Below are 69,410 nucleotides of genomic sequence, written 5' to 3'. Positions count from 1 at the left end.
TATTTTGCACATTAGGGCAATTGTCTACAGTAATGGTCACATCATGCATATAATAAGATAATTATTAGTTATGACTGCAATTTATATGGAATCTGAATTATTATGTGCGTTAAGACCAATGGATTTGATTGATTTTTTTTTTAATCCATTTACGGTGGATAGATAAGTCCGCCATAATTGATCTGGAAGTGGAGAGAGACTGTAGCCTTAGCTCACGCCCTGTCTGTCTCTGGTGATAACCACAGGGTAGGAAATGATATAGGTGTGGAGGAGAGATAAGAACTGAGAAGATAAACCAAAGGAGAGGAGTGAGTAGAAAGGGAAAGAAACATTCGAGGGAACGAATGGATGAGCAAAGAGGAGGACAAAATATGATCTAAATGAAAGAAAAAAGGAGAAAATGGGAAAGAGATGAGAGGACAAAAGATAAAATAGCAGACAGCCTGCCACCCCACAATCACACAATTCACTGTGTTCTGGCCCATAATGTTTTATAGCACAATCACTGATAGTGCAGTGGTGAGTGGTGATCTCATTTCACAAGCCATATCCTTCAATAATGTGAACACAAAGGGAGATGCAGAGCCATTAGCAGCGTCCAGTGCTCATCCACTGCTACTCATGCATAATTGGCTTCCATGGAAAGAAGCATGAAAGGGTAAACAGCAAGCAATCATATTAACTACCCTGAGTCGTAATTGAAATCCGTTAGCAATCAGTGCAGATGATGGAGATGGTTGAGGCAACAGGGATATTGTGCATAACCCAAGACCTCGTTCATACCTGCTGATCTCTTTGTAGGGACGCACGTGGAGTTGAGCTGTGCTTAGCTCCTGCTCTCGGTAACAGAAGTACAGCAGCACAACATCTGAGCATATGAGTGCCTGGTTGCCATTTTTTTTAGCTCAGATATTAATTTTTAACTAGAAGTTGTAGTTTCTGTAAACAGTTTGATTGGAAATGGAAAATGTTTAAGACAACATTTCTTCCGCTTTTCTACTTTGCGGGTCACGGGAGTAGCTGCTGGAGCCTACCCCAGCTTGTTATTGGCGAGAGGCGGGCTACACCCCGAATGCGTCGCCATGCAGAGACAGACAGCCATTAATGCACACATGCTGTACACTAATTCAACTAATTTTGAAGCTCCATTGACTGCAATGTTAGCGAAAATCTTCCATAGGTCTTTTATTCCATCTGCAGCTAGATTGTATAATGCTGCCCTGCAACCTGGTTGATGCTTTTGATGTTTACATAAACTTCCCTTTCCTTTATTTAACTGCTTTTTATATTGCCTTTATGAGTTGCTGTGATGGTGAACTTTCACCACTGAGGGATAATAAAGTTGTATTTATCTATATATCTCTGGCATGCGTGTATTTCTATTTATCTTTTAATATAATCTTCACATTCTATTTGCATTATTTTTCCCTGGATTTGTGTTGTAGAGATAATATAGATAGGAGGATGCTTCATCCACTATCCACTAGATGGTGTTCTTGTCTCTTCACATACTGGTGTCAAAGCAACCCAAGAAAAGCTGAATACAACACACAGTGACATGAATCGAGTGAACTAGAAACACACACCCAAACTGACAGCTACATTAACACATGAACCAAAATCCAGTGGCACACACGCAATACCTAACACATCCAAAGTCAGTCTCAGAGGCGAAGGACGACTGGAGAGCGCAGTTCTTATGCTGGCTGGCTCAATCAGCTGATCCAACACGGACCAGCTGACTGTCACCTCACATCCACTCCACACAGCACATCAGGAAAAAGCACAACATAACAACACGCTGACGCAGGGGTGTCGAACCTGTCCGGTGGAGGGCCGAGAGGCTGCAAGTTTTCTCTCCAACCATCTCTCCAGCAGCTGATCTCACGAATGAGTTCCTTCTCTCAAATTGGAGGAGGTGTTGATAATTAAAATCACCTGCTTTAGTAACCAGCTGGAAGGAAAACCTGCAGCCTCTGGGCCCTCCACCAGACAGGTTCAACACCCCTGCTCTAACGGCTGTGGTCTGAAATATCAACTTGTTATTTGACCAACACGGTGGTGTAGTTAGTAGCAATATTTACTTCCACTGTGTTGGGAGGCACTGGGTTTGAGTCCCACTGTGTGAGTGGGGTGGAGCAGGTTAGCGGGGCAGGCCTGGGCCCTGACCTGTGCGGAGTCACGCCACTCCACCCAGGTCTGCCCTGGGTCTGCCCTGCTCTTCCTGCTCTATCTCACTCCCAGAGAGGGATTTGATACCAGTGCCTGTTTTGAAAAAGTCAACTATGCTACCGGGGTGTGATCCAATCCAAGCATATATCTATTCAAACCGAGAGCCGATGGAAAGCATGGACGCTCAGGGAGAAAGGATGGGACGTAGTGATTAAAGCACTGTCAAAGTGAGACAATGCGAGCAAGTCTGCTGGACAGCTGGCAAGCATCTCTCCCCTCAGTGCAGGTGCTAAAATGCAAATGACATGATGAGAAGACTTAGTGCTCAGGTGAGAGAAGACCTTCTCAGTCAGAACGATTAAGCATGGATGCTAGCTAAATACAGCACAAGATGAAGGATGGGCATTTATGAGAAAAAGCTCTACTTTCACGGGGCGGGGTCCACTTATCTGTTTATAATGCATAAATGGAATACTGTGGGTAAAGGAATACAGCAGAGCAGAGAGATGGAGAAAGCCGGATTGAGAGCAGGAAGGGTAACCAACAGCATCATTACTTAATAATGAGAGAGGGAGACATAAGGCCAATCTCTAAATTGCACATAGAAGGAGGAGGGGATTGTGGGAGATTATTTGAGCTCTGCACTCTGATTTGAGCGCTGCAGGATTTTTTTTGTTGAGTAGAAATCTCATTTGGGACGAGGACAAAGATGTGGACAGATCTAAAACTGGAAGTGAAAATGATTTGTCCTTGAGCACCACAGGCTCGTTCAAGAAAAGAAAAAAAACAGCATTGTTGTGGGGAGTTGGTCGTCATGGGATGCAACTTCAAAGGAGGAAATACGTCGTATAGTTGGTGTCTTATATGATCTCTAGGATTTTTTTATTTTATTTCTGGTTTGGAAATTAAAAAAAAAAGAAAAAAGGACCTGTTCAACTCTATTTCAAATTCTTCCAACCTCAGAAGTCAGCTGCGGGAAATATCCAGGAAGGCATCTCTGATTACGTTCACCCGATGTTACCTGCAAAGGAATATGTAGTTAAGGTAAGGCATCTCCCTTTCTGATTATCACTTTAAAACAACAACTTCGCCCTTTACAAGTTCTGACTTATCAGACAATGATTTTAAGCTTCAGTAGTCAAAGTCATCGATTAGTCAGTAGGTGTTTTCAAAATCTAATTTCAATATTAGATAAGAAAAACGATTTCCCTATTTAACAATGCAGTTATATTACATGTCTACTACAGAACCACAGAGTTGCTGTTAATACTTGATGCTGTTTCTCATTGGATTCTTGTTCAACCAGAACCCGTGGAGGATCTGAAGTCTGGAAACATGACCTGCAGACTGCATGCGCGTCTTCTCCTGGTGCTGCTCTGTCTCATCTGCGGATCAGAGCAGACATGCCCACCCATGTGCCTCTGTGTATCCGACACAGTGAGCTGCAGCTCCAGCGGTCTGGGCAGGCTGCCTCGGACCCTTCCCACCTTCTCTGCCACCCTTGACCTCAGTTACAACCATCTATCCTGGCTGGGCCCGGGCATCTTCAACAAGATGCCAGTTCTGGAAAACCTCAAATTGTCCCACAACCAGCTCAGATCCCTGGGCCATGGGGTGTTCCTCAATGCTTCTGGCCTTAGGCTCCTTGACTTGTCCTCCAACAAGCTGCAAGTGGTGGAACAACACTATTTCAAGGGGCTGTGGAGGCTTGAGGAGCTCCTCCTCTTCAATAATAGGATCACACAGGTGGAGGCTGGCACACTGGTCGGTCTCAGCAGCTTAAAAAAGGCCTACTTCAGCCTGAACCAGATCACACAATTCCCATTCTTCTCCATCCAAGACCATAGCCATCCTTTTCTGACCATGTTAGACCTCTCGTCCAACCGTATGAGCCGACTGCCATGGGAGGACGTGAAAGCTTTGCCGGGTTTGGTGCAGCGAGGCCTCTACCTCCACAATAACTCTCTAATCTGCGACTGCTCCATGTACAGCATGTTCTGGCATTGGAGTCTAAGGGGTTATAACGCACTGAAGGAATTCGCATATGACCACACTTGCATCATCTCCGGCGATCCACGTTCATCCATCCGATTCCTGCAACAAAACCGCTTCTTCCTCAACTGTACAGTGGAGAAAGCGGTGTCACGGCCGGTGACTGTGTTCCTCTCCAGCGTGCTGGTTTCAGTGGGAGATGAAGTGCGCCTCGACTGCCAAACACCCCTGAGAAGCACAGAGCTCTCATTTACATGGCTCTCCCCTAGGAAGGGGCGCATCACCCAAACCAGCACGAACGACACACTAATCAGCCTATCGGCTAACGGCACCTTGGAGATCCAAGCAGCCAAGGTCAATGACTCAGGTGTGTACGTGTGCACCGCTCTAGATGTTAAACAGTCACTGAACGCAACCCGAGAGGTGAACGTGACGGTGCTGTTACCCGCAGTGGAGCCATTCAACACTGGCTACACAACATTGCTGGGCTGCTTGGTGTCATTTATTGCCGTCCTCATGTACCTCTTCCTGACTCCATGTCACTGCAGATGCTGTAAACAGCCCAAACCTCCAATTATCCCTGCTGTGACCTATGACACCAGCGCTTTAACTTCCATCCTCCCCCCTTACACTAGAAACCAGCACAAAATCCAAACTAACAGGCACGTGGCATTCATGGAGCCAGCTATAAGTGAAGAAGAAGCAGATCAGATACCTGAGAGTTGATAGAGCACGTGTTCTTTTTTGGGGTTGAAATAAAAGACTTCTGCTTGAAGCTCCTCCGTCTGGAATTAGCTGTGGGATGTCACCTACAGTGCAAGGAGGAAGAGCATCACGTATCTGTCCACACTGCTAAAAGACGCCCTGAACCAAAAAAAATGAATATTTTCTGCTCTCTGTCATCTGGGCCAGGAGTCAAAAAGTTTCAGCTTCAGTGTGTCATAATCTGACTTTTCTAAATAACAGTAGAAATATCAGGACCAGGAGTCAAGCTAATGGCGTTTCGGTGTGTTTCAACAGGAGGCGACGTTTCTGACTGGAACGGCTCAACCTGTTTCAGGATTTAAAGAGAAGGAAAGGTTTCTTACTGTAACAGACTGCAGGAAGTAATTTAGTTTAGTTTAATTTAGAAGTAATATACAGCCCATATTGCTCATAAAGTGTGTTTTAACATTGTGCAACCTGAACCACTGTAAACATGTTCCTTCCGATCCTTGTGTCAGTTACCTCTGCTCTGCTTTTGGTTTAGAAAGTTACTGTTTTTAGTAAAAGTATCATCCACGCTAGAGTAAAAATGGAAGTAGAGCTCCAACAAGAAAAGCAAAGCAAGTCTTTGTACAGATACCATGGCCTTCTGCAAATATTTATCACTCTTATCTAACAGAAAACAGAGAGAGCGTCCAGCGGCAATCCTCAATACATAATACATAAACCTGTTGAATTAATCTGCCAGCAAAGAACAATGACTCTCGATCAATACGCTCTGCTTATCTTGCAAATAGTGAAGTGCAGAAATCCGGAATGTCAACAACTGAAAAACAAACAGGAGTTTGGCCTTTTGAGTACAATGCTTAGAACACTGTGGGGCAAACAGGCAAAAATAATCTGAGCTAAAGTGACAAATAATTCAACTGCTCTGATTCAAATTCAAAGGGAGGGCTTTGTATGTCTTTGGTTAAAAAACAAAATAAAAATGTGTAACTTGACAGAAATACACTCTAAAAGAGCAGAAATGAAAGATGTTAAAGGAGAACATGAACACGCTGCCATGAAAGAGCACAACAAACAAACAAATAGCAGCATCAACAGGAACAAATCGGTTTCTTCATGCTTCCGTAATGTTTTGGGATTCTATTTTTAATCATAATGCAGAGTATAACGAGAGGGAGAGGAACAATTGTTTCCAGATGGAATGGGATTAGGAGTAATACTTTTGTATAATGTCAGAGAGAAGTTATGATGCCAGAGGAGGGGACTTGGATTATCCTTACGTAATTCATGAATACTAGACTGTTTTTCAAGCCTGAAATGACTGATGTTGTTGTTGAGTGTTATTTCACAGACAAAAAAAAAAGGTGGACGTTTAGAAACAAGCAGCAGAGCATGAAACTGGGACAGAGCTCTTTGACGGTGCTTTCGTCACTATTAAACTCTCAGGGCTTAAGAAAAGAAAATCCCTCGGGTTGAGAACGCCTGTATTCTGATGCTCCACTCTGTTTAATCACACTGTTTCTCACTCGTTCTATTTGGCACACTTTTAAAAGCTTTCAAAACGGTAAGAAACACTGAGTTGCTAAACGAGGATCTCACCGCTACGTTCTGTGATGTAACCTCCCGTAACAGAGTCTGCCGTGGACCCATTGTTGAACAAGAGCATCCACTAAAGGTTTTACATGATCCGACGAGCTGAGGTTAGCGTTTGGCAGATGAGGATTAAAAAACTGGGTGCATAGTCAATTTCAGTTCTTTTTAAATCCCTCTAATCTGGTTGTGCTCTCTGACGCACAGATGAGTTGGGATTTATTGTTTCAGATATGATAAGCAGACTGGTTAAACATAGAGCACATGAAGTATGGGCCATTCTAATATTACAGAGGGTCCACTGGTGGCGCTGATGGTGCGAGCACGCCACTGATTTATTGGGTCGGCCTCAGTGCAAGCAGCATGTCAGAGTAAGAATGAGTCGAGCTGCTATCTCGCTGGTACTTTACAGATAATGGGAAGCCTCCGCCGTGCATTTTGCAGAAAAAAGCACTCGATTGAATTGTCACACATTCCTACTCATTTAAACATGGAGAGAAATAGGGGAAATTTAGTTTGCTGGAATGAATCAATGCTCTTTGTTTAATTTGGTCCAACATCCACACATGGATTGATTGATAAGTTCAGGTAACTGCAAATGAAAATGTGAGAATGTCCCTGCCTTGCAGAGAGGCGCAAGTCTGTCTGCAAAGCCTGGATTAAATTCTGAACCACACTAAAATACCAGCCAGAAATAAACGACAGACCCCTTGATGCGTTTAAAGGATGGCCTTCTCCTCAGCAAACCACTCCACCCACGTTATTTGTTCCCCCCCCCCCCCCCCCCAGTTTGGCCGAGCTCTGAGGGATGCAGAACAATTTTATTCCAGAATCTAATTACTGTGAAAGGGAAGTTTTCACTCTGAAAAGCACGAGCTGAATTGCTGTCACTGAGTGAAGGCAGCTTTGCTGTCAACAGGGGCTATTACTGAAGCCTCAAAACAGTTGTCAGGTTGGAGTGAAGGCATCCAGCCGTGGCAGATATATTCACATCTTTGACGTCCACATTCAGACTCATTTGAGGCCTGATGTTGCCAAACTGACCAAGACTCACCATTTAATTCCAATCGGACTCTTTACCTGAGATAAATGGCAGAGATGCACGTGCAGATTTAGCATTAGAACAGTCCACCAACATGCTATATTATACTGTCAACCCTTTTTTAAAGTGGGAGGCGGTTAGCGTACCAAAAAGGACTAAATTAATGCGGACTGCCACATACCAGACAACAGGCTGTGCCTCCACACTGAAGACAAATGCCTTCCCCGTTCTGTGATTCCAAAGTATAATGAAGCAACTGGGTGTCCGCCATATCTGACAGGATTCTGGTCTCCTGCTGCACATGACCTCCTCATTTATCAAACAATTATACTTCATCACCAACAAAGAGCATCCGCTTTAACACAACATGAGCTAAACCAGCGTGCCAGGAGCAGCATCTCCCGGGACGCTTGGGGAGTAGGATGCAGCTGGATATTACGACCAAGGCCCGTTTTGATCAACTTTTCATCAACTGTGATGAAATATAGCTTTACTACTGCTATTAAACCGAGCTTACTACGAAATACATTATATAGAATTGTTTATAGTGTCAATGATGCTCAATAAGGAGCTTTATGGATTTTTTTTTTTGCCGTAACAGCAGAAATGGGAATTTCAGATAGTCCACCATCTTGGTCCAGACTAAAAGTTTTGTATACCACAAACTATTTCAAAGGCATGCATGCAGGATGAGTGGGTCAAAGCTAGCAAAAGAAGTTTCTACAGTTTTTAATTTACAGAAGAATTTTTTTATGTGCAATTTTCCAGACCTTCATCAAATGAAAAAAAAAATCTACCGCTGTTACATTTATTTCTGCATTACATTTACACTGCGTTACGGTTGCAACAGGCCCTTCGAAGGCAACCATAATGCTGATGTGGCCCTCGTTGCAAACCCCTGCTGTAGAGCCACAGAGGCCAGCATTAAGAGGCAACAGCGCCCCCTGGTGCTCATCTGTGAAGGACGCAATAAGTCAGACCCACAAGGCATCACCGACAAGAAGGCACTCATCCTTAAGATCAAAATAATTGGACGTTAATTTTGTTCTAACTAATCCCCATAGTTTGCTACTGGGCTAGAGAAAATAGATTTGTTTCTAGCCTTCTCTGGAGAGAAACGTATTTATGCTGCACTTTAGGCTTTCTTTTCTTGATCAGACACAAATGTCGCTTCTCATTAAAGCTCGACCTGTCGGTTCATAGGTAAATATTTTAATTCCACAATTTTTAGATTTTGAAGGTTACCGGGTACATTTTACATACTCAATATGGCACATTCAATCTGCGGGAAGGTAAATCAAGTTTGAGAGCAAGGACACAGAAACCATTACCTTTAATGGTTCGCTCGATACTTTCAAGCACACCAAAGATTTATTATTTGTATTTTAATAGAATTTTGTACAACCAAATATGTGAAATAAAAAAAAAGCAGGAAAATGTATATTCATACATTTTCTTTAAAAAAATATCAGCCTTCCTGCTTGTTCACAAACTTTCAGAATTTGGGCAAAACAGAACTAACATGAAAAATTCTGAACTGGAAGGCCATGAACATTTGTTGGCAAATATAAATATAGTGGTTTGAACAGGCTCACATGAACAGGTTGTACATACAGTCAACAGAACACAGTCGGACACTCGGCACTGCCTGTATCAATGTACTTTATTAATGTAGAAAACCAGGATCCTCATTTACCGATTTAAATCAATGTGTTTTACAAGGAAATATATACATTCAGCCAGCTTGATTGTCTATTCAGGTGCATAATTGTTTGAGTACATGTAGTCCGAGTAGTAATCCTGCGCGCCCCCCCTGCCTGCTGGGTAGCCCCAAGAGCAGGCGCCCCCTCCAGTCCTGATGCCCCGATCGTGTCCTCGTACTGGCCAGGGCCAAAGACCAACTGGGGCTCCTCTCCCTCGATAGTTCCCCGAAGAACCGGGACCGAGACCTCCTCGCATAGGCCTGTGATCCATCTGTCCGGGGATGCCACCGAAGCCCCCATAACCCGCGCCGCTCATTGGATGTGGAGGCATCTTATGTCTGACTATTGAGCCCCCCATGGTGGGCACTATGGGAGCACACATAGTAGCGCCAAGGTGATCAACACAATCCACCTGAGTCCTGGTCCCCTGACAGCCAGGGGCGCTACCTCCGAGGGGTTCTCCTGCGTTAGGCGGCCCACTTGGTTCCACCGGGCCAGACGTGACCACACCTTGGCTGCTAGCAGTCTCACAAGTAGTAGTGGTCTCTGCGCCCCCCCATACAACCTCCCCAGGTCTGTCTTGTTGAATCGGGTTCTCGCTGGCATTTGTAGGAATGCCAGCCATGAAACCTGGCTGGGCCGAGTCATTCTGTTCACCGTAGGGGAGGGAGGAAATACGTGGAGAGTTCCCAGCAGTCCCAGCTCCTCCACCGTCTGAGCCGTAAGTCTGACCCAGCATCATGAGGTGAGGTGGGGGTGGCGGCTTGACCTCCAAGGGGAGGGAAGCCAAGTGCGGTCTCGGCGTAGCGATGACAGGCGGGGTTGTGGATGTCGGTGGGGGGCGGTATTCCTGTTCGTGGGTGCTACTGCAGGGCGAGGCAGGATAAGCCGGTGAAGCCGAATAGCTGGAAGTGCCAGTGTAAGACCACGAGGCAGAGGGACACAGGAAACTCTGGTGGGGGTTCACGGGAAAACCTCCCGGCGACAAGCCGTCAACATCTGAAGAAGCTATACTGATGTGGTTGGTTGCTTTGAACTGGGAGATGGCCGTTTTGAGGGGGTTGTAGTCAGACAGCGTTAGAGTTGTCTCAGAGGTTGCCTGCAGCTCTGGAAGCGGAGGACGAAACTCCTCCCTGTCTGGCGGAGGTGGCAGCGGGGGCTTCCCCTCCTCAAATCTTCGCTTCCGCACCGAAGGATCCGATGCGCTTGGTGACTTGCCGTCATCAGAGTCTAATGACATGTCTTCCTCTTCCACACACTCATCATTCATTACTACGAGAAGAGGAAAGACCAGACAGAAAATAGAAGATTTAAGGGACAGACAAAAAAATAATGCAATAGGAGGAGGCATTTAACGCTGCTGAAGAGCAGAAATGTTTTAAATGTGACAGAATTACACTTCTGCTGCTGATGTTACCTACCAGTAGAGGGCGGTGTGGGAAGCTCATTCTGATTGATGGAGCCAATCAGACTGTGGAAGCCGCTCATCACATCATCAATGCTTCCTATTACTATTCCATTTCTGGAGTATTGCAGAAACATCTCAAATGGCCTCTCTGTAAAAAACACATCACAATGGAAAATTCAACATGTGAAACGCTGCATCTCAGCTGTCAGAGATGCAGCTCTAAAAGGACCCCAAGATAACTTGATGTTATGATCGACATTGACATTTGTGGAAGGAGTGGATGACAATACCCGTGAGGAAGACGAGGTGCCGTTGCTGCGTGTACTGAGCCTGAAGCTTGATCAAGCATTCCAGATCTGGGGCCTGACGTGACTGGGTGTCGCACTCGTGATAAGGGAGGAACTCCACTAGGTGCTTCTTCTGATAGGCCGTCAGAAGGTTCAGCAGCCCCATGGCATTGGCGTTTAGCCTTGAAGTGGAAAATCAAAAGTCAATCACACAGCGCTGTGGTCTTTATTCGCAACTCAACTGAAGACGATGAAGATCCCGACCTTCCTAGTTCTTTAAGCTTCTTCTGGGACTTGCAGTGCACCTTCCACTGCCACGGGTGTTCAGGGGTGCTCTGCTCCTCCAGGAAACTCAGTAACCCCTGTAAACGATCTGGACAAAGCAAGCAAAACAAGTTAGATACCAAGCTAATACTTCCAAGAAGTGGCACAGCTAAAAACGAAAATGTGTTACCCTGCGTGATGAGGTCCGGGTTGAGGACAAACTCATCTGACACCATGAAGCCGCCAGACACAAATAACTCATTGTACGTGTGGTTCTTAACGTCATCCAGAGTGTCCACGCCAGCGAAGCTCACTGAAGGCAACTTCTTCAAAGAAACTAGAGCAGGGATCTGGGGATTAAAAAAAAAAGGCATGTTGATACAGGATATACATCAGCAGACATAAACCACGCCTTAGATTAGATCTGTCAATTCATTCAGGATCGTTCGTTGATGCCGTTTGAACCGCAGTGAGAGACGGTTTCGATGAAGAAGTGAAGGTACCTTGTGCACGTGTGCTGCGATGTCCTCGTTCTGAATGATGATGAGGAGTTTATCTAAACTGCTGCTATTTTCGAGGAACGTCTGCGGGCTGCACTCGCTGTTGCCGAGACTCTTCAAGTACTCCTTTACGACAGAGAGGAGAAACATTTGCTGGAGAGAAACCGATGAATGTTTGAAAGGCATTGCAAGGAAAAAAAAAAGAGCTTTTTATATTCTAGAAAAACGCTTTCACTTTCATTTCTGCATTCCAGTGCCGAAATCAACCAGAGAAAGCTGTGAGGGACATATTGCAAAAAAAGAAAAGAAAAAAGAAAGTTGTGTTCAATGTCAATAATGATGTCAAGGAAAATTAATGTGTAAATGTGTGTGAAATTTCCCGTTTGGATCCGTCATGTGGCATCCTGCAACAATATCAGTGCCCACAAGACGTCAACCACACATTGTGTGTGTGTGTAACGGAGCTTCTTTTTAATTCGCTCGTGAATACCAACAGCATCAGCTTTTACCGATCAACTTATCTACAGTCGGGACGTGAGAGAGAAACAGGAAAGGGAAGGCTCGACTGAGCCCAGCGAAGCCAAAGATCAAAATGTAATAAAACATTAACTATCAAAGTACTTGAACATGATCGGACAGACGGACGCGATCAATGTAAAAGTTTCATGGTTTGGTCCATTTCCAAATCCATGTCCGTTATGTGGTCCCAATAGCGCCACATAACGGACACAGGATTTGGAAATGTAATCATTCATGCAGTGGCAAGAAGACGTAAATCTAGAACCGCGTTGACCAGCGGGTGTGAAGCTGCATGGACTAACCGGGGGGGGTACGGGGGCCCGCTCCATCCATTTTTAAACATTTGTGAAAATTCTACAGGTTTATTGAAACATGATGAACTGCTACTTTGCAGCCTCCACCGGACCGTCACTTTGTACCTTGATCTCTTTACAGACGGTGCTCTCCTCCCCCTCGTCTGCGGAGTAGATGTAGAATTTGACCGTGTTCTTCGTGACGTCCTTAAAGATCTCCACCAGGCTGCTGAAGACCTCAGGCTGAAGCTGACCAATGAGGCTGCCAGCCAGCAGTCCGGGCCCACTCCCGGGATTATGGCCTATGTTTTGGGAGTTGGAATCTGGAGACTCTGGCGTGACTTGAGAAGGAGAGTAGACGTCTCCCCCTAAATCTGAAGACTGAGCTTCTGCTTTGGCCTTAGTGAGCGCTGAATCTTTGCCAGTCCGAGAGGAGCTGCTCTTTGACAAGGAGAGCTCTGCCTTAGTTTTGGAGGCCTGGATTACGGCGGGCGGTGGCGCTGAAAGATCAGAAGTCGTCACCGGCGGGCTCGGGGAAGTGCCCTTGGATGGCGCAGGTGGGGACGGGATCAACTGGTCCATCTTCTCCCACAGTGCTTCGACATGGCCCTGGATGGGAACGGGGGTGACGAAGGGTACAACAAACTGGGAGAAGCAGCTACTTGGCATCCAGCAGCGATGCGCCGCCAACCGCGGGGGTCGCTGTGACGCGTAACAGACGCGGTGAGTCCGCATGATATTCCTAATTTCAGAGGTAAGACTGTGAACTTCCTGGTTGAGTATGGTGTCCAGGCTAATGGAAGCCCTGAAGGGAACTTCTTCTACCAGTTCTAAGGTGGGCGATGCCGCAACACTTTTAACTTCCACAGCTGCGGGTGTGATCGGCTCGGGGGGGCTGTCTGTCAAGGCCTCCGTCACCGGCTCCGGTTCCGGTTCCAGCAGTGGCTCAGGAAAAGGCGGTGCTTGTTCTGGAAGGAAACAGGAAGGTGCCGCCGTGATACCGAGACAGAAACGGACCGACAAGGTGTCTGTGTGTAACGGCTGCTTCACCATACCTTCATTGGCGGGGCTAACCCAGCTTGGCTCATCTGAGGTTTGAACTTGCTCTGGTGGCGGCGAGCCAGCGCTGAGAGGACTACCAGGACTACAGTCCATGTCCTCCTACACACACACACACACACACACACACACACACACACACACATAGAAATAAATAAATAAAAATGCACTAAATATTTTCTTGCCTATGAATCCTTTAATTGCATGGCAATAAAAAAACCCCAACCAATAAACATTGTTCACGTCCCACCTCTGTGTAGTTTGTTAGGGATGCTGGCTCGGGTTGCTTCCTTTGATCCGGGTCAGGCTCCACCCACCCCGACCCCGTAGACGGCTCTCCGTGGCTCGACGGCACTGAACCCTGCGCCACAGCTTTGTTGAGAGTCGTCAGCAGGATCTTGAGAAGGCGTTGGGTCTCGTTGACTGTTGCGGCGTTGCCACGAGCCCTCAGGTCAGTGTCGTAGATGCCCATGCTTTCCATCACTGCTGCCAGATTGTCACTCTGCTGTCCTCCTCCTCCTCCTCCTCCTGCTCCTCCTCCTCCATCGACTTGGACTCCTTCCGAGATGCGATCACATTCAGTACATTAATTAGTGCGATATCCTGAGTTTTCAGAAGTTAGAAGCTTCACAGGGAAGACGGAGGACATTTACTAGACAGTCGACCCGGAACCTAAGACTCATGAAATGTAAAACAGTGACAGACGATGGCAATAATATATATTATAAGATATGCTGGTTGTGAATAAAGTGCCAAAGAGCAGACTGCTTCAAAACCAATAAAAATTATTCAGAGGAATTACCGCTGGAGGCTGTCATAAATATTACATTACACCAGATATGAAAAGCTACAGCTGAAGTCGTCCTCACCTCGACTTGGCTCTCCATTACTCAGGGAATCTGTGCGTTGGTGTTTGTTCTTGACCCCCCTGTCCTCCCCCTCAAACTTTCTCTTCAGGCTGTTGACGTCCCAAGCCCCATCTTCTCCCTTCTCCTTCCACGGATCCTTCACGAGCGCTTTCTTATGGAGCTGGATCAGCTTGAGCAGCTGCTTCATCTTGTCTTCGTCATATTCATTCTGGGACAGCCGTAGCCTGTGAGGGGGCTGAGGCGGGGCCTCTGCGTGGGGCTTTGGCTGCACCTGCGCCCCGTTAGAACGGGACGCCCCTGGTGGCCTTCGTCTGCTGCTGTCCGAAGGCTTGTCCTGTGCTGGCCTCTCCTGGGGCGGCCTCTCTGTGAGCCTCTCTGGCCTGTCTGAACCCCTGTCCGAGCCTCCCCAGTCAGAAACGGGACTGTATTCCACTGAGGCAGGAGCAGGAGCAGGAGCAGGGACAGGGACAGGGACAGGGATGGGTACGGGTACGGGCGGGGGTGCGGGGTTTCGTATTCTCTCAACAATGTCTTTTGCTTTGTTCAAAGGTAAGATGTAGCTGGCAGGGTTGTGAATGTAAGCACGCAGCACGGAGTCCATGTTGAATTTGGGCCGGGGCACTGGAGCTGGATTAATCCTGTCCTCCATATTGTATTTGTAGTCTGGCAGAATGAACGGTCGCACCGTGCCCGAGTCCATGCGCGTCAGGTACTCTGTGGCCTGACGCTCCACCCCAGCACTCGGGTCCTTTCCCGGGTTGGGACGCAACTTGTACAAGCTGTAGTGCAGAGCCGGGACGAAGGATTCCACAGACGACGGGACAGCAGGCTGGGGCTCAACAGTCAGCCGCTCCGGCTCGAACAGCTTCGACGCTGCGACGAAAGGCGCGTTAGTCAGAGTCGTTTAAAAAAACAACCAAATTAGGAGGCCTGATAACAAGATGGAAGCATTTTAGCCCCCATGTTGGAGACTAGTCAGACAAGAAGATGGATAGTCAGTAATACTTACAATACTTGACAACCATCCTGGACTCCTGAAAGATGAATAAGGCTTGCAGGCTTTTCTCCGAACGCCCTCGCCGCTCTAGAACACAAACAGCAACTTGTTTTAAACAAAAACTGAACTCTTGCCCAGGAAACAGTATCTGATTGTAGAATTATGGGAGGAGGGGGGGTGGGTAGAAGTCTTTTTGGCACCTTTGGACTCGACCATTTGAGATGAGGACAGCAGGAATAGAAAGCCCCTGTCAAACAAGGATTTCACCAGCACCTGAGTGGGGAGAGTAGAAGAAGCAACGGGGGGGGGGTCATATCAAATGACGTGGGAGGGATTCATAATTCTAGACTGACAGGTCGGCGTGCAACAAACCACCGTGGCAGCAGATGCTCTAGATTGTTTTAAACAGGTACAGAAAATATAAACCAACAGCTTGACAGATGGTTTCCCTGATTTTTTTTATATATATATACACGCGCATCTTATTTATAGTTGAATGGATTGCATTGAAATAACCCATCCAGGTTCTGGCGGGTGACACAGGGTGACTCACCAATCGGTCCCGCTCTAACTTGTTAACTAGGGCTGCCAAACTGCCGCTGGTTGGTTTGCCTTTTCCATCCGCCACTTGAAAGATGCTACAGGACATTCCAAACTTCATCACTGCAGGGAAAGAAAAGCAAGTTGGAATGCAAAGCAGTCCCGGGTTTACGCATTCTCACTTGCAGCTGAAAAACTTTCTAACTCCAGTGGGTTTTGAAATGCATAATAAATAGATTTGGAGATCGGATTACAGATTTGCACAGCTACTTGCATTCCAATGATATTTTTGTACCATTTGATTATGAAACAGGCGTGTGGGGTTTTAGTCTGACCTTCACAGGATACACTGTAGGTGTCCAAAGAAAAGAGCACAGGGGGAATCTTTCGTTTCACCTGCTCCAGCTGCATGCCCCGATCCATTTCCAACTTCTCCGGCCTGCAGGGAGGAATAACAAGTTCCAGAAAGAACTACATTCAGTTGAATTCAGACAAGGGCTTTATTTAATCATCTCTGAAAAACGATAGGCACCATGTCACAGTTTAACACGTAAAAATCTCTGTCGACACAAAGTACCTTTAATGATTAAAGGGAATTCTACGGACGCTGTGGATTATTTTCAAGAGACAGACAATTTGATTTAAGTTTACACTTTTACTCACAACTTGAAAGGAAGGTAGGGGCGCGATGAGGATCGTAAACAAATTGGAAATAACTCCTGGCCCTTGTTCACCAGCAGACCACTCCACATGTTGTAGCAGCTCTTTCCTGTAAAGGCATCAGGGGTCAGGCATGACAGAAAGACAGAACAAGGCTACCAGATTACACATGTATCCAATGAGATAAGTCAAATATACTTTACCTCTACTTCCTTCAGGGTAAATTGTATTTGACCTGTTATGGATGGGAACAAAAAACAGAAAACACGTCGCATCTCAAAACCCAAAGAAACTACTTGAGAGGTTTTTGCTTTTTCTTGCAGGAATGAATACCTTTGTGCCGTCATCGCCGTTGCTGCAGTCTCCTTGCCTTTATACTGAAAGGAAAGGACAGCGTAGGGGCACACGTGTCTGGGCCGTGCCTTTATCTCATCAAAGGCAAATTCAAAAAAATATTGCTGAAGAGAGGACAAGAAAGATCTCATTTCATAAAAGGAGTTTAAAACATGGCTTTGTTGACAAAACACATACAAGAAGCGGATGAAAACAAACCCACGTTTACCTGCGTGAGCTCAAAAGCCCTGTAAGACAGCAGAGACGTCACCCTATTGCCACTCTTGGACAAATGACCGTCAAACTTGGGTGAAGGTTCTATAGCGTTCTTAGGCATGTTCTCATGGATGTGCTTTATACGGCCCTGAGGAACAAACACACCGCTCAGCTCGACGTCCCGAAGAAATAGAAGCTCAGCAAAAACACAAAACGGAAAAAGAAAAAGTAGCCATACCCTCATAACTTTAAAAACAACCATGTCTCCGGATGAGCCCACGTCAAAGGGATTGATTTGTAACAAATCAGAATATTTGGAGAGATAAACACCTAAAATGACAAAAGAACTGGATTAGAATATGAGTCTTCATGGAAATGCATAACAGGATCATATTTACCGTCTAAAAATAAAAGCCTTTTCAAAAAACATTTTAACAAGACAATCATGTTAAGACTTAGAATTTTTTTTTTATTTCTAAACTGGATAATCCGCCCTGAACATTTCATCATCATCAGTTTTAAATTCATCAACTCGAAAGATAATCAAAATACCAGAGATGCTATTTGGCACTAAACCAAAATAAGTAAAATCACTCAAAGAAAACAAGCGAGTAGGAAAGACCTCAACGTATCGGGGGATAATATATTTCGTTTACTACGATGCGGTCGCTTTTCAAACCAGCAGCGACGCGTAAAGGGAGAACTCACCCACTGCTGGATTTCCTAGTGTCGTAATCCTCGAGTGTCCAACAGTCAGACCCTTCTCACAGATCCATTGGAGCTGGACACGAGAACAAATAAACAACTCGGAATGCTTTTAAAAGAACAAAGATCATCATCGTACTGAATGGCTCCATCATCGATACCTTGGATTTGTCTGGGTAAAGGAAGCAGAATGACTCCGTCACTTCTTGCTCGGTCCGGCCCTCCTGTTTCATCTCTCTCCGCTTCTCGATGAACTGCCAAAGAGAGCAAATGTCAGGCGAAACAAATCGCTCTCACACGCGGAGCCCGTCTTGAACTTTAAGGCCCACGACTAACCTCCTTTTCCAGCAACTCGTTGTGAATGAGCCTGGCCTTGCAGTAGGAGAAGGCTCCTCGTGATGACGAGTCCAAGTAGCATGAGGAGACGATCTTCAAAAGGTCCTCAAACTCGCGGCTGTCGGGGAGCAGATCGTGGTACAACCCTGCAGATGCAGTGACATATCGGATGATTAGCTTATAGCTTTGGCTAGCATAGATAAGCCTGTGCAGTGTTTTCCTCTACCACACATCTGGAGAGGCAGCACGGTGACTTCCCCATAGCCAAACAAGGATCAACGTCGACGCCCAAAGTGCAAACCAAACGTGTTGCTACTCCACCCGTCGCCAAATGGACCATGAACCAGTGCTAACAGCGCCGGGCGGCTAGCACTGCTCCGAGCCTCCACGCAGATGCTGCCACCGACCAGCACAGGAAGACAAGCTTTGACCCATCTTGGCTGTCAGAGAGGAAATACCCGCCCCGGTTCTAAAAGAAATATCGGTATGGTTTCGAGTGAACAAAAATGTACAATCACACCGTACATTCTGATGCACGGCGGCCATAACGCAAATCAAGACGACGCCTTGCAAACAGGATGATGAAGAGGCAGATGAATATAGTCACTGTGCCCCAGCCTAAGTATTCACCTCATTATCCCAGCACCATCAACAGTCCTAGAGGAAACACTGCCAGTGCACAGTACACAAACATCGGTACAAAAAGGAGCCAGTGACACCAACAGTTGAAAGTTCAACGACGAATGTTTCACATCTACAATAATTCTTTCGATACCACGAGAAGCAGAAACGCGTCGCAGGATTAGATTCCACCTCGCTATTCCGAGTGCCGTGATTCAGGTGGAACCGGTTGCAATTATGTGAACTTGCTGCAACAATTTGCAAAGCGAGCAACAATTTCTTTTTGACGCGTGCATAACAAATCAGTGGCGCTGAATGGAATCTGCAGCATCCTGAGCTAAACTCGTGCTCTGGAGTCGAGAGTCGGTGCATCGGTCCAGTTATAAACGCTCCAGAAGTTAGTCAAGTTGGGAAAACAAGACAACTAAGAATACCTTGGATCAACAATGCGACTCCAACTGTCTGTATTTACTTTAAGGTGAACACAATCAGCTCCTAAAGCTTCAAGCCATGGGCCGTGCAACATCCCTCCTGGCAGGGATTACAAAGAGGAGTCGAGATGCGACACCAGAGTGAAAAGCACAAGTCAGGTTTGTCTCTAGTTTTTAAGTACCCAAAGTATCCAAGTAGTGTGGCAACTTTTGAAATAGGATACTCTGAAACACATCAAACTGGATGCAGCAGCTTTTACTCAGGCTTCCTCTTATATCTGACATGGAACTGTGAAAACATCATACAGACGTGTGGCGTGGATTCATCCACACCCTTCACTGAGGTCAATGCGAATCACACATGTTATCAAGTGATGCCTGCAAAACATTGGTAAAAGCAGCACAACAGGCGGGTTATGGCTCCCTGAAAGGGTGAAGAAGCACAGTCGACTTCCAAGCGAGCAATGTTACTGTTAGCCACCTGTAATGTTACTGTTAGCTACCTGTTATGTTACTGTTAGCTATCTGTAATGTTACTGTTAGCTATCTGTAATGTTACTGTTAGCTACCTGTAATGTTACTGTTAGCTACCTGTAATGTTACTGTTAGCTATCTGTAATGTTACTGTTAGCTACCTGTTATGTTACTGTTAGCTATCTGTAATGTTACTGTTAGCTACCTGTAATGTTACTGTTAGCTACCTGTAATGTTACTGTTAGCTATCTGTAATGTTACTGTTAGCTACCTGTTTGTTACTGTTAGCTATCTGTAATGTTACTGTTAGCTACCTGTTTGTTACTGTTAGCCATCTGTAATGTTACTGTCAGCTATCTGTAATGTTACTGTTAGCTATCTGTAATGTTACGGTTAGCTACCTGTTTGTTACTGTTAGCCATCTGTAATGTTACTGTTAGCCATCTGTTATGTTACTGTTAGCTACCTGTAATGTTACGGTTAGCTACCTGTTTGTTACTGTTAGCTATCTGTAATGTTACTGTTAGCCATCTGTAATGTTACTGTTAGCTACCTGTTATGTTACTGTTAGCTACCCCCCGAATCCTCGCTAGCTTTGGTGCCTGAGCCGGGCTGCCATGTGTGACCGCTTAGACAGCGCTCACTGCCATCAATCGAGACATCCCGTGCGCCTCCATTGTACGACCTCGATTTATTTAAAACATCCATTACCAATTAACATTTTGCCAAACTCGATTAAGTAGCGAGGCCAGAAAGCTGGCTAGCTAGCTAGCATGCTAGCGACGTGCAATAGCATAATTATGAAAGGCAGGACAGGCTCTGTTCAAAACTGCAGCGACATGACACCACCTTTCCGTTCTCGTATCTTCCTGGGAATCTGGAAATTCGGTCTCTGGCCTGGCAGAGGAGAACTGCTAAAGCTCCGGCCGTCCGACTGCATGTTCCTCCGCCGCTCTGTGGCTTCATGTTCGGGCATCGCACTGTCTCCAGATCCAGTCTGATCGCCATTTTGGTTAGCTGTGGCCGCGGTGGCGGTGGAATTCTTCTGGGGTTCGCCACCTACCGACTGGATACCATCAGTCTCGGTACATTCTGAGTTCCTTCTCCCCACTACGTTGAGGTTCAGGGCCATTTTGGGGCACCGCGCACGTAATTGGAACAATAAAGTACGAAAGATTACGGCACCGCGTCTCACGAACACTCCTCCTCATCCAGCCTCCGCCATTGTGAAAATGACGTTCACGTTCTTCCCAGCTACTGCAAAACGCTTCCGTCACTATGTTTACATTCGAGTAAATCCGCGCCGCCTTGCGGCGCATAGGTGTACTACATGCTCTCAATTTACGCCAGCGTTCTCTCTCTCTCTCTCTCTCTAGGTCTCTCTATCTCTCTCTCTCTCTCCATCCCTCGGTCTTATATGATTTAATTTTATGGAGATGAAAGTTATTTGGTGCGACTGAAACAAATAAAATTGAACTAAAACTGAACTGAACGTTTGGCACTTATTCTTGTCATTTCATTTTCCACATCATTAAATTCTAAACCAAACGGCATTATTCAGCCTCCAGTAGGATTAAATGTTTCCCTAGACATAAACAGTCCTACTGAGATACTGTAATATATCTACACGTTTTAAATTTACAGCAAATAAATATTAATTCAATTCAATTTAATTCAAATAATTGGTAGGTAAAATAAACTTTATTCATGCCTTGGTAAATGAATGCTTCTCTGGCATCTTTGTTTTAACTCAAACATAGATCAATCACAAAGTCTCAGAAACGGACTAAGGTTGAGGCATAAAATCTGCGTAAAAGGGACACGAAGAGTGATGCCCTGAAAGAAATAGCTAAATCAATCATTAATTAAAATATGTTAAATAATTGATTATTAGTAATTCTGCGCTAGTTATTTTGGGTGATTACAATTTTAACTGGCTCTTCAAGACTAAAATCATTGTGTTTAAGAGTTTAACCTACACCAGTTCATTTTCATGTTCTATATCTATACTGATTAACAAATCAATGCAATCACAACAACAACCACTTAAATATTCCATTACCACATGTTCGCCCCAAGTCGTTATCGACCACAGTCCAATTGCAAGAGTTAGAACTCAGGAAATCAACCCGTCCATGTATTGTAAAGGAATGGCAAGTATTCTAATAAACAGTATTTTTTACAGGTCGTATTTCGATGGGCCAGAAGTTGACGACAAAATTAAACATTTACTGAAACACACAAATCTTACAGGAAAAATCCTACTCTTGTAATACTGAATTCTGCCACCAGGCAGTGACAAAGAGCCTGAAATTCCTCATCCCACGAGAGAGACAGAAATAATCAAATGTGCACGTTTATGCGATGTTTTTTTTATTAGATAGTTGAGTTTTATCAGTATTTTCAGAATCGTTTTTAGGAAACATTTCCTTTAACAATTTATATTTACAGCATGAATAAATATGTCACAGAAGCTATTAAAATTAAGAGCAAAACACGTGTGCCAACTCTAAACATGCTTTCACTGAGGGGTAACCATGCTGCCCCTGCTGTAGATATCAAACTCCTTGTAACGTAGGTAATCTTTAAGTCTGGGGGGAAGAGGAAGGAAATTTATGAAAACTGGTGATCGCAAGCGTCGAGAACTGAGATGCTCCCTTATTCGCAACCGACAGAGGTGTGTCAGGCTCCGCGCATTTCCTAAGAACGAATCAAAAACATAAAGTCATCAAAAGAGATTTGCTGACACGTAAGAAGGACTTACTTTGAATGTGACAGATCTCCGGCCACTGTTTCTGCTCCTCCAAGGTGTTCTTAAGTTTGGTGCAGAAGGAGACATGATCAGTGTAGTCGAGCATGATGCGCACCACCTGAGCTGATAAGTGTTGAAGCCAGGACACTGTTATCACCTCACAGAACTATAGAAGGAAACACACAAAGACACAAGGAGCAGTCAAGCTGAAAACCTGAAATTAAATATTACCCCACTTTGGTTCCATGTGGAATGAATTTATATCTATTCGCTTCTTAAACCAATCCCCAGGCAAGCTTTGCCTCACCACCATGTCTTTGATAACTGTGGTCGTCCAAGGAGCATAGTCATGAGCGCTGTCGCCATAGGGACAGTCAAAGCAGCGTCTGACATCATATCCGTGGTTAAGAATCATTCTCAGCATGACCTCGTCTTTCAAAGCGTACTGCAGCGCTGAGGGGAAGTGGGTGGTGTTGACGCGGGAGTAGTAGTTTACATTTGCCCCAGACTTCAGTAATGTGTTGATCAGTTCATAGTTGCCCTGCCTAAGAGCCACTTGCAAACAGTTGATGGGATCCTGGTTCACCATTGCCCCGGCATCTACCAGCAAACGGGTGCACTGAAGATCGTTGTTGGACACGGCGAAAAAGAGAGAAGACCTGCGCTCGTCGTCATAGTTACGGCGCAGCCTTGGGTGCAGCATGAAGTTTGGATCGTAGCCAGCTTTGAGCAGCATCTCCACACAATGGGCATGCCCTCCAGCAGCGGCGGAATGGAGAGGACTCATCCCACTTTCCTTTACAGCATCCATCTTAGTCACTGGGATGATGCGCTCCAGTGCCCTGTCAAAGAGGAATCCCAGTTTAAGAACAAAGGGTTTAAACTCCATTTGCAAAAGTGGGAATGGTATAAATATTGTCAATGTATCCAGTCCTCACAATATGTGCCCATGGTAGGCCAGTCGGTGAATTGGAAGATGCCCACTGTAAAGAGGCAGGTTGGGATCCGCTCCATGATCCAGCAACAAGGAGATTACGTCAGGGTTTCCCGATGCTGCTGCATCAAACATGACAGAGCCTGCCTCCGATTCACACCATACGTGAGCTCCTGAAAGTAATACAGATATGCTAAGAGAATGAACTTATATATACGCTTAGTCTTGCACCATGCATTTCAGACCAAACCTCTAAGTGAAGTAACTGAACTGAATCTCATGCACCTTTCTGTAACAGGACATCCACCACATTCAGATGTCCGTTCTGTGCAGCCAGAGCCAGTGGAGCTTTCCTTTTGACGTCGCATGCGTTTGGGTTGGCGCCAGCCTCTAGGAGCAGATGGACAAAGTTCTCCAGGCCTAGAAACGCTGACTCGTGTAGGGCGGTCCTGTTAAGCTGTCCCATTTGGTCTACTTTGGCGTTGTAGCGAAGGAGTAGCGTGGCCAAGTCATACTGGTCGTTCAGGATAGCTGGGAAGAGAAGAAAGAGTTTAAAAATGAGCAAATGTCTTGACACATCTGCACATTTTGCATTTAGACTTCAGGTACCTGCCACTAACGGTGAATCCTGCTCATCATTCTGGAGATCCGGGCTACAACCGTTCTGCAGAAGGAACGTAGCACTCTGTCTTAGTCCGTGAACCACAGCGAGAAACAGCGGCGTCTCGCCACTTCGAGTGCGACAATGAGTTGCGCCCGAGGGCGACGCTGGAATCGAAACACAAAACAGCAAAAAGTCAACATGCTAGAAGTGAAGATGCAACCACTGCAGTCTGTACTAACCTGAGTAGATTATCTCAAGTATCTTTTGATTCTCTTGCACTGCAGCCTCATGCAGCGGGATCCATCCTCGTTCATCCACTCTGGAAAAAGTCTCTGGTTGCAATAACATTCTGTTCAACGAATCTTCGTCGCCTAAATAGAAAGATTTGCATCAGAACATTGAAATGGTGAACGATAACAAGCATCGCTTTCTGCATGTTAGGAATGAATGCATCAGCTTACCTTCAGCGATTGCTTTGAATATCTCACCAGGGTCTTCGCTGGCTTTTAGGTCACTATAGGAGTTAAAAAGAATTCTAATTATCAAACCTTATTCACTGCACAGAAAGAGATTATAGATACCGGTTTGAAATGAACCTTGGATTCAATCCTTTGAGCTTTCGATATTGCGCCAGACTCTGTTCAATTACACGTTGCGTCGCCTCATCCTCATCCAAGTCATCCTCTGACTGATAGAAGTTGTCTTCTAGCTCCGTATTCATCTGTTAATCCGGAAAAGGTCAGTGGATACAAAGGATTTCTCTTAATGACACGCTCGTGAGGTAAGGAACTATATTAAATCTAGTACCAAAGAAATGCCAACGCCAGGAGAGAGAACACCGAAATGAATATTTACGGCAGCGAGCACGACAGCTATGATCATTCAAAAGGTTGCAGTTAGCAGTATTTATAATAACTGCTGGGCATCCACCTGAATCCCATCAGTTAAACAGTTCATTGTAACCTATATGAGATAGGAAACCACAAAGACTCTGGGGGACAAGTCAAATTAGTGACATGCATGAACACATTCTGTATCTGTGTGGAACAGGAGAAGCATAGGAAGAGAAAGAAGGTCACTGAAAACTGTTACCATCCGGAGCCCTGGGTTGGTTTATCTTCCAAACCCGCTCTGTATAGTCCATAAACAAACTGTATGCCAGAATACCTATAACCAACTTTCAACTATTTTATTCAATAGTGGCCAGAAAAAAAAGCATATATATTCCTACAGAATAAATTATTAATGTGACCATCTTTTAAAAATTCTGATATGCACAATTAATAAAATTTGCCTCACAGCAAAACATTTAAATGGTCACGCTGTTAAATAAAACCTTAAGCTAATCATACTTGCTTTTTCCAAATACTCCATTTATTTACTGTCAGGCGTTTACCTTCATGCAAATGGCTGTGTGCTCCTGGTGGCTCTTACGACATTAGAGCCGGTAGGTTCCTCGGTTATCCACCCTCGCTTCAGATATATATAGCTGTCCCCCTATAAATATCAGATCACGGGGTCGTCACAACCAGCAGCGAGGGTTTGACCCACTGAGCACAGCAAACACGATCGCCTTTCAGCTCAACGAGAGACAGGAATTTGGGCTTTTGGGCTGATCCAGAATCCAGAATCTCTTCTGGATCATCACCAAAAGGTTATAAATTGTTTTTGGTATCTTTATATCAAGCTGAATTTGTTTGGCGAGGGCTTGAAGGTAGTAGTCACCAAGCACAGTACTCAAATACATGTTTGAGGTACTAGTACTTTATATGAGAATTTTCATTTCATGCTACTTTCATCAAATCTACATCAATTCAGAGGCAAATATTGTTAAACAAGTCACAGGGGACATTTTCATCCATTATGACAGCACTTTTACATTTATTCGGCTCATACACAATTTTACTTGGCCTAAGTTATATTTTCAAAGGGTTACTTTCACTTGTAATGGACTATTTTCACCGTTTGGTTTTACGAATTTAAAAAAAGTAAAAAGTTGTGAATACTTCTTCCACCTCTTACTCTGGCAAACTCATAAAGGCATAGATAAAATGTTATTGCTAATGTTACAGCAAATATGTTAAAGTACAGTATAAGTATCTGGACTCTCTACCATTTTCAGAACTGTGGATGCATCTTGGATGAGAGGCAAAACGTCTTCAATCAAACTTCAACAAGTCCAGGTGATTCTTCGTTTTTGCTCTTTGTGATTGTCGCCCCCCCCCCATCACCCCACACAAAATGTAAAAACAAATGTCTCAATATATGACATATCCTCCATTCCAAGATGTCAAACTTCTACATTCATCTTAAAATGATCTTTCCATGGTCAATTAATAAAATAATAATTACACTTGGACCTGGCATGATTTCATTTACTGTATATGTTATATTTGGTGAGGCTAGCATGAACAGATTATGAGATACACTCTGAAAAAAATATTTTAGATAGACAGACAGATGTTGATGAATGTGTCCTCATGTATGTCGGGGGGGGGGGGGGGGGACAAAGCAAACTCAGTGTTTTTCATTTGTCGCAGAGAGAACTTTTTTCAGTCATCAAGCTGGCAGAGCATGGCGACACCGCGCTTGATCCAGTGTTCAGGCCGCTTACTGGTGGGCAACATCATGGAAATGACAAAATTGGTGGAGTGGCCGGTGGTAGAAAGCGTTCCCTTCCTCTCACTGGTTTTGTAAAGAGGGCAGACAAACGGCTTCTGAAGCTGATCCATGCTCCTGTTCTGAGCTGCATGGGAGAGAAGGAAGAGAAGAAACAAATACGTTCCAAGAACGGGAAGGGAAATTAAGATGACATATTCGTACACACACACACACTTTCAGAGATCCAACTAAGCATGTTTGAGATTAGATTGAATTCAAAATTTTTGATGAAATGTGTTTAGATTATTCCATTATGTACTAGCATACATATGGACGGAGAGAAAAGGGCAACCAATGCCTGGTAGTTACTTACTGGTTTTGATCCAGATGATAGGCATCAAGTCAAATAGGACTTTGGGATGCTGCTCAGCTAGAACTCCACTAATAGGAGTGAAAACAAATAAGAATTCAAGTTTATCAAGTCTCCCTGAAAATATTGATCATCATGATATATATGTTTGCTCAAAAAATCACATTGACCTTTCTTTGTCCCACCGAGCTCCTTCCAGATACAATCCATTGACATAGACTCCGTCCTCTGGTGATGTGTTGGACTCATCTATAGAAAGGACCTGTAAGAAGAAGTCATCAGAAACCAAACCATAAATCTGTGCAACCTTTAGGGCTGTAACTTAAGAGCGTTAAACTGGAAACAAGGGTTAATGTGTGTGTCTTTCAACCTCAAAATCAAAGCCAAGCAGATCAATGGGGATGTGGAATTTGCGAGCGTAGTTCTGCATTGCCCCGGTCAAGAAGGCCTGGGTGAAGTAGAAACCAGACAGCCAGAACACGCTTGGCTTACCGTTGTCGTACCAATCCTACAGGCACAAAATAATGAGTGTAAAGAACATCTCCTCATAGTCCTGTTTTTGTGATTAAGCAGCCTCACCTGCAAAAACTTGAGCCTGGCGAGGAAGTCTGAAATATAGCCGCCCAAGGGCTTGAGGCTGGGGTAAGAGCTTTTGGCCCATATCTCTGGGACCTTGCCAATAATTAAACTTCCTGCAACTACCTCAAGCTCTGCATCCATCACCACCAAACCCTTGATGGCCTTCAGCAGCTTCTCTAGACTGACCCGGATCAAACTACAGAGCCTGAGAAAAAACAAACAAACATTACAGCAGTTGTATAAACGAGGTCATGATGTGCTCTGTGTTTTATAAATTCTGCGTTGATCTATTTGTCCTTACGTATTGTAGCGCTCCATCTCTTGAACAAGCACTGTGTTCATGCTCTCCTCATAGAGCACTGGAAACTTCAAGAGAGCAGTTTCTGTGTCAAAATTACTTGGAAGCTGGAGGGAAAAAAAGCAAATCCAAATTGAATATGCAGTGTAGCAAATAGAGATTATAATCCAGGAAAAGTAAACATTAAATGAAATTCAATAACATTGGCATCGTTAATGCATTTTAATGTGGCAGCATGCTAATATTTTCTAATAAGCAATAAGCACACAATAAGATGAGGATAAGATTGACAAATTGTTCATCATGAACAAAACTATTGAACATGAACAAGTTGGACCTAAAGATGACGCTAGATAAAAAAAAAAAATTATCAACAATATTACAATATGTCCCGAGGGAGATATAATAGCTTTTGAGACATTTCATATGAAAAACCTAGTTTATACCTTGGAGAGGATGTCATTTGCGATGTCTAGGAGTGTGTTGTCAGTCCCAGAACTTTGTCCTCCCTGTCCTCCTCCACCCTGAGTGAGTAGCAAAGAATCAAACAGCAACTTTGTCTGCTGAAGATCCTTGGAGATGTCTACATTCTCATGCATCCCAAACACTTCAGGATGCTGACTCAATGGAAGCTCCTAGAAAAAGAAAGAGGCATTCCTTCTTTTCAGTTGGCACTCATAATGAGAAGAAGAAATATGTACATATTTACGCTGTAACTGGCTTTACCTTAATAAAATTAATGTAGTCATCATAACTCGACTTCGGTGGGGCATAGTATTCACCACTCGGTGAAAAAGGGAAGCGTGGTTTCTCTATAATGTCCTTGTTGTAGAAGTCAGCCAACAAGGTCATCAGAAGCCGCCTGTCCCAGTCGTCTGTCACACGGCCACCATAGTTGCACTCTCCGGTCAAGTAGGTGATGGCGTCAAACGGAACCTCATCATATCTATTTACAAAAAGCTGGAAAAAAAATAAAAAAAATAAATTAAATGCATTTTTTTTATGCCTATCATATGGAAACCTGTCCCTTCTGAATACCTGGAGCTGCCTGATGCTTATATGAAGGTCAGACTGATTGAAGCCATAAGGAATGTTCCAGCCCAGTGGACCAAACGTCTTCCTCTCTTGGACAAGAGCATGAAAGAAGCACAATCCAAACAGGAGTTTCTCCCAAACCTAGTGAAGAAATCTCTGAGTGAGAGGTTTTCCTAAACCTTTTTTGATTATAAGTTGAGTAAACCAGACCTACCAACTCTTTTTTTAGGCAACCGTTGAAGAACATTTTGTCAGAAATAGGATCTGACAAATAGGACTGCAGGAGGTTCTGTCTGAGTCCTGTAGGAGGCTCATTAGTCATTTTGACCCCATTTTGCAGGATGGACACTGGAAACTGAGATCAGAAAGAATGTCATTGTTCACGACAAGACTCAAAGTTGGTGATTTCAGCGCATGTGGTGATTGAAATGTATTGTCCTTCACCTTGGATGAAGGGTAGCTTGTTAGCCAGAGGCGAAAATCAGCATGGGGTTTATCTGCAGCATTGAAGTCTTCACAGATTTTCTCAAGGGTGGACATCCAAGAAATGGCCAGATGACAGTTCTGTAGGCACACCCATGTACCGTCCCGCATTGCTGTGGATATCATTTTTTCCGCGATGGGTCCTTGCCCCTGCCCCAGGGAGATGGAGTGGAATTTGGCACCACTCATATTCTTGTCACCAGCAAACTTGACTAAGCCTGTGGAGGGACAGGGTTATTTAGAATGTTATTTTTAACCATAACAGACAATCGATGGTATTGTGAGGACTTACTAGCCATTGGATCTGCTCCAGGAGACAACACAAACACTAGTGGGGTGGTACAGTCGGAGTCCATGTAGCTCTTACTCAGGTCAAATGGAGGGGGCTGGACAAATTTCTTCCCCAGTTTGCCGGTAACGTATTTAGTCACAGCGGGGACAATCTTATCTGGCCTGAGACATCGAAAAATTATCATCTTCTGCAGATCATTGAGTCGTTCAGTCCACGCCGGAGGCAGAGGAGTGTTCCACGGTTCTTTGCTCTCATAAACAGGCTTGAAATCTCCTGACTGCTTGATGAATGCCTCTCTGTGGAACAAACTACACTTAGACTCACAACAGCAATCAAAAGGATTTTTTATGTACAGTCTATAAGGAAGACATTTTTTAATTTTTTTTATTTTTTACTTCAATCCTTGTAACCCAGGCAGTTCACTGGCTCTGCAGATCTCATCCCAGCTCTTGTCCTGCAGCCAACTGGGGTTAGGGTTAGCTGTCATGTTCTGCAGGCCGACGCCCCCAGTCAACAAGAACAGGAAATCTGAATATTCAATCTCTTCTTTTGCTCTGAATGCAAAAAGAAGATTGGACAATATAACATTTACACCGTAAAACGTGAAGTGAACATGCGATTAAAAGCCAAAATTCTAATAATCAAATTAATTTCCCTGTGAGCATTAATACATACAGGAGGAGATTGCAGCAGAGAAGGAAGGAGAAGACGAGTTTGTCCTTCTCAAACAGAGAACGACAGATGTTACAGTACAGGTTATAAGTGAAGTAATCCATCAGGTTCCGAAGCCTCTTCTCAAGGATCTTGGACTTGTTACTAATGAATAAAAGAAAAAAACAGATTTTTTTTATACTTGATCCTGTCTTTGCTGTTTTTGTTTCGTGTTCAATGTTTGCATTTGTGCAGTTTCTCTATTGTCTTTGGGATTTTATGTTCTCTGTCTGCCCCTTTAGTTGTCTCTGCTTGTTCCCTTCCAGTTTGTGAATGTCCGATTGTCTCATCCACCCTTCACTACCTAGTTCCCTTCATCTAACCTCCCAGTGCAAGTTCATGTGTATGTCCCTCTTTAGTTGCCAGGTTGTATTGCGTCTACGCATATCGTATTCCAGCCATCTCCTTTAGTGGTACAACTGGTTTGCTTGGTTTTCTTGTCTTACATCTGCAGAACTGTACTGAACTGAATGAGCGTCACTCACCTGTCTTTAATGGATTTGTTGTAGAGGTTGACAAACCAGCTGAGAGAATACTGGTACATTGGGTCAATGTTGGTCAAATCAGCGATGCTAAAGAAAAGAATTGAAGCATGCTTGGCAATGGTTCTGTAACCCTCTCTTGACTCTGCTATTTTTATCTCCGTCTTCTCTGCAATCTGAAAAATATGTACACAGAGCTCTTAAGTGCCAAATATCAGACTTGATTTTTGTTGAAAACCTTCCTGTTAGCTGAGTATTGTCCACACCTGCTGTTTCTTGGTGATCTCATTAGACATAATCTTTGCGGAGTCTAAAATCTGAATGGCACTCTCATCCTCCAGGATATTTCCCTCAGAGGACTGCAACGTCTCCAGGATCTTGTCCTCAATTTCCTTTAGCTGCCTCTTATTGTCAGCTGACTGCAGGATTAGACCATTCCTCTCCTCTTCTAGTTCTGGGCTGTTGAGCAGACACATCAGAAACATGATTCAATTCAAGTGATAAGAAATACTGGATAACAGTGTATTAGCAATGTGACCTTAACATCACCATTACCTCTCCTTGGCAACTACAATCCCCAGCAGCTGGTCCTCCAATCCTTCTGGAGTGATCATGAAATTAAGCAGGCAAACCTTTGTGGCTACTTCTGGTAAGAAGTGAGGATTCCTAATCTTTGTGGTGATGTAGAAACGGAAACCAGCAGAGTACTCGACCACACTCTCCCCCAACCTGATGCAGTCCACGCCACCTAGGTGAAACAAAAATGACTGAACTTAGAGTTTTCAGTTCAGTTTGAAATCCTCCTGGCATAAATATCACATTCACAGCACCTTGTTTGAAGGTTTGCTTGAGAAGCAGCGATTCCAGTGAGGGATCCAGTTCCTCTCCTACATTTTCCAGCAGCAATGGTGTTCCAAATTGAATACAGTTTTCCAAAGTTCTCATATAGTCGGAATCTGTTAGCTTGATTACACTCAAATTATGTTCTTTCTCTGAATTCTTCACCCATTTGTTGGCCTGGCCCTGGGGGTCAATCATCAAGGGCCTACAAGAACACAAACATTCAATTAAACAAACATTACGTCGAATCGTGCCGTCTTTCCACCAGTTATTCAGCTTGAGAACCTTTCAGGCATGTAGACTCACCATCTACGTGAATTACTGACTATGACTCCATTGTCAATAGAGAAAGAGTCACTGGGAAGGCCTGCAATGTTCCAAGCTCTGGTCTTAATCGGATCTCCCAGGGTCTTACTGAGAGAGAAGTCGTCTGATGATGGAATATTCTTTGACTGCAGATATTAGGAACAGCAAGGGTGATTAAGCCACTACAAATGTACGGATTCAGAGTAATAAAAAGACCAAATGAAGAGCAGGATGACTGTTACTTGGCAAAGTTTCGTCCATGACTTGGTGCAGTCTTGTCTGAAGGCGGCCGTGAAAGCCCCCAGGTAGGCGATGACACCAGCAGAAATGAGAACATCTCCAGTTAGGTTGTCATATGTGTTCTGCAGATCTCCTGCTGCCTTAGACCATCTAAAAACAGAGTGGGATTCGGTAGGTGCTGTACTGTTGTCACCTTAGTTGAAGAAAAGCATTAATGTATGTGAATCATCCTCACCTGGTCTTCTCTCCCCCCAGACCACTAATGAGTTTCTCAGCCCTCTCCAACTTTTTTGCACACAAATCCACCTGGTATTCCAGCTGCGCCTTCTCCTCTGTCTTCTCCTTCTGTGTTTTCTGAAGGGCAGCAAAGCGATCTTCAACCTCTTTTAGCTCAGCTTTCTTCTGGTTCAGCAGCGCCATGGTAGCAGCCAGAGACTCCTCAGACTCTTTGAGATTCGCCTTCTTTGGAGCCACGTCCTAAACCAGAGAGTATGGCAGCCATCAAAAGAAGATGAAAAAACACTGTGATCAGAAGAAACCAAGAGCAAAAACATATATGCACAGCCATACAAACTGCACCTTTGCCACCCTGTCATACACCTCCATGGCTTTGATCCACTTGCAGAGGCCCTCTGCAGCAGATGAAGACTTTGCCACCACACTGGGGTCAAAGTCGGGATTAGTCAAATACTCACTCCGAATTTTTTGCATCACAGGGGCCTGTCATCAAGAAAAGAGGAATTAGTCCCAGTATAACACAAATATGATTCTTACTAAGCTATTAATAGATTGCTCGTTACACTCACAGGAATATTATCCTTGTCATATTCTTTAAGATCTCGTAAAAAGTTCATATCACCTAGCAGTTTCTTACTTGGACCCCAGTAGTCTAAAACCTATGAAGTAAAGAGAAAATATTATTCCTATTCCTATATGGTCAATAAGGAGCGACCACTGTGATTTCTTCACCTTTTTTCCTGTCCCAGCTGGGTCAGCTATCTTATCCGGCTTTATCTCCTTCATCGTACACACGGCTGACATCACCAGTTTCACCCCCGAAGGTGGATTTTTCATCGACTTGACAATCGTGACATCAGAGGGCTGAAGCACAACATTCAGTTCAACTTATAATCAACTGTTTCAACTTCGGTCAGTGGATTAACTTGGTACTGCATAATAAGCTGTGAGTGCTCACCTTCAAAGTGTTTAAGGCGGAGAGAGCATCTTCCAAGGCAGGAATGGCCTTAGCCAAGTCACTTTCACATTCATTCTTTAGATACTGAGCCTCTTTGGCTTTTTTAGTTGCTTCCTCTTCATCATCACGCACAAGTTTACGTTTGATTTCCACCTCTTTAGTCTCCTCTTCAATCTCCTGAATGCCGTCACATTGAAGAATTACATGCAGTATGTTTATATCTCCTGGTATATACACATACTCGAGGTTGATGATGAGGATGATGATGGATGAATTGTTTTTTTTTCACCTCCATGATGTTGTTGTTGTCTATCTTTGCCTTTTTTAGTTTGGGCTGGAGGTCTTCAAGTTCTTTCTTCATCTCCTCAACCTGCAGAGAAACAATCATGGTTTAGCTCAAAAAGACCAATAGAAAGGTTTATACTGAACATTTTGCAATCTAAAAGCTGACAAAAACTTAAATTCAATAAAAGTAGTGCCAAATATACCTGGGATTCAGCGAAGGCTAGTTTCTCCAGACCGTTAGTATACCTCTGTTTTGCTTTCATAATGGTGTCTCTTTTCTGAGTGAGTAACAGACGGAATGTTTCGATCAGCTCCAGGTAGGATGTGGGCGTAACATAATTATGGCGACCAAGTTTAGAGAGAAATCTGAAACCGAAAAAGCAGCGTCATTTAGAGCGTCGAAAAGTCCTGTGCTATTAATTTCCCAAGTTATAAATAATCAAATGTCATACCTCTCTGAGAGCTGTTTGGCAGAGGTATGGAATGTTTTGCAGATGGATATGACCTCCTGCTTTTCATTTTCGCTCATCTCTAGTGATTCCAGGAAGGAGTTGGCTACTCGCTCCAGAGCTTCCTCTGGCCATGGCTGTCGGGGCAGAGAGAAGAGAGGATAGTCCAGAGGGGAGGAAAGACAAGTATTAGCAAGCTTAACTCTTCTCTTGTGTTCCTTTTATCTCCTTTATGTCATCACTGGTAAAAAAAAAAAGAAAAAAAAAAAAACCCCACATGACAGTCTAATATCCTTTTTTATGTCCCGTGGAGAACATTTTAACTTTTTAAACATATATTACAAGTGCTGCTCACACAACAACCATAAACCTAATACAGTACCTGGAACCAGTCGATGGTACAGCAGTTGATAAGCGATGGAAACTGGCGCAGGCGGTTTCGAAAAGTGTCTCCAATAGGACTAAAGGCAACAACAATGTGCAAATTCTCTCTACAGCGGGTCACAAAGTAGGCAAACAGAGATAAAGGACTCAACTCCACGTTCTTATTGCCAGCCTGGGCAATGGGACGCAAAGTCTGGAGAAAGAGAGTTGTAGAAAAAGTGGCATCAAACATGAATCAACATGGCCTTTTATAATAGAAATGATCTTTTACGCTCTGCTCTAATTCTTGTAAAGGTGCACCTCCATTATCTCTTGCTTCTCGTCTACGGCGAACATATTGGGCACCTCCCCTGTGTTCAGGATGCTGTCCACATCTTCTAGAAAAGCCTCATCCTTTATCTGAGCATCAGTGAGCAGAAACACTGTCTTCTGACCCTTCACCCCAGCATTTTTCAGGAGCATCTAAAGGATTATGAAAGGGAGATTATGAAAAGGAGTGTAAATAAAGTTTACATTTTTTTTAACACTAATCCATTCATCCATTTCCTTGTAGATGAGACGATCGTCTCATACATCACGGACAATTTAGAATAATCAATTCCCCTAAATGACATGTTTTTGCAGGTGGGAGAAAGCCGGAGAACCCAGTGAAAACCCATGCAGACACAGGGCGAACATGCAAACTCTGCACATTTAGGATTCTAACCCGGTGCCTTCTTGCTGTGAGGTGACTGCGTTGTACCCACTACCCGTGCCGCCCATTTTTGGCACTCATATGAAACACACAAAAAAATCTCATGCTGCGATCATGATGGTATGAATATAATGCATATAATGTAGCGCAATAAGCAAAAACACGGTGCTGACCTTAAGATCGTCTCTCCACTCAGTTATGCCGTAGTTTTTAGAGATCTCAGGCTGGAACATGGTCATGTGGGCCATGGAAGTGGCCAGACGGGTAATGGACTGGCGCCCACTCCCACCCACTCCCACCAGAAGAGCATTGCCTCTTGGCTGCTTTAACACACGGCTAATACGGGAAAGGTGCTCCAGGACGTAGCTGCATAATTAAATAAACTAATTAGGCCTCCATGAGAATGCATTGCTATAAAATAATAATCTTATTAACCATTACTAACTTGAATTCATTTGATTGTATGCTCAGCCTGAAATTCTAAATAAACCTGTATTTATTTAGCATGATGATATTTTAAAAACCAACATCAAACATCTTTCGTACCTGTGTATAACTTCCGCAAATAGTTTTATAGCACTTATTGAAATTATCGACTCTGTAAAACCAAATTTGTTCACCGAAAGATGACAAGGTTCATCCCATTCTTGTGCGTCTGGTTGTATTCCTCGAGACACGATTGTGCCACTTGAGAAAAGCTTTCCATGCCTGCCACCTCAGCATATAAGCGCTCATTGTCCTCTAGGTCAGGGTTCATGTAGTCGCCAAACAGAAGGTTCTGCATGTCTTCTTCAACCAGCTGAGAAGAGATGGATATTTATTATCACATTATTTCCTTTCTAAATATGTGCATGTATTTTTTTATTCGTGCAGCACAAATGCAGTTATTTGGTGTTTTATATTCCAACACTAATACTTAGTATATACTCTTAAATACTCGTAGATCCTCTACTACTACCTGTACACCGTGACACATGTTTACATGAAATACAAATGGATGACTTACGTTACTGCCCTGTTTCAAGTGATCAAACACTTGGTCAAAGGACTCTTGGAAGTGATCTTTAACAATGCTGTTCATGAGCTGGTAGAGCCATGCTCGATCTTTGTCGTCCACAAGACGGTCATAGTAGACGCGGAAGACCTCGTGAACAAACAAGCGGATCATAGTATGTTTGCCCTCCAGCGACTCCTTCTTAATTAGCATGCAGCCTTGGATAACCCGTGAGAAGTCCCGCAAGTTGAAGGTGTAGTGAGACTTGGCTGGAGTCGGAAGCAAGTTCTCCATGGCTTTCTTATAGACCTTTGGCAATGAAAAGATAGAAGCAAATAATCCAAAAATTAGGACAAGAAATTACATGATTGATCCGCTCAAGCACATAAATCACGTTTGTTCCTGCTTGTCATTTCGTTGTGTGTTGTTGGGGCACTTACTTCCATTGTAGCATTTACTATTTGGTTTCCCACAGAGAAATACTCAGGTGGAAATTTATTGTTTTTGAGAGCGAATGCCACCACACTTGAGAAGATGTGAACCATTGTGTCATCACTGAAAGGATTGATGCTGATAACGTTGAAGTGCCGCAGAAAGCGGGGCGTCACAGCGTTCCTCCCACCACCAGGGGGACCCATAGCTGAGATCAGTAGGAGGTCAACAAGGGAGACCTTTGAGGTATCCTTCAGGTCATACCTGCCAGATCATAAGAGAAAATGTGTGATTGAGTCAAGGTTGTGGCTCTAGGATGTCTTGTCACGATATTGTCAGTGTTTCTTATTTTATTTTGTCAGCTCAATTCCTTGCTGTGTCATTTGCAAGGGGGGGGGGGGTAAATATATGTGAACTGTACCCAGGTATCTCTGCAACATACAGTATGTCTGCACTTGGGTCTACACATTGTTTTTCTATGAATCTAGCAGTCAGTTTAATTGTTTTTTCTTCATTATCACAGTGGTGGATTAGCCATACCAGTTTCCATGGTCTATATACTGCCGAAGAAGCTCCACTGGAGGCTGTGCACCAAACTGCTCCAATGCAGGCATGTTCAGGTCATCGACAAAGATGACACACTTCTTTCCCATTGGAGGCCCAAACACTCCCTTCCTTCTCTTATCTAGCCTGGACATAATAATGTTCTGGGGAATGAATGAACAAACAATTGAATTAAGATGACAGACATTTCTACGGTGGCCCTGAAGTGCAAATCACAACAACAAATCGTATTGCACACAATAAAGAAGGAATCGCGCAAACAAGAAAAAAACACACGCACAAATAAGGAATCGCGCAAACAAGAAAAAAATACACACACAAATAAGGAATCGCGCAAACAAGAAAAAAACACACACACAAATAAGGAATCGCGCAAACAAGAAAAAAACACACACACAAATAAGGAATCGCGCAAACAAGAATACAAAACACACAAACAAGAATCGAAATCACGCAAACAAGAAATGAAATCACGCAAACAAGAAATGAAATCACGCAAACAAGAAATGAAATCACGCAAACAAGAAAGCTCCAAACCGGAAATGCTAAATATCGGACAAGTCCAAACCGGAAATGCTAAATATCGGACATGAGGGGTCTGGTTGCTGATTGGACAGAAGCACTGTCAATCATTCTGACTTTCGCTCCAGGTTTCCCGTAATTGAGCAGCAATGAGTAGCAATTGAGTAGTAGGTAAGAGAACAGCGTGAGATACAAAAATATGTTTTGCCGTCATTGTGGTAAAAAGTTACCCGAAGAAGAACGGCCGAACTATTGCAGTGGTTGCGGCAAGAGACTTCAAGGGATTCTGGACAATGAACCAAGCGCATGTCAACTATTGCATCATAAGTGTGTCCCGCATCAAAATTATTACTGATAATGTCTTCGGTGGCAGCCATAATTACAAATGAACTTTCTCAGCAATCAGCATCCGGACCTCTGCATGTCCGATATTTAGCATTTCCGGTTTGGAGTTTTCTTGTTTGCGTGATTTCATTTCTTGTTTGCGTGATTTCTATTCTTGTTTGCGTGATTTCATTTCTTGTTTGCGTGATTTCATTTCTTGTTTGCGTGATTTCATTTTTTGTTTGCGTGATTTCATTTCTTGTTTGCGTGATTTCCATTCTTGTTTGTGTGTTTTCTATTCTTGTTTGCGTGATTTCTTATTTGTGTGTGTGTTTTTTCTTGTTTGCGTGATTTCTTATTTGTGTGCGTGTTTTTTTCTTGTTTGCGCGATTCCTTCTTTATTGTGTGCGCTACGATTTGTTGTTGTGTTTTGCACTTCAGGGCCACCGTACATTTCTCTTTTTTGCTTGTTTCAATTATTACATTCACTTCTGGCAACCCACAATTTTTTTTTCAGGTCTTCATTCATGCCTAACCTGAGTTTGGTTGGCAGTAGTGCGAGCTGAAAAATTGATGAAGAAAGGTAGATAGTGTTCTTTGTGCAGATTATTCATCAACTTCTCCTTCACATAGACTGACTTTCCAGTACCAGTCGGCCCAACTAACAGAAGAGGTCTATTGAGAGAAACAGGAAAGGTTTTAAAAAGAAAATAACATAGCATATATATGTATATGTAATACTAATAAAATACTGACACTCCGTAGCTGATGCAAAGGTCCATGAGGTAGGCATAGCGAACTGTATCTATGGTGGGAACAATGATCTCTTCAACCTTAGTCTTTACGTCGCCAAGGTTGACGTTCTCAATCTCGTCATTCCAGTGAGCCCAGCGACCTTTTCCTTCAAACTATGCAAGAGACTGAAATGTAATTCACTGATTTATATAAAGAGGAAAAGTATATTTGGGTAATATATTACGACAATACCTTGTAGAAATAGTCATACACCAGGCCTCGCTCATCCATTGGGCATTCCCATTTTCCCACACTGTCAGGGATAGGATGTTCTTCCGACTCTCCCGACACAAGCTCACTGAAGAACTTACTAAACCTCTCTCTGCCGTCTGTGTCGCAGCTGCCACCGATAGACCACACCAGGGAGAAGGAAAAGGCTGCCTGGGATCATAAATTAAGGTGAAGGTGGGTGGAAGACACAAATGTAATTTAATTGAAAAAGAAAGTGCAAAAACAAAAATACTCAAACTTTTCGGTGGACATACAAATGTTTAAAAATAAATTAAAAATGTAAAAATATTCAAAGACATAAATGATTCAGTCTTTTACCATCATCCAGATGCGAATATTTTCATTCTTCGGATCCGTCTTTAAAGGTTGGGTTAGCAGCATTGCAAACAGTCGACACAAAGACACCACTGTATTCGTGTCGCTAGTGGAAGCTACTTCCTGTCAACCAAATCAGAATCCAGCATGACACCATTGTTTTCTACATATCCAGTAAATAAAAGTAAACTTCTAAATATTGAATATGATATATTCAATGTATTTGTGTCTTGATTGTTGTGAGGCTTGGGGTCACTCACTGTGCAACATCTGCGCAGCATCTTTAGGGTAGGTGGTACAAGCCAGTGGAAGAGGTCCAGCAGCAAAGAGCGGCTCTCCGACTTCTGCAGAGAATCTGGAAGGGTGTTGATCCAGGAGAGCACTAAGGGCTCCCATCCCAGTTGAGAGGGTTCCATGAAGATCATGCCACACCGGCTGACTGTGGCAGGCTGCAGTGGGAAAACAAATGAGTCAATTCATGCAAGAGTCTAAATGACTTCCTTTTCTTTGTAAGAAAATAGTAGCCGTTCAGCAACTGGTGATGCAACAAACATATAACTTACTGAGGCCTGTGACAGATCAATTGCCTCAAAAAGGAGACTCATTTGACTGGACATCTGGATGATCTCGCCGCTCATCAAACACAACTGCGACGGAACCGTAATGCAAAAAAAGGGTTTTATTCAAGAGTGTGGGAACACATATTAAATTCATATCTGTCGCTTTTGCTGCGTGTTATATACCTTTTTGTTGTCATCGAGCACAGTGTTCATGCTTTCAATCCACAGCGTATCAATGGGTCCGTCGAATACCACCCATTTACGGTCTGGTGTGTCAGCTGATGCAAACTCCCTAAATGTGTTGGCTACAATCCCATCGGTCCACTAAATAATGACACGGTTCTTAGATTGATCTGCAATACAGAATAAACCACACGATGCAAGCACGGGCGTACCTCATGGGAAACTTGGTCAAACTGCCCAAATAGTTGCCCCATGGTAATGGCCTTTGGGTTCAATGTTCTCAGGATGACCTTCTCCTCATCACCGTACCCTCGCTCATTCATAAGGGTCAGAGTGTCTGCCAGAATGTGGAGTACTTTGGTCTTCCCAGCAAAGGGCTTTCCAACCAGCATGAACCTGGTACATTAAGTTTTAAATATTTGTGTGACATAGTGTATGACTCGAAACATGTGAAATTGGATATAATAAAATGATAGTATAATTTAAACATAACATACCCATGCCTGACTATCATCATTTCATATGTCTGGATCATCTTCTTTAAGAAGACCTCTGTAAGTTGCACATTGTGCTTTTTACAGCACTCTTCAGCCACTTCTTGGAAGAGCTACCAGTGAAATAAAAAAAAACAATAATTATAATACGTATAACAATATTAATAAATACACATATCATTTGATTTTTGGACATAAATAGTCAATGGTATCAACATATCTGACCTTATAGTCAGCCTCAGGAAGGTGAATGCCTGGGAACAAGTCACTGATGATTCCATTGAACAGTGGAATATCATGAGAAAGAAACTTGGGCTCATTAACATCCTTTATGGACCTCAAGAGCTGCACGTGACAAAATACATAAGAGGTTTAATAACTTGCCAAAAGTAGTCATTGACTAAATGATCTATTCAAACAACTGCATTAATTTCATAATAATTACCAGAATATCCTCATTCTCATCAGGATATTTGAGCTTAAGGTTTCCTGCAGCCACGAGCACAGCTTTGACCGCCCTCATTCCATAATCATAATGGAACTGGGAGGAGAGTTGCTCTGAACAGAGCCTGTAGGTCATTACAATCTTCACTGACAGCGGTTTGGCGTTGAGGAAGCCATGTGAATAGAGCGAAATCTCTGCTATCAGTGCATAGTTTGGGACCATCATGGCTACTGTTCGGAATAAAACCTGCACAGAGAAATAAAGGAAAATGTTACTTTTACTGCCAGCATGTCACTGCAGATGTCAGCAAGTCAATGTCCTTAATGTCTTACTAAATGAGGTAGAATATATATATATATATATATGGAATAGAATGATTTGAAGATTTGGGATCATATGATGGATGATAGTATTATCTATGGATTCGAAACCTTGAGGTTGTCCGGGAGTTCAGAGCGTCCTGCATAGCCAGGATTCATCGTGATGGACACAAAGCAGTTGGGATTGAGTTTGAGCCTGGTCCCTTCAAAGTCAAAGTACTCCAACTTCTGCTCAACGGCTCTCTGAATGCAGAGAATCTGCTGGGCCACTACAGACAGCACCTCAAGCTCAATGCGGTTAAACTCGTCAAAGCAGGCCCATGCACCAGATGAAGCCAGACCTTTGAAAAACTGTGAAAAATTGCACCAAAATAAACAATACAAATATAATTTTTGGGGGGCATTTTAACTATGGCATAAGACTTAAGAATGTAAATTAAAAAGATTCTGATCATGTTACCTTGCTCATAGCGAGGTAATCAAGTCCATCAGAACAGTTGAAGACAACACACTGTACAGCTAGAGCTTTGGCAAGATCTTTGGTGGTTTCTGTCTTTCCTGTCCCAGCTGGACCCTCAGGCGCACCCCCCAGATTCAGGTGGAATGCCCCAATCTAAAAAAAAAAGGGAAAACGTAACATTAAATTTGAATTTGACTTAAATAAAAAGTGATCTGTAATGATATTTGAATAAGCTACATGTCAGTTATTTTACCAAGGTTCTGTAACATCTGTCAGTCAGAGGAGTGATGACCAAGCGTGGAGAGTTTCCCAAGTACTCATAGGCGTATTTAACATCACAGTTTACGATATGAACTCGAACATTTTCATTGTCCCAGTAGTAACGAAGCTGGGAGAGCCATTGAAAGTCTGTTTCATTTGATACACCTGGTGAAAAGGACACTTATTATTCATCAAATTTTCTTTTTACTGTTTCTGAATTGAGACAAAGTTTAGTTACAGTCCACTCAGAATTGTGTGGCGGTACTTACCATTCTCAATAAGCTCCATGACCACATCCCTAGCATGGACGTCTATTGTGACCAGCGCTCCCAAAGTGATACGTGTTTGTTTGGGCAACTCTCCTCTCACCATCTGCACAATGTCATTCAGCTGATTCTGGAGTTGCTGGTAGTAGCTTTTTAAACCCTAAAATAAATTAAAAAAATTACTAATATTTAGTGTTGGATGAAGATGAAACTGTTTTGGATCATGCTCTTTAAAAGAAGAAAAGTGATGAGACACATCACTGTACAGGCAACATATGACCAATCAATAGGAATCCTACTAAATTAATAATAATAAAAAAAGACACGCAAACACAATTGTATTATATTATTAATTAAAGTGTACTGTAAGAAAAAAATATGAAAAAGCAAAACTAAAAGTGTGTGAAAACGTACACTACTCCCTTCTTTGATGGCTGCATGAACTTCCAAAGTCCAGTAAATCTGAGAGGCGCAAAGAACCACCTGCCCAGGCCACTCCTTGACCCAGAGGCTCCGTGGCGTCTCAGCATAGGCCTGCAAGTACAAATTTGACATAAAAGAGAAAGCAGATTATCCACACACGCAGCATACGGATATTAGGGTTTACAAGTCAACTTACCACTATGGACCGGGCAATTTCATCTCTGACACTACGAATCATCACATCCTCCACTTGCACTAACCACTTCTCCACAGCTCCTTTGGCTTCAGAAGTAGAGATGTGATCAATTAACTGGACACGCTCTCCCTCACTACTATACATGGCCTGAAAAAAAAAATGGTATACAGTTAAAATAAAAAAAATGTAATCCAACAATTTCGGTATGTATGACTGCCATACCTGGATATCCAGATTTGGTAGAAAATCCAGTTTGGAAATACCCTCAAAGCACTTTTTCAGATGGGGCTGCACTAGAAGTGGGTCTTTGGTCTCAGAAAGAATCTCAAGCATTTCATCATTGGATAAGAAGAAGAATCTAGCAACGACATTTGCAGCAAGTATCAGATTCTGATCATCGGTAAATAGATAGGTTCATTCGTTCATTCATTCACTACCGTGGAAAAAAGAGACGCTTCTTTTCCAGATAGGCATTCAGTCCTTTCATGATGCTTTCCAGGAGTTTGTTAGAATCTTGTAGTTTCTTAAGCAAACCAGGCAGAGAGGTTGCTGGCAAAATCTACAATGCCAAAATCAAATGATCAGTGAAAGAAAACTGTTCCTTTAGATTTAAATTCTTTCACAATGTGTTCACCACTGAATTGCTCAAAGCATTACCCCAGGATCCTTAACACAGTGCATCATAACCTCTCTCCAGTTTTTGTCAACATTTTGGAAAAGTCGTCCCTCTTCTGGAATCTGCTGCATGATGTCCTGAGAAGAGAAGATGGGCTCCAGGTAAAGCCACTGGGCCTGCACCTTCAGCCATTCATCAATCGTCTCTTGGATATGGAGCAGATGCTCCTCCCATTGCTGAAGTCACATAACAAACAGTTAAATCTCTGCAACACAGTACTGTATAGGCAAACCTACATCCTTCAACATGGTAACAGTCACACAAGCAGTGATGATTTAAACTTAAACCCTTTACTCGTGTCCTTGAAAGACCAGCAACTTTAAATTTAACTAACCTTGATCTCAGTTTCAAATGGCTGGATGAATGGTGAGCCCCTCATGGTCTGGGTCTTCACAATCTGGTCTTCTAGCATTGTTTGAATCTCTTCCAAGGCGGTCAGGATGGACACTCCGGTCTCTCTGTAAGGTTGATGGTGGAAACAAACACCATCCCAAACATGCACTGTGGTTTGCACGGCCTTCTCCAGAGAGAACTCCTTTAGAGACACATAGTAGGTGCGTAGCATCAGCCAAACATTTATTAAAGGTATATATTGTCAAATGCTGCAAAGGGAATCAGGAGAATTCAGGTCTTACTTTACTAGCAGCAGCACTGATAGACTCAAACTGGTCCAGGTAAGGAGTCAGGTTTAGATTGAGAACATGTTCTAGTGTGGTGCCAGAGTTAGGAGTGAGGTCATATCCGACTATCTCTGACATTTTATCCCAGTGGCGAGTTCTGATGCCTGGATTACACAGGACGGACACTGCAGGAATGTGGTCCTGCGCACACAAAGAAATTCCACGCAGAGGTTAATTTTCAACAAAAAAAGCTGCAAGATTTCATGAATGAGTCCTATCAAAATGATGATTACAATACCTTGAACTTCTTGATCTGTTCTACTACAGCGGAGCACAAACGTATTGTGGGACTTTCTTGCTTTGTTTGGTCCCCGGGCTGACTGGTAATCCCAGCAATCTTCTCCTTCTCTTGCTCGGCCTTTTTCTCTTTTTGTTGGAAAATCTTCAACATCTTGTAGATTTCACTTAAGAACTCGTCCACATTTACTTCAATGCTCTCCCCATTTAGTTCCTGGAAGGGGCCGTCCATCCATCTTTTCACAAATAAAGACAAAGTAGTTATCAGCCTAAATGTTTCAGCTGGAACAATGCATGTATCAAACCCAATTCAGACCTGTTCTCTGTTCGCTGCCACTTCAGTATAAGCCCAAAGAGCTTCTGATAGAGTTCAGCAGTGTCTCTGATGACCTCAACTTCTGGGTATGATGTTAGATCCTGTTTATAAAAGGCTTCTTCCTTGTTAATGGAGACGATGGCCTCTTCGGCCTCTTTGAGAAGCTTCTGAACGGTTCTGGCATCATTTACGTACTGCCAAAAAAGTGATAACAAGACTTTTACTTTCCATTTGCTAAAATTGTTAGAAAAACACAATGAAATAAAGCTTTATTGAGGTACTTTTTTTCCAATTGCTACATAGATTGCCCAGACTCTTTCTTAAAGGCATATTTTAAATGACAAAATTATTGAAATTAAGATTGTAGACAGTTCGATAACAAGACAAATACTCTCATAATATCTGTTCAATATGAAGCTCAAGTTAAATATGTGATGGATGCACCTTTATATTGTTTAGTCAAATGTGAGAAGGTTGTTTAACTTATTTTAGCTAAGAAAGACAATCTAAAATATGATTGTGCTGATGATACTCAACCTGTTGTATCATTTCCAGCTCAGAGCAATGTGGGAATTCCTCTGTCCTGCGTGCCAATTTTTCCAGCTGCACCATTAGTCTTTCTCGTTTAGCCACCATCTCCAGCTCCCCTTTCTGCTTGGCATTCTGCATCACCTGGAAAAATACAAAGGTGTCTTGAATCAAATTGTTGTTGAAAATAAATAAATCATGATATAACATATATCATTACCCCATCAGCAAGCTCAAAGACACTGAGGATTTTCTGTGGCCAGAGAGCAACGGTTGCATTGAGCTCCAGATCCTCTCTCTCAAAGATATGGACGTCCTGTAGGTAGTTCAGTCTACAGTGGGCCTCCTGTAAGAACATCATGTCCTTGTAAAGCATGTAAGATTACTGAAATTTACATGCATTAATATAAGACACATTTAAGATAAAAACTTCACATTTACCTCAATTTTTTCATGTAGTTCTGTCATAACTTTTGATTTGGTGGAATTAATATAATCTGTCATCTGAGTCATGTCCTCTATGTTCTCAGGTGCTTTCAATGCGTTTTCTCTGATGGTCTCAAACTCAGAGCAGATCCTATAAACAAAAATAAAACATTTTATGAGAAAAAAAAGAAACATAAATTGTTGTTTGTTCTAAGAAGAGACTCACTGCATAGTTTGTTCTCTGTGGGTGGCAGCTAGTTTCTTCAAGAGCATTTCAGCATAGTTATTGGCTTTTTTAGCCAGCTCCTCTTTCAACTCTTCACAGTCCAGTTGGACCAGTACAAAGTGGGCTTTTGATGGGCGGCTGATAATCTCCTTTGACAAATCTTGGAACTCCTCCACTTTCTTTAAAATGTATGGAAATTGGTCAACAGACAGTCGTGAGGGAAAACTCTTACCACTCAAGAACTTGACTACAACATGTACCTTGGTGTATTCATCAAAAGAGCGCTGCTCTTCCATGAACTTCCTCACTTGAGTCTTTGCCATTCCATTGGCAAGCCAGCCATAGTTGTTAACTGAAGAATAAAAATAGAAACGTTAGCATATATGTACATAAAATCAATAGGATGATGATTGGATGATTGCCAAATTAAGCAACGCCACCATAGTTGTGAAAATGTTTTTCAGGTTCCTCAAGATGTTTGCACACCGCTGCCTTTAAAGAGACATGTGCCCTAGCAAGCACATGATCAGGCACCGTGGCATCCACAAAGGAAGTAGCAACTTGTGCCAGCCATGACTGGACTGTTGGTACTTTCTGTATCAGTAGAGACAGAAAAAGAACACAAATGTGCCAAAAAATATTGCACATTCTCATTTGCGTCTACATGTCTGTGACCTCACCTGCAGTGTATTTGTGATGGAATTAAGCATCTCAAAAACAGCAGCTTCCAGATCTTGTAAAGTTGGATACATTTCCATCTTTTCCTCATCAAATGTCAAGGCCATACGAAAGAGGGGCATGCAGTAGCGATTGCTTGGGTCAAACAGATTAACAAACTCCTCCACAAATTTCTGTTGCAGGATTTTTAACTGGAAATTTCCAAAATAAAAAAGTTAATAGGTTAATACATGAGAAAAAGAACATTCAATTAATTCTATAGTAATTACAACACGATTATTAATTGCTGACCTAGCCATCTGCAGATGACATAAAGCTAATATGTATTGTTTGAGACATGTGCTCCAGATAGAAGGAAATCCAAACCGGTTTTTATCTCACCTGATTTGAGATGAGGGTGGATGCACAGTTATAGAAGGAGTCCCGTTTTTCCTCCTTAAAGCCCTTCAGTATGTCTTTGCTTGTTAATAAATGGATGACTTTGGAAAACCAGGTATTCATGATACGATCTTCTGTCCTCTTACACTCCACAGTCATTTTATTCTGCAGGCTCTTACAGTCCACAGGCCCTGAAGCCCTGTAGCAACAGAAGACATTTTTTAATTAACAAACTAATTAAGCAAATATTAATCTTGGCAGGGCTGTGTTACACTTGTGATGTCCCTCCTTACCTGCAGCCTGAAAGATCAACCAGAACCAGAGTAGAAAATGTTGTGTAGCTAATGTCCAAAACAGACTTCATCACAGGATGAAGAATGTGCAATTTTCTTTTTATCATCTTGCTGTGTCTGATAACATCATTATGCCAAGGTTTGGAGAAATCCAGAATTCTGTAATAGATTGGAAATACACTTCATTAAAATCTGTCTCCTTGATGAATAAGAATCAGTCAACATCCATTATCCATTTTGAAAATAGACATTAGAATATGCCAGCTATACCACACACTCACTCTGGCTGGAAAGCTGCCTTGTTTCTTGAAATGTCCTCTTCTTCCTCCGGATTCTTTAGTATTGTGTCCACTGCAGGGAGTGAAGACGATATGATGAGACATCAATCCTCTGCTTATTTGGGAATAAAAAAGATCGCAAATAGGCACTATACCTGTGTGCTTGAGAATCACAGCGTGGAAGTCATCACTCACTTCCTTGTAGAGTTCATGTAGTAGTTTCTTTGTCTCGGGGCTCTTTTTGAATTTAGACGGCATACGGGATTCAATGGAGTCAAACCATGATTGGGAGATTGGAGCATATGGCCGGCTTTCTACACACCGCTTAAGAAACGTGTAGTTCATCTGAGAATAGGACCAAAAGCAAATGAGGAAAATAAAAGGAGGAAAGGGTTAAAAAAAAAGCCCAGTTAATTCTCTATTCTCCTGTTGTATATTAAATTCTACAATGGAACCTTACCCTGCGTTTCCGTTCCTCACTAAGCATCTGTAAAATAACAATTTAAAAAGACATGTCACATTATATTTTATGCTGAATTATATTTAAAATGTGTAAATGATTGGAAAAATGTCATTACAGAAGGTGGAAGCTGTGGCTCAGGTGATTGGGGGTGTGTGACTCCCATCTGTTTGCTCCGTCTGTAGTCCTCCATTGCCCTGGACAACCTGCAACAATTGAAGTGTCACATTGCAGGAAACAAAAAATGCTTGTTCAATGATTGTTTTTTTAAATTTACATTTATATTACTATAAAATAGCCGAACTGAAAACATACAGTGTCATGCAGTGCTGCTCTTGTATTTTCCTCTCTCTGTGTATTAGCAGTTTCTTTGGAGCTGTTAACTTCTTCATTATCTCCTCTGGCGCGTTGGTCTGTCCGCCCTGATTCCGCTGATGCTTGCCTTCAATCGGGGGCAGGACCAGACTCTTTGATGTGCCCTTCCCCTCTTCGGTCTTGGAAGAACCGTGGAAGGCAGCCATCTCTGAAACAAAACAAACAAACAAACAAAAAAAACGACTTCGAGAACACAGAACTTAAAACAATTACAATTCTTATAATTGTTATTCTTTTGCAAGTTGTTACTTTGCTGCATGTCAAAAGTTTATTTCTTTGAATAACAAAAGGCTAGCTGTTGATTTACCTTTTCTTTAATTCTATATCCACTCGCATTGGTTGGTTGATGTCAAGTAATGGCAGGTCTTCAATTTAAGACCTGAACTAATTTTGTTTCGAAATGAATGGTGTCATTGCCATAGAAACTCTAAACACTGAGGTTAGAAAGGGAAAATACTTTTGTTTTTATTGGACAATAAACGAATGACCCGCCCCCGTCAGACTCTGATTGGCTTAGTCTGATTCTCTTACCCTATCCCGAATCGATTGTCACCTCGCGAGGGGCGGGGCTGTTTTCAGCTCACTTGATAATAGTGATGGGTTAATACCAACACTGTATTGACATGTTGGTCACTCAACAGTGACCTCTGCTGTAGATCTAAAATCATTTCGAGTAAACAAAATGAAAAAAGATGGAAAAACTAACTTGCATGCTGTAAACCCAAAATTAGCCTGTGAAATAATATTTAATCTTTATTAAATTGCTCATCTCTTACTTAAACTCTGATCACCTTTGTATAATATCATTTTCTCCACTTGTTTGCTGAGTGAAGTTCTTCATGTGAAGGGCTCAAATTCTGCTTGTTTGTGTAAATGCTCAAGAGTTGGCATGTAAATCATAGCAAATCAGTGTAATAAAATTCAGAGTTAAAATGTTTATGTGGGATTTTGTTAACCAAAGTGTTCAATCATATGGAATAACACACTAACATGGATTCATTCACACATTTCCGAGAACGATCCATGAATGGGAGCAAAGCGGGAATCCAAAAGGCGACAGCAAACAATGTAATCTCCATCAAAGAACCCGCAACAAGTCGATACATTTTGTTTCCTTTTAACACAATTTGGCGCGGCACATCCGAACGACACTACTCCTGTATCCGGTCACGTGGGTTTCTATTGAAGCGATACGCGCACCAATCCGGGGTTTCACGCGTGCGCACTCGACACAGTGCTGACGCGCCGGTGTTGTTCCTCCCATCCATTCTTGATAACCCTGCCGGCTCGGGGGTGTAACTTGTCACCAAGTTGTTTTTTTCCTGTTTGTACTTATGCTTAGATATCCCCATAGTATCTGTAAAAACAGTATATATTTGTTATCCTCACGAGAAATCTGGCGGAAGGAACCTTTAATGCTGGATGGAAACGGACACAGACACGAGTTGAAACGCGTAAAATCCACGCAGTACAGCTCCAATCAAAAAAAAGATCATTGCACAAGCAGTTCCATACTCAAATCCACTTGGAGACAGTAATGAGTATTATACTTAATTTACCAACCGCAACTAAACATCGAGGAAGAATGAACCCAGCGTCCAATGGAATCAGTTTCCTGTAGGAGGCAGTAAAACACAGATTGTACAATTTATTGCACACGAAGAAGAATTAGACTTCCGCTAGCTAGTTGCTAGCTACTGCTGGATAGTAGCGACACATTTCTAAGGGATTGTAAGTTAAGTATCTATTAATTATGTGTAGGACTTTGCATACACTTTGATAGAGACTACTTAAGTCTCCCTGCATCCGTTCAGGATGTTTATATTTAATGTAAATACACCGAAAGGCCGACGTTGTCTTTGTTTTGACTTGTGTTTACAAAAGTCAGGCTTCAGTGATGTGTTTTCACCGAAGGCCCATAGTGATGTGGAGGAGGATGCCGGTTACCGTGTTGCTGTGAAACCGAAGGGCTAATAACCAAAGTCGTTCGATCTGGTTCCACGTGACCAAGAAAAGTCGATGTGTAAAGATATCCCTTCTGTGCTCGTTTAGGACATTAGCATGATGAGCTATGCTGAGAAACCGGAGGACATAACAAGGGATGAGTGGATGGATAAACTCAACAATGTCCATATCCAGAGAGCTGATATGAACCGGCTCATTATGAACTACCTGGTGACAGGTGATGTACTGTACTTTGTTTCATCTCGGTTGTGCTAAGTTGTCTATAGCGATCGGCTATGTAGATGAATGTTACGTTTCAATGTTCGTGGCCCTTGTGTTTCTCACTGTATTACCTTTAACAGAGGGATTCAAGGAGGCAGCAGAGAAATTCAGGATGGAGTCAGGGATAGAGCCCAGTGTGGACTTGGATTCCCTCGATGAAAGAATTAAGATCCGAGAGATGATCTTGAAGGGGCAGATCCAGGACGCTATTGCACTGATCAACAGTCTGCACCCAGAACTGCTGGATACCAATCGTTATCTTTACTTCCACTTACAGGTACCTCTCATTTTGCATACTTTAGGCGTTTGCTCTTTGTACTGTCTTACATAGTTCTTGTCTTATATCTGTGTTTGTGTGTGTGTGTACGCAGCAGCAACACTTGATTGAGCTCATTCGCTTGAGGGAGACTGAAGCCGCCCTTGAGTTTGCCCAGTCTCAGTTGGCGGAGCAGGGGGAGGAGAGCCGAGAATGTCTGACAGAGATGGAGAGGACTCTAGCCCTGCTGGCATTCGACAACCCTGAAGATTCCCCTTTTGGAGATCTGCTCAATATGATGCAGAGGCAAAAGGTAGTCTGTCTGTCTTTGTAAATATTTTTTAAATAATAATAATGCTGTGTTTTTCATCGTTCAACCCTTTTATCACATGAATGAAAAAGTACATGGAAATTGGAGTAAGATGACAAGACGTGTTGCTTTTGGCTCTACTAGATGTATTGAACTGATACCTAAAAAGTAACTAATTTTCATTGATTAAAACTTGACATAAAAACATGTGTTTTCTCCCATGTGTTTTTTATGCCCAGTCCTTCAGTCAACTAAAGGTTGTGACTCATAAAAAGGGATGATGTTGTCCATAAATGATGACAAATGGGAATATTTTCTCCACTAGTATAATAAACTACAATAAAAGAATAGTTGACAAAGTGAACAGGAATTGCACGTGACGTGCAATAGGTGAGCTGCTGTCCCATTTTAAAATTTTCAAATCGATAACTGTGTTTCTGTCTTTGTCTTTCAGGTGTGGAGCGAAGTGAATCAGTGTGTGCTCGACTATGAAAACAGAGAGTCAACTCCCAAGCTGGCTAAACTCCTGAAGCTACTGCTGTGGGTTCAAAATGAACTTGATCAAAAGAAAGTGAAATATCCCAAAATGACAGACCTCAGCAAGGGAACAATTGAAGACCCAAAATAGGAACCGCCAGTGAAAACATACCACAGCATTACTAAATGGACACATTTCCTTTTATCTATTTATACTGCAACAAACTAAGTCATATAGAGTACAACCTTTTGTTTTTGTAAGGGTTGTTTTTTGATACTTTAATAACTTAGAATGTGCAAGCGCTATTGAAATATTAAAATGACTTCTCACATCATTACGAATCATTATTTTACTTGGTTTATAATTCAGAATTAGTACATTAGTTATTATTGTTATTTTTTTCAACATGGAACAATGGGGTGTTATTATTAAAGCCATAATTAGGATGTAACTTTGTGTGTGTGACCACTTAGAAAGTGCTGAATTTGATTGTTAGGGGAAAATGACTAGGTCACTATGCACTGCCTAAAAAAATAAGCATTTCCTTCAAAACAAAACTCGAGACGTTGCAGCTATAACTAGTTTTTTAGCTGTTACTATGAGTGTTTGACATGTTTATAGAAGTGTTTGGGATGTTTCACACTACTGTGACTTTGAAAGTTTAATCCCTTTCGGTTGGCCCTGCTTTATTGCTTGTGGCACTCTGAAAAGATGCTGGCATAGAATAATTCAATGGAAAGTTTTTAAAGTGATATATATTTTTGAAGAGATTAACAAGAACAAGGGTGCTGTTACACTCCAAGCTTAAAGGTAGCATCAGTTTTATGCTGTTAATGCATCAGATTACATTAAATGTGAGAATACATTTTGTCCACAAACATGAAACTCTTACACATGGATTATTTACATATGTGGAGTAAGTAGCTCTTGTTATTTTTTGCTGGGATATTACTTTGCACTAAAAGTCTTTTTTTTTTATTGCAAGTCAAAAGGAACTTCAGCTTTGACTATTTTTAATGCTATTGAAATTTTACTGAAATAGTTACTGTATTTGTACAGCGTAGCGTTGCAGTAGCAGTGGTTGAATGAAATGATGTGCATTTGCTAAAGCATTGCACATTCTATGCTTATTAAAAATATTCACATTTTATACTAATCATTCAAGAGAACTATTGTGCTTTCTACACAATTAGTTACCTAATAGATAGGCTAGTCATTTTGTTTATTCAGACAAAAGACATTAACTTATTGATATATAAAATATGATGCATTTTTATATCATCACGAGTCACGACACAATTGAATCAGTCCAGTTATCTCCATTTTTGACCAACTACAGCATGAAAGGTGTTCACATTAATGCATCAGTAACAATATGTATAGTATTACTGAATGTGAATTGGTGGAGGAAGTAAAACCCTTACATGGTTAAATGATCAAAATTAGCATATTGATTTATCAAATGTTGAACAATCAATGCAGAAAATGTGGGGTACATTATAATTTGGCATCATAGTCAGTAGTTGCTTTATCTCCAGGTAGGATTTTACTGCTGCAGGTGAATGATGAGAAGCCAATTCCTATATACATGACTGAATTTATCAGAATCGAGATGTACAGATTTGTGTATATGCAGCCTGCAGGATTTGTAGTGACAGTGCATAATATGGTCATGACAAAAACTGCATATTAAACTGTGAATATACCATCTACAGTGCAATGGAAACACGTGCATGTTTTGTTGTTGGAGGGTTATTAATACTGAAGGGGTGATTTAACTGCTTAACCAAAGTGATGGTGTTTAAGAACAAGAAGCTATTGTTCTTGTGTGTGGTTGCGGTAGCCTGCATAGTTATATAGCAGGAGTGGTGGAGCCAAAACAGGTTGTATTCAAGGTGTTATCTGAATATGTGCGGGTCCTAAATGGGGGATGCGTTAACATATATGACTTGCTGCTAAGTCTTATCTCCAGTCTGCAAGGATGTTTGGTGAGCTGGCAATCTGTGAAACATTAACTAAACCTGTCAGATAAATGTCGTGAAGCAGAAAGAACTTGTGGAGGAAGTAGATTTGTAGCTGAGATAATCAAGCATTAATATGAGACTGTGCTACCACAGGTTCTGCATTTACAATAATACAATAATGCTCGGGCATTATAATTTGGATTATTGTTATAATGATCTAAGAAAAAAATCGGTGGAATAGGTAAAAAAAAAAAAAAAAACCCCACCAGGCCACTAAATGAAAATTATGATGATTGTGTTTTATTTATTTCATTGACACAACATAACGTCTCTGCAATGCCGCATGCCAACTCCAACTGCAACAATGATCTCTGTAAAATAAATACAAATGTATCCTGCTTTCAAAACAGGTTGGTGTTGTCATTAGCCATCGGATTAGCTGCGTAAAAACGCACGTGACTCATCGTTGGCTCATCAAGTACAAACAGGCCAGCATGCAGAAGTTAAGGGTGGCATACAATGACTGCATGCGGATACTTCTCAGGAAGCCCAGATGGTCCAGCGCCAGTGAAATGTTCTGTGGTGTCGGGGTTAACACCCTTAATGCTCAGCTGAGGCACCTGTCATACAGGTTTATATGTGGGCTGCATGAATCAGGGAATAACATCATCAGAACACTGACTCAGCCAAGCATAAGTGCTGTGAAGTTTCACTCAGGTATTTGGTGTCATTGGTACCTGATGTTATTATAGGATTACTGTGTTTACTGTGTAAACGTTGTAAATGTTTTGTGTGCTTTTTAATTGGACCATTGTGTCTGCAATAAAGATTTTGATTGATTGATTGACATTGAAAAGAAGCACAGAAGCACACATTAATTTTTACGTGTTTCTTTTATTTCCAATTCAGGTCGGATTTCGTTTTTGTGCGCTGCGGAGATTTTCGCTGCGCGAAGACCGCATCAGCTGTGCGTAATTACGCGCGCGCGCAGGGAACGCCAATCTGTTCTTTCTTCAACTATTGGTCCCGAACTCCCGATGGTGGATATTTTGTCATGTTGATTGATTTATGATAATGTGTTGTACGGTAGCGTTCGCTCAATTGTAAATTTCACAGCTAAAGAAAACCAGAGCTGGATTTACGAGGTGGAATCCGCCGTGACGACTCCGAACCGGAAAGACGGAAACACACGTCACACACTTGAGTTGGGTTTCACCGGCGACCGACTCAGAATAAAGCTTGGTTGTTTTGGGTTAAATGTATTGAAACTACATGTCGATTATCGTGGAGACATTTTTAAAATGAGCTTCTTGAGGTAATTGATGACTTTTTTACCATGGAAACGTACAGAATGCGCTGAATGCAGACTATTACGTCACGACTTCCTGATTATGCAGCGTCACAACTTCAAGCATCGATCGGTAACCCGGAACGGTGCCCTGCAGCCGCGGCTTCTCACGGTGTTCGTCCGACCGGCCCGGTTTGAGGGGCTGGGGGGCGGCCCTGGGGGGGTGTCAGCAACGAATGACAAGGTGGTGAAGCGTTGAAAATCACTTCCTGATCGACTCTACCGATCACACCAAGAACTGCTCGGCTTTGCCAGAGAAGGCTGAGAGATTTCTTTCTTTCTTTTTTTTTTTTTTTTTTGACACGTGGATTAGTCAGAGCAGAAAAAAGAAAAAACCGGCGCCCTCCCCTTGAGCTGTCGCCTGTTTTGGGTCCAGTTATCATACGGGCGCTAATACTTTCCGCGAAGCGCGCCTGCGGCTGATCCGTTCACCTTTCAGTCCAATCTGCTGGGACGAGGCAGAAAGTAGTAGCGAGGCAGTTTCCTCGCGTTGAATGGCAGCGATTCAAAAATGTGGCAAGAACGGCTGCCCAGATTTTGTCTGTCAGAAGGAGAACCATCCGTCTGACGCATGTCGCAAGAAGCGGCCAGAACAGAACAGCAACTGGTCCAGGTGAGGCGTCCAACCTGTAATGCTGCTTGTCCATGTCCAATGAGTCCTGTGACTCTCGTCGGGTAATAATGACCAGGAGGGAGTGTGCTGGATTTGAACTCGTCCTTTTTTTAGGATCTCTTAAGATCCTGCATTAATAATAACATTATTATTATTATTATTATATACATACATTCGCATCTTTCAAATGTACAAAATGAAACGCATCTTGACCTTCGTCAATGGTTCAGGTCATGATGACTTCTGAAGGAAGCAATGGGACAAGTCTTTGTTCTGTTCCATTATCAGCAGTAGGTTACCACATTGTTTTTATACTGCGTCCTTCATTTTGAGATCATATTTAAAATATAAATGAGTTTAATATGAAAGAAAATGGATGTGTGGAATACAGCGGCCGCTTCCTGTTGAATGAGCTGAAGGACTCAAGCGATTGGCTTCAAAATAAAATCCACAAAGTGCCCCCCGCCTGGATGCCCCCCTCATCGGCATTATTTAAGTAATCTTTTTTCTGTCCATTCTGCTCCCCCCCCACCCTCACCCTACTCCCCCCATGTACAGGCCAGTGGCGAGGGTATGGACGGTGGCGCTGCTGCTCGGGACGTGCCTCCTCTACTGTGCCCGTGTGGCGATGCCCATCTGTTCCGTCACCATGGCCGAGCAGTTCGAATGGAGCAAGAGCGAGTCAGGCATGGTGCTGGGCAGCTTCTTCTGGGGTTACTGCTTCACCCAAGTGTTCGGAGGCTACGTCAGCGATCGGTGGGAAACAGTTGAGCGCTCATGTTTTGAGATCCTAGCTCCTAAAATACTTGTGGATCTAAAATTGTTTCTCAAATATTTAGTCAGTCAGTAATTATGGTTAGAAACATTGACTTGTTTGAGGTGTATAAAGTTTATAGCAAAGATCAAATTGGGAGAATTACTCGTTATAATACGGTCTTTTCACTATTGATGCAAGCCAATAATTTTAGCTGTGCCAATTCTCACAACCCCGAATGTGACGTAGATTTCTGTTAATGTTTAACGGACTGTGTCTTGTGTCAACAGGGTAGGTGGTGAGAAGGTCGTCCTCCTGTCTGCTGCAGCCTGGGGGTCGATGACAGCCTTCACTCCCATCCTGGCCCGCTTCTGCTCCCAGCCAATCATCTCCATGACGCTTTCCCGTTTCCTCATGGGCTTGTTGCAAGGTGAGACGGATGCTTTTAAAAGCTCGAGTACCGTAGCTGAGTTGAATTCCGGATTGAGATGACTGTGAAGGAGGCTGGTGCGTTTCAACGTGGTTTTATATCAAGCAATCAACTTACTTGACGTATTCTAGACACAGGAAGACAGACGGCCATTACCGAACTTGAAATTGATTTGAAGGTATAGAACAGAAAGGTATGAAATTAAAATTGCTATACAAGCTACAGTACATATTTTTTTCATACTTTTCTATTGAGTAGATTTACAGTAGGAACTTCCAGATCCTTGCATCTCCAATCTGTAGCTCAGCCGTGTTTTGTCTATTTTGGGTCAAAGCCCCTTTATCGTCTTTGTGAATGTTCAAGAAGAGCAAAAACGAAGAATCAACTGGACTTGTTAAAGTTAAGAACTGAAGAAGCCTCTCGGAAGAGAGTGGAAATGCCTTCAACCAAGCTTAAACAAGTCCAGGTGATTCTTCTTTTTTGCTCTTCTTGATTTACCTGTACCTGAATGACTGAGAACTTACACAAAGTTTGTAATTGCTGTTTTTAGCTACCAGTATGTTGATCACCAGCATGAATTACACCGTGTTTAGTTTGGCTATCTTTAACTTCCGGTTGGTAAGCAGTCCCAAGAACTGGACAACTCCGGGGGACTTGGTGTGTTTGAATGCTTCTAAAGTCACTTTCACACTGTCGCTGTTTGGTCCGCTTTAAACGGACCAGAGTTCGTTTCCTCGGATGGTCTGCTTCGTTTGGGAAGGTCTGAAAGCTCATCTGAAATTGTACAGCGTACAATGACAATAAAATATTTCTATTTCCATTTCTGGAAAAACAAAGGTGTTGCCTAAACCACCTTTCAGACACCATTTCCACACCCACCACACATATTTCATTTGGTGTGTGTGTGTGTGTACAAACATTGAGTTGTTTACGCTTATTGGAAATTCCCAAAATGTGAACTAATCGTGTGTTGCATCCTGATTTTAGGAGTTCATTACCCGTCTCTAGCGAGTCTGTGCTCTCAAAAGGTGGTGGAAAGTGAGAGAGGCTTCCTATTGAGCACTGTGGGGAGCGGCTCCTACATGGGGTGAGTCACGTTTTAATAGAGGGAAGCGGGTGAGTCTGCTGAGAGAGGAGGACTCTCTTACCAAAGCTTGTGCCACTTCAATACCTGTTATTGTTTCAAATGAGTCGCAGCAAGAGGGTTCCGGGTTCGACTCCCGTCTGTGTGGAGTTTGTATGTTCTCCCCGTGTTCGCGTGGGTTTTCTCCGGGTTCTCCGGTTTCCTCACGGCTCCAAAAACATGCAATTTAGGTGCATTGATTACTCCAAATAATTGTCCATAGTGTATGAGTGGTTTGTCTCTCTCTGTGTGGCGCCGTGATGAGCTGGCAACACATCCGATGTTTGCCCCGCCTCTCGCCCACAGCAAGCTGGGATAGGCTCCAGCAACACGCGTGACCCGGCAAGCGGAAAGAAATAGACGGATGATTCCGTTTTTACCCAAAACGCCTCATATTTCTTTGGTTCTTTTCATTATCCTCATGGTTTTATTCATTTTATTGATATTCCTAACGCAGTACTAAACCCCTTGTTATATGAGCCTTTGTGTGACTTGTTTTGGTCTACCTTTTCAGAACTCTGATGGTTGGAGGTGTCGGCTCCATCATGTTGGACCTCTACGGCTGGCAGAGTGTTTTCTATGTCTCTGGTCTCCTCTCAGTCCTGTGGGCCTACTGTGTATGGAAATGTCTGCTCAAAGGAGAAGGCAAGGGAGGAGTTAACTTGTCTTGTTGTGTGTATTTTGTGCGATTGGTGCCAGTGTCCTTTTGTATTCCTACGCTCCTCTATTTCCAGGGCCTATCATTACCTTGGAGTCCCTGGGAAGTAGTGGGTCCCAGTCCAAGCTGTCCAAAAGGCGGTGGTTATGGCTCCTTAAACAGCCTGCAGTATGGTGAGATTAAGTTAAAAGCACAGTCTGCATGCATGCGCGTTCAGTCCAGTCCATTTCTTTGTTCTGGTGTTCTGATGAATGAGCAGGCGTAGTTTGTTTTCTCTGACAGATGTCCACAAAAATGTGGACATTTCCACTCATCCACACCTCAGTGAAGTGGCTTCTGCAAACCAGCATTTCCACTTTCTGGTTCCCCAACTATCTGCTTCTGTCTGTTCCTGGGTTCAACAATAGGGTCCGCCCTGTTTCTCCTTTTGGTTTCAGACATTTTCATACACTTAACAACTGACATGCTCTGTTTCCTGTGACAGGGAAGGACCTCTGCGGTTTTTTCAAGTTTCTGATCCACCTTGAAAGTAACAAACGAGGCGATAGTTCGATGGCAAAGGCTTTGATATGGATATGATTTTCATATATTGTAATATGAAGCCGTGCATTTTCAGTGTCCTCCTTCTCTCTCCTCTCTCTTCATTCCCTGACCAGTGCCGTGATCGTTACGCATCTGTGCGCAGCAAGCTCCTTCTTCACTCTTTTGTCGTGGTTGCCGACGTTCTTTAAAGACACTTTCCCCGATGCCAAGGTAAAAGCGGCACCTGCTCCTCTTCTATTGTATTACTTACTTGTCCTCAGTAGTACATGGAAAAAGACGGAAGGCACTCAGAGAGCACATTCCTCACCAGTGCCACTGTCACTATTCAGTTGTTACAGAGCACCCACCTTTCAATTACCTATACTTGGATCTTCATATCATTAGTTATTTATGAGTTATAAACTTAATTCAGCTGTTATTGTCCATAATGGCAGATCTAAATATAACAAACTTCTCAATTATACAAGAAAAGACTCTGAATCTGCTTTTCTAACTCAGCAACTTGAGAAAAGTAGCCACGAGTGTATATTTGAATATTTTGATTATAATGTTGAATATGTTGAGAATCTGAATATTTTAATAATCCCTAGTTTCTGAAGTATCCTTCTCTCCATCACTGTCTCCAAGGAGTATGTATGAGTAGTACTTTGTGTCCACCAAAAATATGTTGTATCAGGCGGTTTAGAGAACCTTATCAGACCTGATATCACAGCTTAGTTTGATAACCTCTCTGCAATTTAAATCCACATGGATGCAAAGTGTCCCTCGATTTACCGGTACTTACAAACAAGCTATCCATAGGCAAGGCAATATGAAATATATATTTATACAGTATTGTTTCTTAATCTTGCATATTCTATATTGAAATGGATCATCTGACCTACGTCAAACTTTGCATCTGATTTTGCTGAGGTGCCTGAGAAAGTACAGGGTGTGGAGCGTAAATAATCTCAAAGCCCATCTCCAGCTCGTAGACATTTGACCACTGCATTGACACACAGCAGGCTTTCAAATATAAACAAGATGGTCGACTTATTGCAGTCAAGTTCATTTTGGGCCCATATAACACGTCTCTCCAGGGTTGGGTGTATAATGTCATTCCCTGGTTGGTTGCCGTACCCGCTTCACTGTTCAGCGGCTGCCTCTCTGACCACCTGATCATTCAAGGTAGGGCATGTGAAGAGCACGTATCAGATTGACTTCAACTGATAACACAGATTGATAAGTGCTGTACCTCTTCATCCCCACAGGCTGCAATACAGTCGCAGTGAGGAAGTTGATGCAGGTATAAATGTCTGTCTGCCCTCTGTTCAGTTGTGTCGTCTATAAATATCCTCTTCGTACCTTGGCAGATTATGTACGATCCTGATTCGTGTGTTTTGTTTGCATTAATTCCTCTGTCAGTTTTTTACCATGGGTCTGTCCAGTGTGTTTACCCTTCTTCTGTGCGGCACCAACACCTTCACCTGGGCTGTAGCATTTGTATCTGCCACCATAGGCCTCAGCACCTTCACGCACAGGTACTGGCACCGAGAACGAGCTCGCACTTGTATAACATCTAGGAATCAGTACATGGCATATCAAGTTAAAATACCAATCAAGAATTGCTCTGCACAAATCAGCTACTCACCAATTAGTATTAACTCTCAGCTGGGTGCTTTATTCTCAAATGACTGTTGATTGATTTTTATCTGGTAGTATTTCTCTTGCGCCTCATGTTTTGTTTAGAGGCCTCTAACTTTGCTTTTTAATGGCTCATTCATTTTCTTCTGTGGTCGGTGTGTTTTATTTTTATTTTTATAACAGAAATCAATATCCTGTTGGTATATTAGCACCACCTTCTGGCCGACATGTTGCATTACATTAGCATGTAATCTATTTTATACAGTTTCTTTTTTTCCATTAATTGATTACTATTCTAAAAATCACACAATTTGATGCTCTAGTAGGAATTGGTTCAGTCTTGTCCATTCATCTGTTCATCATGCTTCATTTCTGGAGCAAAACGCCATCATATTTTCACCAAACGTTCTACGTTCTACTAAATAATTTCCTCTGAACTGGAGTTGTTCTATTTTATGTATATAGGAATTTTAACAATTATTTATTCATGAAAATTTACATTTGCAATGAATATAAATGCTTCACTCATTTTTGAATGTATTTCTGTATCGTAATGCACCTGCAGCAGGAGATCCTGAGTATTTCATGCTTGTTTGTCTTGAAGAGGTTCATAATTTAATAATTAATTATTGATATTTACTTTCATTCTTAAACTTGGTAAAATAATCAATGCATTGTGGGAGTTTGACTTTTTAATCGATCTTTCTATCTTCTTGACTTCGTGCCAACATAAATGTAAAATTGCTTTTATAGACAGGCTGGTTTACAATCATGGTCATAGATTTGCTGTTCTTTTTTCTTACATTATATTCCAGTGTATTGAGTGACATTTAGGCATGTAGGTCACATTCTTAATATTGGTAACAAACAGTTTAATATTATTAGGAGTTTGGATTGTCGCCAACTGTATGTCAGGATAAATAGTAGGAGTGTAGCAACAATGCATTTATTTTCTCCTCTGATGGGTTTCTAATCTTTAAATGGCTGCAGTTTATCAGGATGATTTCTCATTCTTCTCTAGAGCTATTCAGGACACACAAAGAGTCAGTTTAGTAGGTCTGTCGTTTTCAATGGCTGATGACATTTTCTTTTGCAGTGGTGTATCTGTAAATGTTCAGGATCTTGCCCCTTCTTGTGCTGGAGCGTTATTTGGTAAGTTAAAAGAGGAACATTATAAAAATAAAAATTCTACAAAATATTTTATGAAAGATTAAATGTTGTATAGGTTTTTAACATGTTTGTGGGTAACTGTTTTTATTTTTTCAGGCGTTATGAACACATGTGGGGCTTTCTCAGGTGAGTTTCTGTACTTTGAGGCAGACACGCAATGGACAAATGCCTTTTGATGAATCTTTCACCAGAAGTTGAAAAATTACTGTTTATCATCCTGAAAAATCCATTAGGTGAAATAATTACTCGGCTTCTCAATATTCAAACTTTGAACTGATGCGCTTGCTGTCAGTTCCGCTGGCTCCTATGTGCCATGCATTTGGCTTCTAGGGAGCAGAACAGTCCGTGAGATGAATCATACAAAGAGGAGAGGATGACATTGCGCAGTCCTGTGAGGGATGCGTTCATGAACCGTGACGTTCTCGCTACAGAAAACAGTGGCATGGCATCTTCATGTTTGTGTCCTCTCACTGTTGACTCTTTGTACTCTTTTGCAGGTGTTGTGCTGGTTTATTTCTCGGGGTATCTTATCGAGGCCACAGGCTCATGGGCGACTGTATTTGCCCTCATCACCGCGGTCAACCTGCTGGGCCTCTGCATATTCTTGGCCTTTGCTGAGGCCCGCCGGTTTGACATTGAGTCTTGTAAGGTCCACCACCACAGCATCCACGTCTAAGCCATCATCGCCATCATGTACTAGAATGCTCACTCTCCAAGGAAGGAACACCCTTGGACAACTTGCAGATTGGTGAAGTGGACAACTTGGTGTTGTATGGACATGGACATGTTCTTGCAATAAGAACTTGGACTGTGTCTTATGTAGGAAGAACTGCAAAGGTTACTGAAGAGCACAAGCCAGAGTTGGCACGGCATTACTCAGAAATCTTCTGCAGATGGTGAGTTCAATCCTAGGACGGCACAAAAGATGGACGTTCTGTCCATTCAGGAGAGAATGAAAACGCTACAGGATGAAAAAGAGTCTACCTCCAGGTCAAAATGTTTTGCTGTGTTGATGAAATGGCTGCTGATGTGGGGCTTGGGATGCAGAATGCATTGCTGTGTGTGATTGTGTGTGTCAGGGGAGTTGTGCTAGTGATGCATGTGTGTCAGGAACTCTGTGACGGAAGAAGGTGGTGGGTTCTTCTATGCGGGGATGGGAGGTGATGACTTGAGTGATGACATGAGTTCAGCGTCTTGCACCTCTAGTCTTTTTATTAGTCTGCCCCACACCCCCAGTTTGCTGGGTGAACCGAGTTGAACACTGCATTACTAGGCAGGTGCTTTAATTTCTCTGTGCTTTATCTGCGGTGGTCCTCCATGGTTACACACTAATCTGGCCATTGCAGAAAGGGGATGAGAGAGGTCAAGGAAACTTTGATGAAGTGCAACAAAGACCTCTCAATTTGTTGAATACGAGAAGATAGACCAAAGGATATAAATTATTTTCATTTTATTTCTATGTGTTTGGTTGGAAAAGTAATATCTCAATCAATTATTGTGAGTCCTTTTTATATTTATTATATGCTTTATTTCTTCTTTTCTTTTTGTTAAAAAAATGTATCGAGGGAAATGTAAAGAATGAGGTCGGAAATTATAAGTTATTAAAAATGAATTATTTGCCTAAATAGACCTTTTTGTGCAAGTCTAGTTTCCTCATTTATTCTAATATAATTCTTATTCCTAAATTATTCAAGATGAATGAGGAAAATATTTATTATTTGAATATTTGGCTGTGTGGTGGAAAGACATATGTCCATGCTAGTGTCTCGTTAGGCCACACTCTCACATTTGATATAATTATCCGTTAGCCACGAGATAAGAGGTGATGTCAGTATTTGGTAAGGCAATAACTCCCTTATTCATTTCCCATGGCGTTACCAGAAATGGGTTAACATGAGTCACCATGTTGCACCCTCATTTGGATTGAGTTCCTAGATTATTTTTGTTCAACTTCCACTGCCTATCAGGTTTATTGACAACATATTCAATATATCAGCCCTTTCAAGAACCAAATCAAACAATAGCAGTGGGACATACTTCAATACGACAGATCATGCATGCTTGAACCGGTGACACATTCCGCCTCCCAACCCAAGGCCCAACCCACTGAGCTGAAAGTTGTATATTTTGCCAAGAAAACAAATGCGCATTGGTTCTTCCAAACTGTAGATCAAATTGTATGTTCCCCACAAAGCTCAATGTAGAATCGGTGAAAGCCTTCTATTAAATAAAATGCGGCTGTATTTCCTTACAAGGTCCACAGAGAGGCAGTGCAGCATCAATAATGAAGACGGCACAAGCTCCCCATCTAGCCTCTGAATGCTTGACATTTTCTGTCAAGCAGAAGGAGCATCTTTTATGTAGTGGCCTTGTGAAGTTTTCATTGAGAGGATTTGCACAAATTGATATCAAACCCATCAATCATGAAAACATGGAAGAGTATTCTTATTCACAGACGGTCACGAATGATCAAGTATCTTCCTGCTATAAAGTTGAGAACCACAGTTATGTACACTGTTGATGCGGGTCAGCAGCTGAGGAGGTTGGAGTGGGGGTGTGTCCCGACTCGCTGCACGCTCAGATCCCGGGTCCGGGATAGCAGGACGCATGTTGGAGTACCATATGGTAGGATGCTAGGTGCCATGTTGGCGAGCTGGCACTGCCCATGTGTGAATGGCCAGACGCTATTCAACCAAACCAACAACCCTTCTCAAGGGACCGAGCGGCTCAGGTTGCCATGGAGACTGGTGGTTTGTGGCTGCTGTGTGGCAATGGAAAGAAAGGGAGGGGTCACGAGTGAGTGAAGGTAACAAGTCAGATAGAAGTCAGAGTTGGCAGTGAGTTTGTCTTTTGATGTACAGTTCATATAAAAAACAGCCATCGTTTCCAAGAGGTGGCCGGGCGCTTATTGGAGTGCTCCGCCTGACAGACAATGGTGTTGTAAAAGCAGACATTATCATGATGAGTGGCTCACTATTTAATTAGCAGAGATGAAAACTGTAAGGGGAGTGTTGAGGAGGGGGGAGATAAACCCTCCCCCAGCTTGTCGGCTTGTAAGAGTAACCCAGTAAAGGCAGGTCCCATCGGAGAGCCAGAGATACATGTAAATGAAATAGCCCCATTAATTAGTAATTAACATCAAGTTAATGGCATTTCACTGTGTCGCCATCTCATCCTATGTCCTTCCTCTGTGGTGGCGGGGCTGTCTCTCCAGTCCCTGATCTGAATGTTAATTAGTACAAAGCCAAACTGCCATATAGGGCTACCTAATGGCACAGGGGCCCAGTTTAAGACTGGTCATTGTGTCGGGGAATGAATCACTTTGTAGTAGTAGATCAGGAGGCTGTATAAGTCTGCCACTCCTTAGAGGGCTGTGATATTGAGGGCCATTGACAGGTTTTATGTGTTAATTGCACTGTGCCTGTTGGCGTAATGTCGGGTTATCCCTCATGACTTAAAACTACTTTTAACCATTCTCCTACTTTTCAAAGCGCATCCGTGAATTATAGCAGTTCAGTGAGGATAAAATGCTTGTTATGTCTAATCGAATCGTTTGGGTCCTGCACAGTTTGATTGAGTTTGAGGGCATGGCAGCGGATGACTTCTCATTTGTTTGCGGCCCCCTCCTGAGCCTAAATCGGCTCTGTGGCTGCGGTAATGTGGATTTGACGGCAGCCAGGGATAGTATCTCTGTGAAGCTAGATGAAACGTGCAGTAAACACTCAATGCACAGTGTGTTTCTGGTGTGCTCAAGGATTTCCACTTCAAAATAAAGGGAGTTTAATTACATATTATCATCCTGTAAGGCTAAACTGTGCTTTTGAGTTTTCACTCTCTTCATTCTGTTTCTGTCCAGTCCAGTCCAGCCCCCCCTATACACACTTTTTGTTGTTGCCCTCTTTCTTTCCCTCATTTCCCTGCAAACTGGTCTGATAAATAGTTGATCCTTTAAAGGGATCCTCTAATGCCAAGGTGCATACACTATGAGCACACCAGCACACACACACAAAAAAAAACCCCACCACCAAATATGTTGATTTCTGTCAATTAAACCCTGTCAGCTGTTTGCCTCCTGCTAGACATATGGCCTGTGGTTAAATCTATAGAGCAAATGGAGCTGCCATTGAGTGGGGCATCATTTTAATAGAACCCTGAGGGACAAGGCCCACACCTGTGCAATAATAACATTAAACCGTGCTCAATCCGCTGGCCAGATGAGGACAGTGTTGGTGTGTGTGTGTGTTGTGGGTGTGTACACAAGCATGTTGTCTATCTTATTTCAGACCAACCAGTAGTGGGCATATTAATACTTACTGAACACAACTATGATCATTTTGAATTCTCCACTCCTCTGTGTTTTTGTTTTTGGAGCTGCACCAAGAGATGGACAGCGCTGATTTAATTTTAATTAATAAATTTTTTTAATCATATAAGTCAGACCATCATCAGACCATCTTTCCCCTGCAGTCAGGCTGAGAGTTAAGTTTAATATAAATATAATTAATATATATATATATAGTGCCTTTGGCAGGGAGTGTCAGATGACGGGCGCAAATGAACCAATGAAATCCTCTAACAATGGTTAAAATGTAACAATGTTCAAATACAACTGTTATAATTCAAATCATTTGGGTTAAATGTGCATCACCGATCAACAGAATGTTTTTTCTCTTATCTGACTTTATTCATTTTCTATAATACTTTCAGGTCAATTTTAAATACATTATGTGAAATGGTTAAAGAAGTCAAATTGATCTAAATGCATGCCGCACAGCCACCATTACACGTTGAATCAATTATGATTCATTGCAGCACTGTGTGTCTAAAATATCTACCAATCTTAAAAAAAACAAATTCTGGAATCAAATTTTCTTTCTAACTTTATTGCCTGAGAATAAAAAAAAAAATTCCAATCTGCAATGAAGAAGAGGATAAAATTGTCAAAAAGGAGAAGCTGGTTTTAGAGAATATTTGCCTTGTTTTGCTTGAAAAATAATTTAACCTTTGTTAATTTCACAAAATTGTAATGATACCGGTAAATACTTTACTAAATGATGTACTTTACAATTCAAACAGAACTATAGTTGCATCTTTTTTTTTTTTTACCTATCAACTCATAATTCTTAATAATCTGCAGCATTCTATTTGTGCATGCATGCAAGGAGGTGAAGCCCCCCTACCTCCCGCAGTATCCCTCCACTCATCTGCTCCGGCTCCAACACTGCCAGATTCTCCCCCCCCCCCCCCCCCCTTTTTTTTTTCTTTTCTGTTTGCTCTTTACTAAAGTTTGGCTGTCAATCAGCAGTGGCCTCGGGCAACAGGCACTGATGAAAAGACCCCTGAGACAAGGAGACCCAAATTAGATTTCAATAAGGATGTTGAATATTCATATCAGGGAAACATCTAAAGGTAAATGCTTTTTGATCTCTGTGCAGAAATATCACTTGTGTGCATTCCCAGGTCCTGACGCTCTGGTTGTGCAGTGTAGTCTACCCCCCCCCCCCCAGCCTGGTCCGGCCTCGGTTTCAGCCCTGCCTCATTCCTCGGGGGGCTGTGATAGAATAATAATGATCGGGCTACAAAAGAGAAAAAGAGCCATAATGAATGTTTATACTAAAGGGACCCAATAGAAAGGGCATCCGCACTAAGTATTCAGTAATTAGTATTTAGCAGAGGTTGATCGTTGAGTGTGCACATTCAAATATATAGAGACACACACGCACGCAGACACACACGTATCCAGGGCAGAATCACTGAGGCGTAATCATTTGCTGTGTAAACTTTAGACACGGGAACCTCCCTGGACAGCAGTCGTCAAAACACTGTTTCATTGCTCCTGTCAACATGTTTCCTTTATTTTTATAATTGAGCACTCTTAGAGTCTTCCCCCCCCCCCCCCCCCCCAAATGCCAACAAGCTTAACAATGTTGCTGTTTATTCGTATGAATATTAGTGTGCAATCAGCTCTCAACAGAATCATCATAGCTCTGACTAGCGTTAAAATATTTAAATAATTACACCTCCTAAACTCAGTGTGAGAGCTGTCCTGTTTGCCTGTAACCTGTAACAGTTATAAGAAGTAAAAGAAGAAGAAAAGAAATCAACATCATCGAAATACCCCGAAGGAATTGCCATCACTTCCATCTCAGCGGCAACATGCGGGGATGGTGGAGGATGAGGGGAGAGGCTTTGCTCTGGAAGGTTCGGACCGCCCGAAGCTCTTTTCCCAGCTTTAGCTAGGGACACGCTACGAAGCGAGTCCTGAAATGAGGCCAAAGGATAGGAGCACAGTCTCCTCTTGCCTTCACTCAGGAAGGAACCATCTATCTAATAGTCCACATCAACTTCTATCATGCATCAAGAGCGGCCTTGATAGTCGCAATCACGCAACCGGGGCTCGTGATGCAGGAAGACAAGCCAACCACAGCCTTCAGAGCTAATCAAAAGAAAGCATTTCTTATCTTACATTACACTTTTCTCTTGTTATTTCTCTCACTCTGTATTCCTCTCAACCCCCCCCCCCCCCCCCCCCCCCTTCCTTATAACATGATGGTCAGTCCATTGCCAGGCAAGCTGCTCTGTGATGTTGTTCACACCTCCATTGAGCCAAAAAAAAATCTTAGACAAGATATGATGATTTGCCCAGGTGGTGTGTTTCACTGCTCTCTTGGTCTTATGGGTGAGGGCAGCCAACCAGGTTGTGTGTGTGTGTGTGTCTGTGTGTGTTTTTCCTCCTACAGTGTATGATGGTGTGTTTACCCCGGGCTCTGTGCAGTGGTACCGTGATGCTGAGTGTCACCCTGCTCCGGCCTGAGCCCTGCAGCCAGAGAAACCAGCTGTGAAACTGACAGGTTGGTCTTCTACACTCACCTACACCATTTCTTCCCTTGCAGATGCACAAACGCGCACACACACACACACGCACGTATTGAGCCACAAAAACAGATCCATGGCCTGAGGTTTAAGTACACATGCACACACACAGGGCTGCTCCATATCCACACATCCACAGACCAACACACGGGCTGCAGGCAGTCTCTCTCATGCCAGCTACAAACACAATGCAAAAGGAATGTGCTTGCAGAGCGCCGATATATAGTTGCTGTTCGTAACTTGAACACATTTAATGGAAATCAGCAAATATACTGAATAACCAAGTAAAATGTTGTTTAGAACATGTTTTCTAGCAAGATTCCCCAACCATGAAGCACCGATCTGGGCTGTTCTCTCTCACGTTGCTTTATTAAACACAAAACAACAGGCTGCAGGTATTTATTGTCTACTAAAGATGCTGCTGAAGTGAATTGAAGGCAAGTACCTCT

General features: G+C 42.7%; 6 protein-coding genes across 6 annotated transcripts; 3 read left to right on the top strand and 3 right to left on the bottom strand.

The window, feature by feature from the left end:
* Nucleotides 1–3,507: 3,507 nt before the first annotated feature.
* Nucleotides 3,508–4,890, top strand: LOC137908790 (amphoterin-induced protein 3-like). Its single transcript, XM_068753215.1, has one exon. It carries the CDS (start codon nt 3,508–3,510, stop codon nt 4,888–4,890), a length of 1,383 nt encoding a protein of 460 aa, XP_068609316.1.
* A 3,953-nt stretch (nt 4,891–8,843) lies between these two features.
* Nucleotides 8,844–20,854, bottom strand: tasorb (transcription activation suppressor b). The gene is made up of 23 exons (XM_068746901.1): nt 20,572–20,854; nt 18,197–18,342; nt 18,022–18,114; nt 17,864–17,936; nt 17,394–17,485; nt 17,169–17,303; nt 16,940–17,064; nt 16,810–16,841; nt 16,610–16,715; nt 16,282–16,385; nt 15,960–16,069; nt 15,607–15,679; nt 15,419–15,493; nt 14,410–15,282; nt 13,791–14,089; nt 13,537–13,642; nt 12,608–13,449; nt 11,673–11,795; nt 11,360–11,519; nt 11,170–11,278; nt 10,909–11,087; nt 10,632–10,766; nt 8,844–10,482 (listed from the first exon to the last, which is right to left on the bottom strand). The coding sequence occupies exons 1-23, from the start codon at nt 20,852–20,854 to the stop codon at nt 9,260–9,262; spliced, it is 5,496 nt and encodes a 1,831-aa protein (XP_068603002.1). The 3' UTR covers nt 8,844–9,259.
* Nucleotides 20,855–22,088: 1,234 nt separating this feature from the next.
* On the bottom strand, nt 22,089–25,444 carry asb14b (ankyrin repeat and SOCS box containing 14b). The gene is made up of 10 exons (XM_068747900.1): nt 25,409–25,444; nt 24,609–24,733; nt 24,474–24,526; nt 24,252–24,383; nt 24,018–24,176; nt 23,694–23,939; nt 23,413–23,581; nt 22,782–23,316; nt 22,487–22,640; nt 22,089–22,422 (listed from the first exon to the last, which is right to left on the bottom strand). Exons 1-10 carry the CDS (start codon nt 25,412–25,414, stop codon nt 22,244–22,246), a joined length of 1,758 nt encoding a protein of 585 aa, XP_068604001.1. The 5' UTR covers nt 25,415–25,444; the 3' UTR covers nt 22,089–22,243.
* A 1,120-nt stretch (nt 25,445–26,564) lies between these two features.
* dnah12 (dynein, axonemal, heavy chain 12) lies at nt 26,565–48,102 on the bottom strand. The gene is made up of 70 exons (XM_068743999.1): nt 47,913–48,102; nt 47,761–47,830; nt 47,480–47,638; nt 47,190–47,385; nt 46,811–46,999; nt 46,571–46,724; nt 46,391–46,482; nt 46,131–46,309; nt 45,920–46,055; nt 45,699–45,824; nt 45,488–45,622; nt 44,951–45,144; nt 44,636–44,870; nt 44,353–44,538; nt 44,052–44,252; nt 43,699–43,893; nt 43,479–43,600; nt 43,264–43,399; nt 43,042–43,188; nt 42,837–42,956; nt 42,426–42,582; nt 42,149–42,321; nt 41,896–42,048; nt 41,547–41,786; nt 41,116–41,361; nt 40,896–41,015; nt 40,674–40,783; nt 40,389–40,572; nt 40,177–40,317; nt 39,997–40,080; nt 39,694–39,882; nt 39,437–39,556; nt 39,080–39,268; nt 38,849–39,000; nt 38,629–38,767; nt 37,223–37,389; nt 36,691–36,946; nt 36,263–36,559; nt 35,877–36,055; nt 35,430–35,622; nt 34,863–35,024; nt 34,561–34,755; nt 34,182–34,315; nt 33,933–34,095; nt 33,734–33,814; nt 33,445–33,621; nt 33,219–33,350; nt 33,056–33,145; nt 32,829–32,969; nt 32,485–32,726; nt 32,252–32,399; nt 32,010–32,155; nt 31,694–31,908; nt 31,419–31,611; nt 31,130–31,322; nt 30,867–31,039; nt 30,346–30,486; nt 30,066–30,224; nt 29,671–29,966; nt 29,340–29,596; nt 29,110–29,250; nt 28,899–29,036; nt 28,587–28,820; nt 28,307–28,495; nt 27,864–27,967; nt 27,563–27,767; nt 27,354–27,491; nt 27,154–27,245; nt 26,987–27,054; nt 26,565–26,758 (listed from the first exon to the last, which is right to left on the bottom strand). The coding sequence occupies exons 1-70, from the start codon at nt 48,100–48,102 to the stop codon at nt 26,565–26,567; spliced, it is 11,592 nt and encodes a 3,863-aa protein (XP_068600100.1).
* Nucleotides 48,103–50,254: 2,152 nt separating this feature from the next.
* On the top strand, nt 50,255–52,196 carry LOC137899972 (glucose-induced degradation protein 8-B homolog). The gene is made up of 5 exons (XM_068744010.1): nt 50,255–50,323; nt 50,645–50,774; nt 50,899–51,095; nt 51,190–51,387; nt 51,839–52,196. Exons 2-5 carry the CDS (start codon nt 50,654–50,656, stop codon nt 52,010–52,012), a joined length of 690 nt encoding a protein of 229 aa, XP_068600111.1. The 5' UTR covers nt 50,255–50,323; nt 50,645–50,653; the 3' UTR covers nt 52,013–52,196.
* Nucleotides 52,197–55,668: 3,472 nt separating this feature from the next.
* On the top strand, nt 55,669–63,693 carry slc17a9b (solute carrier family 17 member 9b). The gene is made up of 13 exons (XM_068748601.1): nt 55,669–55,787; nt 56,346–56,543; nt 56,832–56,971; nt 57,959–58,058; nt 58,609–58,739; nt 58,829–58,925; nt 59,409–59,505; nt 60,375–60,462; nt 60,546–60,580; nt 60,700–60,815; nt 62,015–62,070; nt 62,185–62,214; nt 62,586–63,693. Exons 1-13 carry the CDS (start codon nt 55,669–55,671, stop codon nt 62,762–62,764), a joined length of 1,386 nt encoding a protein of 461 aa, XP_068604702.1. The 3' UTR covers nt 62,765–63,693.
* The last annotated feature ends 5,717 nt before the right edge of the window (nt 63,694–69,410 follow it).

Source organism: Brachionichthys hirsutus, chromosome 2 (genome assembly GCF_040956055.1).
Source record: "Brachionichthys hirsutus isolate HB-005 chromosome 2, CSIRO-AGI_Bhir_v1, whole genome shotgun sequence".
Taxonomy (NCBI): Eukaryota; Metazoa; Chordata; class Actinopteri; order Lophiiformes; family Brachionichthyidae; genus Brachionichthys; species Brachionichthys hirsutus.
The sequence above is the reverse complement of the archived record's forward strand: the minus strand, read 5'-3'. Positions and strand labels throughout refer to the sequence as shown.

What these genes read in the sequence shown, in the direction of transcription:
- LOC137908790 (XM_068753215.1), top strand. Translation starts at nt 3,508, where the DNA reads ATGACCTGCAGACTGCATGCGCGTCTTCTCCTGGTGCTGCTCTGTCTC.
- tasorb (XM_068746901.1), bottom strand. Translation starts at nt 20,854, where the DNA reads ATGGCCCTGAACCTCAACGTAGTGGGGAGAAGGAACTCAGAATGTACC. An exon ending in ACTAGGAAATCCAGCAGTGG is followed by an intron (nt 17,486 to 17,863) that starts GTGAGTTCTCCC and finishes TTGTCATTTTAG; the next exon opens with GTGTTTATCTCTCCAAATAT. An exon ending in TAATGGAGAGCCAAGTCGAG is followed by an intron (nt 14,090 to 14,409) that starts GTGAGGACGACT and finishes AAGGAGTCCAAG; the next exon opens with TCGATGGAGGAGGAGGAGCA.
- asb14b (XM_068747900.1), bottom strand. An exon ending in ACTTGAGATAATCTACTCAG is followed by an intron (nt 24,177 to 24,251) that starts GTTAGTACAGAC and finishes TTTCGATTCCAG; the next exon opens with CGTCGCCCTCGGGCGCAACT. An exon ending in GGATTCACCGTTAGTGGCAG is followed by an intron (nt 23,940 to 24,017) that starts GTACCTGAAGTC and finishes TTCTCTTCCCAG; the next exon opens with CTATCCTGAACGACCAGTAT.
- dnah12 (XM_068743999.1), bottom strand. Translation starts at nt 48,102, where the DNA reads ATGAACTACACGTTTCTTAAGCGGTGTGTAGAAAGCCGGCCATATGCT. An exon ending in AAGCGTCTCTTTTTTCCACG is followed by an intron (nt 43,400 to 43,478) that starts GTAGTGAATGAA and finishes TGTCGTTGCTAG; the next exon opens with ATTCTTCTTCTTATCCAATG. An exon ending in ATTACCTCGCTATGAGCAAG is followed by an intron (nt 41,787 to 41,895) that starts GTAACATGATCA and finishes AATTTTTCACAG; the next exon opens with TTTTTCAAAGGTCTGGCTTC.
- LOC137899972 (XM_068744010.1), top strand. Translation starts at nt 50,654, where the DNA reads ATGATGAGCTATGCTGAGAAACCGGAGGACATAACAAGGGATGAGTGG. An exon ending in ATCTTTACTTCCACTTACAG is followed by an intron (nt 51,096 to 51,189) that starts GTACCTCTCATT and finishes GTGTGTACGCAG; the next exon opens with CAGCAACACTTGATTGAGCT. An exon ending in ATATGATGCAGAGGCAAAAG is followed by an intron (nt 51,388 to 51,838) that starts GTAGTCTGTCTG and finishes TTTGTCTTTCAG; the next exon opens with GTGTGGAGCGAAGTGAATCA.
- slc17a9b (XM_068748601.1), top strand. Translation starts at nt 55,669, where the DNA reads ATGGCAGCGATTCAAAAATGTGGCAAGAACGGCTGCCCAGATTTTGTC. An exon ending in CAGAACAGCAACTGGTCCAG is followed by an intron (nt 55,788 to 56,345) that starts GTGAGGCGTCCA and finishes CCCCATGTACAG; the next exon opens with GCCAGTGGCGAGGGTATGGA. An exon ending in TGACCACCTGATCATTCAAG is followed by an intron (nt 60,463 to 60,545) that starts GTAGGGCATGTG and finishes TCATCCCCACAG; the next exon opens with GCTGCAATACAGTCGCAGTG.